The sequence below is a fragment of the Drosophila miranda genome (genome assembly GCF_003369915.1).
Source record: "Drosophila miranda strain MSH22 chromosome Y unlocalized genomic scaffold, D.miranda_PacBio2.1 Contig_Y1_pilon, whole genome shotgun sequence".
Lineage (NCBI taxonomy): Eukaryota > Metazoa > Arthropoda > Insecta > Diptera > Drosophilidae > Drosophila > Drosophila miranda.
Window position 1 is genome coordinate 10,548,111 of NW_022881603.1, and position 58,667 is coordinate 10,606,777.

A 58,667-nucleotide genomic window follows, 5' to 3' on the forward strand; every position below is an offset into this window, starting at 1 on the left:
AGGAGCTGTCATAGACCCCAAGGAAGAAAAGTACGTCGAGGCATTTGAGAGGCTAAAAGTACTCATCACCTCAGACCCTATCCTTGCGTTCCCAGACTTTGACAAAATGTTCACGGTAACAACCGACGCTAGTAACATAGCATTGGGAGCGGTTTTGTCACAAGAACACAAACCGATCTGCTACGCTAGCAGAACCCTAAATGAACATGAAATAAACTATTCAGCCATCGAAAAGGAATTATTAGCGATCGTATGGGCAACCAAGTATTTCCGTTCATACCTGTTCGGTAGAACATTCGAGATACAAAGCGATCATAAACCCTTGATTTGGTTGAACAACCTCAAGGAGCCAAATATGAAATTACAAAGGTGGAAAATAAAACTGAATGAGTTTGATTTTAAAATGAAATATCTACCAGGCAAAGAAAATCATGTAGCTGATGCCTTATCAAGGGTAAAGATTAATGAAAATCTCCTTGGAGAAGCTTCCAATAGCGTTGGTGCAACTGTACATAGCGCACAGGAAGACAATCTAAATCACATTGCTATCACGGAAAGACCAATTAACTATTACAATCGGCAAATTGAGCTAATAAAAGGCAATGAAGACAAGGTAGACACAATTCGTTATTTTCACAAGCTAATCATCAAGATCACGTATAAGGAAATGACTAACACCTTAGCGAAGGATATAATAAAGGAATATCTATGCACCAAAAAGAGCGCATTATATTTCCATAACGAAATAGATTTTCCTCCATTCCAAAAAGCCTATTCAGAAATCATTAATTCTAACAATATAACCAAAGCTATTAAATCAAGCACGAAACTCCTAGATATTCAGAATTACGCTGAATTTAAAGAAACCATATTAAAGAATCATAAAGGCTTACTCCATCCAGGGATAGAGAAAACCGTCAATTGGTTTAGGGGAAAATACTATTACCCGGATTATCAAAAACTAATCCAAAACATCATAAACGAATGTCCTACTTGTAATATTGCCAAAACAGAGCATAGAAATACGAAGTTGGCATTCGAAACTACACCCGAAATACTGAACATCAGAGAGAAATACGTCATAGATTTCTATATGGTTGGTAACCAACCATGTATTGACGTATACTCGAAGTTTGCCACTCTTGTAGAAGTAACGAGGTGGAACGTTGTGAGTTGCTGCGGACACCGCAACTCTACAGTTATACCCGATACTAAGTCAGTATGGCTCTCCTGCGGCAGACGCCGCTAATATTGAACCACACGACAAAGAGTGCGTGCGAGAGAGACAGAAAATCAGTCTGAGCGTGACGTCGGGCGCTGCGTAGCCACTGAAAATTGATTTCTTGCTTTTGGCTACAAAAATGATCCGATTTGATCCAGATTCAGCAATCTGATAGATATGGTAATTATCTATGATTCAGCGTTTTTAGTTTTCTCGAATGTGCAATATTGTGGATGCAACAGATTTTCGTCTTTTGTGGGGGCGGAAGGGGGTGGGGCGATATTCTGAGATATACGTTTTATAGTGAGATCTAACAGAAGTGCGGATATCAAATTTGGTTACTCTAGCTTTAATAGTCTCTGAGATTTGTGGATGCCCCAGATTTTCGTCCTTTGCGGGGGCGGAAGGGGGTGTGGCGAAATTTGGACACGAAACGGTCAAGGCCCGATATCACAGGAGTGTGGATACCAAATTTGGTTGCTCTGGCTCTTATAGGTTCTGAGATCCTTGAACTCATATTTTGCAATTGACAAAACAGACCATGAAACCTGTGTGTTAGAGAGAGACAGAGCGAGAAAGAATGAAATTGTTTTCTTGCTTCTGGCTATAATCATTATACGATCTGGTTCAGATTTTGCACTGTAGAAGATATGGTCATCCTCACCGATTCTGCGGTTTTGGTTTTATCGTATCTTTAAAAATGTGGATGCCACAGATTTTCGTTCTTTGTGGGGGCGGAAGTGGGCGGGGCGAAGTTTTGAAATATTTTTGTAGCAGTGACATATCACAGAAGTCTGGATCTAAAACATCGTTGCTCTAGCTCTTATAGTCTTTGAGCACTAGGCGCTGAAGGGGACGGACGGACGGACGGACGGACGACAGACGGACAGACAGACAGGGCTCAATCGACTCGGCTATTGATGCTGATCAAGAATATATATACTTTATGGCGTCGGAAACGATTCCTTCTGGACGTTACACACATCCACTTTTACCAAAAATCTAATATACCCCAATACTCATTTTGAGTATCGGGTATAAAAAGTCGTGACTGGTTAGAAGCAAAAAGAGCCATCATGAAAGTTTTTAACGAGATGGGCAAACCAATTGAAATCAAAGCCGATAAAGATTCAGCTTTTATGTGCACAGCATAATTGTCAAGAAAAAGGATGGAGCAGCCGGGTCTGCGTGGACTATCGTCAGTTGAACAAGATGGTCTTGAAAGATTGCTTTCCCGTTCCAATCGTTGAAGAGGTGCTGGAAAAACTGGAAAATGCTAAGGTGTTCACCATCATGGACTTAGAAAATGGGTTTTTCCATGTTCCTGGGGAAGAAAGCAGCAAAAAATATACGGCGTTCATAACGAAGGAAGGCCTCTTTGAGTTCAACCGTGCGCCTATCGGTTTTTGCAATTCGCCAGCAGTTTTCATCCGTTTTATAAGTTTTGTATTTCAAAACCTTATAAATGAAAACATTCTTGACCTGTACATGAACGATATCGTTATACACGCTGAAACCGCCGACGAATGCCTGGGAAAGCTGAAGAAGGTTTTTGATGCAGCAGCTGAATACGGGCTGAAGATAAAGTGGAAGAAGTGCCGATTTCTGCAGTCGACCATTACATTTTTGCGTCATCAAGTTGGAGGAGGGGAAATCAAGCCTGGATTGGAGAAAACCAAAGCCGTCAGCAAGTTCCCGATGCCGAAAAACATAAAGGCTGTGCAGTCGTTTTTAGGATTAACTGGGTTTTTCCGTAAATTCATAAGAAACTATTCGCTAATCGCCAAACCACTGACCAATCTGCTGCGAAAAGATGTCCCATTTAAAATGAGTCTGGAGGAGCAGCAGGCGTTCGCTACATTAAAGGAAGCATTGGTGAAAGAGCCGGTCTTGAAACTTTATCGCAGGAATGCAAAAACCGAGATACACACTGATGCGTCAAAGGACGGGTTTGCAGCGGCGTTGTTACCATGGCACGAAGGACAATTGCATCCGATCTTATTCTGGAGTAAGAAAACCTCGGAGTCTGAAGCACGACAGCATAGCTATATACAGGAAGCCAAAGCAATTTTCCTAGCGTGCAAAAAATTTCGTCAGTACATACTTGGAACCAACTTTAAGCTCGTAACGGATTGCGCTGCTTTCAAGCAAACGTTAAGCAAGAAGGACGTTCCGCGGGAGGTAGCCCAATGGGTCCTGTACTTGCAGGACTACGACTTTGAAGTGGAACACAGACCAGGAGAACGGCTGAAGCATGTGGATTGTTTCAGCTCACAACGCAGGACACTTTGCCGCTCAAAAAACAATGCATACCGTACAGCAGAGCTATTGGATTCCACATCTGGAAGGAAAAGTAATGCAGATCATAGGAAACTGTATGAAATGTATAATCTACAACAAAAAGCTTGGCAAAAAAGAGGGATTTCTGCATCAAATTGACAAAGGATCACAGCCGCTGTATACTATACACGTGGATCACCTTGGGCCTATGGATGCTACTTCAAAGCAGTACAAGTACATCTTCGCAGTGGTTGATAGCTTCAGTAAGTTCGTATGGATGTATCCCACAAAAACAAGAGGAGCAGACGAAGTTCTCAAGAAGTTAAGGGAGTGGTCTGATGTATTTGGTAATCCGGCACGCATAGTAAGCGATCGTGGAGCAGCATTTACATCTTCAAGCTTTGAGGAGTTTGTCAAGGAAAAGAACATCGAACACATATGGAGCACCACAGGGGTACCAAGAGGAAACGGACAAATTGAACGCGTAAACCGATCTATTCTGAGCATCATTTCCAAATTGTCGTCGGAGGAACCTGGAAGATGGTATAAGTTCGTACCGCGAGTTCAGAGGGCTATTAACAGCACTGTTCATGTGTCTACAAAGCGTTGTCCATTTGAGCTGATGATCGGGGTAAAAATGCGTTGTGGACCGGATAGCGACATACTTCAGCTAATAGAAAAAGAGATGGTTGATAATTTTGAAGACGAGAGGCAAAAGATGCGACAAGAGGCAAAAGAAAATATTCAGCAGGCCCAGGACAGATACAAGGAACAATTCGATAAAAAGCGGAAATGCGAATACGGATACAAGGTCGGAGATCTCGTAGCCATACGTAGAACACAATTTGTAACCGGAAGAAAGATGGCCAGCGAATTCTTAGGACCATACGAAATAACCAACGTGAAACGAGGCGGACGCTTTAATGTTCGGAAGGCAGCAGACGTCGAAGGACCAAGCAATACGACCACAAGCAATGATAACATGAAACTATGGAGCTTTTCTGTAGAAAACGAGGACGCATGGTCATCAGGGACTGATGACTAATCAGGATGACCGAGTGTAAGAAGGAGTGGGCCAGCTGGCCTATTGAGGGGGCAGCGGAGATAAGCAACAGCAGTAATAACAGCAGCAGAGGAACAGCTGATTAGCAGCAACAGCAGTAGTAACAGCAGCAGCAACATCAGTAGTAACAGCAGAAGATCAACAGCGGACAGAGAAGAAGAGGAACCGAGCGAAGCAGTGAAAAGGAGAGAACAGCAGCATACGGACGCGACTCAAGCAGCAGCAGAAAATCAGCAGAAATAAGCGGTAACATTAAGAACTTTTGTAAGCACACATACCAGGCCACCGCGATAATAATACGAATAAACAATACTCTAAATAATATCTTACATATATAAAAATATCATGATGAAAGATCTTATTAGACTAGGGTCAACTAATTATAAAGAGTATATTTAGGAATAATGGTAATTACGTTACACAAATAGAAATATATTCGAATGGTTTTCAGTTTAAATGCAAAAACAAGGGACGGATGGGTGCATCTTTAAAGTGCACAGCAATTGCTTGTGGGGTAATCCCAATTATAAATTCGGTTGTCGATAGATTCGGAATTGCAGAAAGTTACATTGCTTGCGAAAGAGCAGAACAAAACAAACACGTGAACAATTGGATTGGACAGCGTTACAGTACGGCTGGGAAGTTTACGGTCGAGGCATGGAATCTTTAATGGTGCTTCGACTTGCGTAAAATTTTGAACTCACATATAGCAGACAGTCACAGGTTATCACTCACATTACGATCAAATCCAACGATGAAAGCGCTTCCATGTGGTCGATGAGGGTGGCTGAAAACTTGTAAATATCAGTGTGTCAGAGTAGATAGGCGATACGCGCGAGTATTAGTTTTAGTTCGTTTCCTTCTAGCTGCACATTTCTTTATAATAAGCCAAACAAACCGAATCACACGAATTTAACTTTTAATGTTAATCCTAGGGTCAGTACAATAGTGGGGTTCCAAAGTATTATTCTAATATGAAGAATTGCACGGGCATAGCCATCATGATCGAGACACCGAATGACTTCATCAGCAACGCAAACAGTATTTCGGCACCGGTAAATGTCTTCTCCTTTAGCGTTACTGTTCGTATGCGGGCGGCGTAAGCGACGTAGCAATGACGAAAGTCACTGAAGAGGGAATAGTCAATTTCACACATATGTACATACGTATGTCACTGCACGCGTAGATATAAGCCAATCGACCGTTTTTCACTGGTGTAGGCCGAGCACGGCTTGTATGTGTGTGGACCCACGCCGGTACACGCTGCGGTAAATACAGTGATGCTCACATGTATGCAGACGCCACGCCGAAAGAAGATTTGGGGGCGAAGACGGCTAACACATACTGTAGTCGATCGGGACGCTGGGTATTTATATGTGTGGTACGGTGACGAGACGGTAGTGGGTACGGCTTACGGCACTACGACCGGCATTTGAGAGGCTAAAAGTACTCATCACCTCAGACCCTATCCTTGCGTTCCCAGACTTTGACAAAATGTTCACGGTAACAACCGACGCTAGTAACATAGCATTGGGAGCGGTTTTGTCACAAGAACACAAACCGATCTGCTACGCTAGCAGAACCCTAAATGAACATGAAATAAACTATTCAGCCATCGAAAAGGAATTATTAGCGATCGTATGGGCAACCAAGTATTTCCGTTCATACCTGTTCGGTAGAACATTCGAGATACAAAGCGATCATAAACCCTTGATTTGGTTGAACAACCTCAAGGAGCCAAATATGAAATTACAAAGGTGGAAAATAAAACTGAATGAGTTTGATTTTAAAATGAAATATCTACCAGGCAAAGAAAATCATGTAGCTGATGCCTTATCAAGGGTAAAGATTAATGAAAATCTCCTTGGAGAAGCTTCCAATAGCGTTGGTGCAACTGTACATAGCGCACAGGAAGACAATCTAAATCACATTGCTATCACGGAAAGACCAATTAACTATTACAATCGGCAAATTGAGCTAATAAAAGGCAATGAAGACAAGGTAGACACAATTCGTTATTTTCACAAGCTAATCATCAAGATCACGTATAAGGAAATGACTAACACCTTAGCGAAGGATATAATAAAGGAATATCTATGCACCAAAAAGAGCGCATTATATTTCCATAACGAAATAGATTTTCCTCCATTCCAAAAAGCCTATTCAGAAATCATTAATTCTAACAATATAACCAAAGCTATTAAATCAAGCACGAAACTCCTAGATATTCAGAATTACGCTGAATTTAAAGAAACCATATTAAAGAATCATAAAGGCTTACTCCATCCAGGGATAGAGAAAACCGTCAATTGGTTTAGGGGAAAATACTATTACCCGGATTATCAAAAACTAATCCAAAACATCATAAACGAATGTCCTACTTGTAATATTGCCAAAACAGAGCATAGAAATACGAAGTTGGCATTCGAAACTACACCCGAAATACTGAACATCAGAGAGAAATACGTCATAGATTTCTATATGGTTGGTAACCAACCATGTATTGACGTATACTCGAAGTTTGCCACTCTTGTAGAAGTAACGAGGTGGAACGTTGTGAGTTGCTGCGGACACCGCAACTCTACAGTTATACCCGATACTAAGTCAGTATGGCTCTCCTGCGGCAGACGCCGCTAATATTGAACCACACGACAAAGAGTGCGTGCGAGAGAGACAGAAAATCAGTCTGAGCGTGACGTCGGGCGCTGCGTAGCCACTGAAAATTGATTTCTTGCTTTTGGCTACAAAAATGATCCGATTTGATAGATATGGTAGATCTGATAGATATGGTATTATCTATGATTCTGCGTTTTTAGTTTTCTCGAATGTGCAATATTGTGGATGCAACAGATTTTCGTCTTTTGTGGGGCGGAAGGGGGTGGGGCGATATTCTGAGATATACGTTTTATAGTGAGATCTAACAGAAGTGCGGATATCAAATTTGGTTACTCTAGCTTTAATAGTCTCTGAGATTTGTGGATGCCCCAGATTTTCGTCCTTTGCGGGGGCGGAAGGGGGTGTGGCGAAATTTGGACACGAAACGGTCAAGGTCCGATATCACAGGAGTGTGGATACCAAATTTGGTTGCTCTGGCTCTTATAGGTTCTGAGATCCTTGAACTCATATTTTGCAATTGACAAAACAGACCATGAAACCTGTGTGTTAGAGAGAGACAGAGCGAGAAAGAATGAAATTGTTTTCTTGCTTCTGGCTATAATCATTATACGATCTGGTTCAGATTTTGCACTGTAGAAGATATGGTCATCCTCACCGATTCTGCGGTTTTGGTTTTATCGTATCTTTAAAAATGTGGATGCCACAGATTTTCGTTCTTTGTGGGGGCGGAAGTGGGCGGGGCGAAGTTTTGAAATATTTTTGTAGCAGTGACATATCACCGAAGTCTGGATCTAAAACATCGTTGCTCTAGCTCTTATAGTCTTTGAGCACTAGGCGCTGAAGGGGACGGACGGACGGACGGACGGACGGACAGACGGACAGACAGACAGGGCTCAATCGACTCGGCTATTGATGCTGATCAAGAATATATATACTTTATGGCGTCGGAAACGATTCCTTCTGGACGTTACACACATCCACTTTTACCAAAAATCTAATATACCCCAATACTCATTTTGAGTATCGGGTATAAAAAGTCGTGACTGGTTAGAAGCAAAAAGAGCCATCATGAAAGTTTTTAACGAGATGGGCAAACCAATTGAAATCAAAGCCGATAAAGATTCAGCTTTTATGTGCACAGCATAATTGTCAAGAAAAAGGATGGAGCAGCCGGGTCTGCGTGGACTATCGTCAGTTGAACAAGATGGTCTTGAAAGATTGCTTTCCCGTTCCAATCGTTGAAGAGGTGCTGGAAAAACTGGAAAATGCTAAGGTGTTCACCATCATGGACTTAGAAAATGGGTTTTTCCACGTTCCTGTGGAAGAAAGCAGCAAAAAATATACGGCGTTCATAACGAAGGAAGGCCTCTTTGAGTTCAACCGTGCGCCTATCGGTTTTTGCAATTCGCCAGCAGTTTTCATCCGTTTTATAAGTTTTGTATTTCAAAACCTTATAAATGAAAACATTCTTGACCTGTACATGAACGATATCGTTATACACGCTGAAACCGCCGACGAATGCCTGGGAAAGCTGAAGAAGGTTTTTGATGCAGCAGCTGAATACGGGCTGAAGATAAAGTGGAAGAAGTGCCGATTTCTGCAGTCGACCATTACATTTTTGCGTCATCAAGTTGGAGGAGGGGAAATTAAGCCTGGATTGGAGAAAACCAAAGCCGTCAGCAAGTTCCCGATGCCGAAAAACATAAAGGCTGTGCAGTCGTTTTTAGGATTAACTGGGTTTTTCCGTAAATTCATAAGAAACTATTCGCTAATCGCCAAACCACTGACCAATCTGCTGCGAAAAGATGTCCCATTTAAAATGAGTCTGGAGGGGCAGCAGGCGACAGAATGAGTAAAGGAAGCATTGGTGAAAGAGCCGGTCTTGAAACTTTATCGCAAGAATGCAAAAACCGAGATACACACTGATGCGTCAAAGGACGGGTTTGCAGCGGCGTTGTTACAATGGCACGAAGGACAATTGCATCCGATCTTATTCTGGAGTAAGAAAACCTCGGAGTCTGAAGCACGACAGCATAGCTATATACAGGAAGCCAAAGCAATTTTCCTAGCGTGCAAAAAATTTCGTCAGTACATACTTGGAACCAACTTTAAGCTCGTAACGGATTGCGCTGCTTTCAAGCAAACGTTAAGCAAGAAGGACGTTCCGCGGGAGGTAGCCCAATGGGTCCTGTACTTGCAGGACTACGACTTTGAAGTGGAACCCAGACCAGGAGAACGGCTGAAGCATGTGGATTGTTTCAGCTCACAACGCAGGACACTTTGCCGCTCAAAAAACAATGCATACCGTACAGCAGAGCTATTGGATTCCACATCTGGAAGGAAAAGTAATGCAGATCATAGGAAACTGTATGAAATGTATAATCTACAACAAAAAGCTTGGCAAAAAAGAGGGATTTCTGCATCAAATTGACAAAGGATCACAGCCGCTGTATACTATACACGTGGATCACCTTGGGCCTATGGATGCTACTTCAAAGCAGTACAAGTACATCTTCGCAGTGGTTGATAGCTTCAGTAAGATCGTATGGATGTATCCCACAAAAACAAGAGGAGCAGACGAAGTTCTCAAGAAGTTAAGGGAGTGGTCTGATGTATTTGGTAATCCGGCACGCATAGTAAGCGATCGTGGAGCAGCATTTACATCTTCAAGCTTTGAGGAGTTTGTCAAGGAAAAGAACATCGAACACATATGGAGCACCACAGGGGTACCAAGAGGAAACGGACAAATTGAACGCGTAAACCGATCTATTCTGAGCATCATTTCCAAATTGTCGTCGGAGGAACCTGGAAGATGGTATAAGTTCGTACCGCGAGTTCAGAGGGCTATTAACAGCACTGTTCATGTGTCTACAAAGCGTTGTCCATTTGAGCTGATGATCGGGGTAAAAATGCGTTGTGGACCGGATAGCGACATACTTCAGCTAATAGAAAAAGAGATGGTTGATAATTTTGAAGACGAGAGGCAAAAGATGCGACAAGAGGCAAAAGAAAATATTCAGCAGGCCCAGGACAGATACAAGGAACAATTCGATAAAAAGCGGAAATGCGAATACGGATACAAGGTCGGAGATCTCGTAGCCATACGTAGAACACAATTTGTAACCGGAAGAAAGATGGCCAGCGAATTCTTAGGACCATACGAAATAACCAACGTGAAACGAGGCGGATGCTATAATGTTCGGAAGGCAGCAGACGTCGAAGGACCAAGCAATACGACCACAAGCAATGATAACATGAAACTATGGAGCTTTTCTGTAGAAAACGAGGACGCATGGTCATCAGGGACTGATGACTAATCAGGATGACCGAGTGTAAGAAGGAGTGGGCCAGCTGGCCTATTGAGGGGGCAGCGGAGATAAGCAACAGCAGTAATAACAGCAGCAGAGGAACAGCTGATTAGCAGCAACAGCAGTAGTAACAGCAGCAGCAACATCAGTAGTAACAGCAGAAGATCAACAGCGGACAGAGAAGAAGAGGAACCGAGCGAAGCAGTGAAAAGGAGAGAACAGCAGCATACGGACGCGACTCAAGCAGCAGCAGAAAATCAGCAGAAATAAGCGGTAACATTAAGAACTTTTGTAAGCACACATACCAGGCCACCGCGATAATAATACGAATAAACAATACTCTAAATAATATCTTACATATATAAAAATATCATGATGAAAGATCTTATTAGACTAGGGTCAACTAATTATAAAGAGTATATTTAGGAATAATGGTAATTACGTTACACAAATAGAAATATATTCGAATGGTTTTCAGTTTAAATGCAAAAACAAGGGACGGATGGGTGCATCTTTAAAGTGCACAGCAATTGCTTGTGGGGTAATCCCAATTATAAATTCGGTTGTCGATAGATTCGGAATTGCAGAAAGTTACATTGCTTGCGAAAGAGCAGAACAAAACAAACACGTGAACAATTGGATTGGACAGCGTTACAGTACGGCTGGGAAGTTTACGGTCGAGGCATGGAATCTTTAATGGTGCTTCGACTTGCGTAAAATTTTGAACTCACATATAGCAGACAGTCACAGGTTATCACTCACATTACGATCAAATCCAACGATGAAAGCGCTTCCATGTGGTCGATGAGGGTGGCTGAAAACTTGTAAATATCAGTGTGTCAGAGTAGATAGGCGATACGCGCGAGTATTAGTTTTAGTGCGTTTCCTTCTAGCTGCACATTTCTTTATAATAAGCCAAACAAACCGAATCACACGAAGTTAACTTTTAATGTTAATCCTAGGGTCAGTACAATAGTGGGGTTCCAAAGTATTATTCTAATATGAAGAATTGCACGGGCATAGCCATCATGATCGAGACACCGAATGACTTCATCAGCAACGCAAACAGTATTTCGGCACCGGTAAATGTCTTCTCCTTTAGCGTTACTGTTCGTATGCGGGCGGCGTAAGCGACGTAGCAAGGACGAAAGTCACTGAAGAGGGAATAGTCAATTTCACACATATGTACATACGTATGTCACTGCACGCGTAGATATAAGCCAATCGACCGTTTTTCACTGGTGTAGGCCGAGCACGGCTTGTATGTGTGTGGACCCACGCCGGTACACGCTGCGGTAAATACAGTGATGCTCACATGTATGCAGACGCCACGCCGAAAGAAGATTTGGGGGCGAAGACGGCTAACACATACTGTAGTCGATCGGGACGCTGGGTATTTATATGTGTGGTACGGTGACGAGACGGTAGTGGGTACGGCTTACGGCACTACGACCGGCGTTTCGTACGGTATTACGTACGGCCAAACCTATGGTTAGGTTTTTAAGAAAAAAAACGAACTTTAATTTTCTGTTGGCCGGCAGTTGGGGTACTATTTTCACTCACCCGATGGGTTCGGCCTTCGCTTAATAAACGTAGGAATGGTCGGCTGATCTTTTGACTAGATCTTAGCCACGATAGACACGCGGTAATTACGGTCGAGGTTAGAATTTTTCCTTTCACTGCACTACTTGAGTATTTTCCTCAGACGTCCGTCTGGGATCGCGAGTAAATTTGGAAAGAACATGCCCCAGCCACTCTCCTTCCGCTTGAGCCCTTGGTTCTCTCATTCCCCTTTTCTCACCACACCTTGACAGTAGCCGCTGTTAGCTTATGTCATTTTTTCTTGCGCGTAACTGCCCAAAAGGTGCAAGGTGCATGTCTAAGGGAAGGGGAAACCGTGGGACGGTTATCCGATATTTTTGGTTGGACAGGCGCCACTACAATTGGATAGTTTTTAATCCTTGCTTTTATTGTATTTATTGTAAAAAAAGGTTTAAACGAAAAAGTTAAACAAAAAAAGAGTCACTATATAGCGTGTAAGCCGTAGTATAGGCCTTTGTATACCCTATTTTGCTAATTTTATATGAAAGTATAAATATTGATATGAAGATAAAACTTAACTAATAAAGATCTTTTCTCAAATGGACATTTTTTAGACCTATTCATGTATATGATGAGTGATGAGTATATGATCTCGATCCTGATACCATGAATAGACATCACTATAATGATACCCATTTCCCCCAAGCAGCACGTGTTCATTGACGATTTCAATGTTCTCTGAGCTTTATTTCCAAGCGTGTACATAATGTCTGATTAAAATACATTCCGAATCAGCATCAACGACGGCAAATACACACTGCTTTGTTGTTACAGTAGCCACCCTTGAAGCCCTTCGCAAGACAGTGGCCGGCACAGGCCGTGTGCTTTACGTTCCATTTCGAAAGCAGATCGCAGGTGGCCCGTTTCTGGCGACTGTGCTCGGGGACATCGACATCCTGGACGGGTTGCTCCATCAGTTGGACCAGGGGCTTGGCCACATCTTTCTCGATGTGCTGTGCCTGCACCAGACACATCACAGCCAACGAAAGAGCAAGGAAAACGATGAACTTCATTATGGAATCTGATCTGATACTGTTCTGTCCTATCGTGTCATCTGTTGCTTTTTATAGCAAACTTCGCTGCGTATTGTCTGAGCGATTCGTCTAGGGACTACCATTGGGTTTCTTACTCCCCCATTGTCATTTCTTTATGCACGGATACGTCTCGGGGGATTTCATTTTATTGAGAGTACATACATACATCCACAATGTGCTGGAAAACCCGAAGTCTCGGTACATTTATAAATTGTATTGCCAATATTGGCAATCTTTAAAGATAACAGGGAAGACAGCTTATTCGTCATGCGTCTTTGAAGAACCTTTTTTAACAAATAATCATTGCTATATACTACATGGCTACACGGACTAACGGCTACAATTCGCATTAGCTTTTTATCCTCTTGAATCTTTTGGCTAAACGGTGTAGCAAACTCTAAAAATATTGCATACTCATTGCAAATCTTGTTTATAGTACTGATCATATGCTGATGCTGGTGGAAATTATAATTGCTTCAATTTCGAACTGTTTCAGCGCTTAACCATCCAAAGGATTGCAGATACATAGATGCAGATACAGATTCATATACAGATACGCAGTCACAAGACAATAAATAAATTCGACCGAAAAACTTCTTCATAAAGAAAGACAAATAAACAAACAAGAATCACAAAATGATTAGTTGGGTACACATGAGTCGGGCGTGTTGTGTCTGTGTGTGTGTTGAGTGTGAGCATCTGTATCTACCCTGTATAACCAAAGGGGTCAATTGACCCCTCTCGAACTAGTTCTGCGCTGTTTACCGCGCAACTAGCTACGCAACTAGTTACGCGGGAAGCGAACGCGGACCAGGTCTTCGTCGACTACAATGTACTAGTTCTGCAACTAGTTACGCGGGAAGCGAACGCGGACCAGGTCTTCGTCGACTACAATGTACTAGTTCTGCAACTAATTTCGCGGGAAGCGAACGCGGACCAGGTCTTCGTCGACTACAATGTACTAGTTCTGCAACTAGTTACGCGGGAAGCGAACGCGGACCAGTCGAAAAAGAACCGAAAAACGAAGCCGCCTTCGTTTTGTTTTCGAAGTCGGCAAATAACCGCAGTTCCGTGGAGATACAGTGCCCACTCAGCTAGTTTTTACCGAGCCACGCCATGCAATAAGCATCGAAATGGTAAGTTAATCGTGATATTTTACTGTAGTTGCGCTCGTGGAATGAAAGAGACAAGAATTTACACAAACAAAATGCATTTGTTTTCCTCGTTTGCTTTATGCGTTGATTTTGTTCACTTCTGTACAAGATCTAATCGCTGGAAGAGTCTTTTGTGTGAACATTTGTTAAAAAAGTGAGAAAAGAAATTAATAAATTAACAAAATAAATCAAATTAATATAAACAGGTACGTGCAAATATATATTTTAATATTTAAAATAAAATGATGAGCAATAGGCATTTGCGTAGACTCCGTAAGAGTGAAAGGGAAGCTAACCTTGCAAAGTTAGCGTTGTGCAGGGAAGAAAAAGAGGCAGAAAAAGTGGCAGAAAACGTGACAGGAAAAGTGGTAGGAAAAGTGGAAGAAAACGTGGAAGAAAAAGAAATTCTGATAGAAGAGGAGGAATTTATCTATGAGAATCCCAAAACTCAGCCAAATGAATAGTCATTAAATGACAAACTTAGGCAGTGGTTTATGAAGCATAGGCCAACGCGTGAATGTACACTTGATTTAGTAAGTATTTTGAAAGGGGAAAATATAGATGTTTGTCCGTTTTATAAATCAAAACGCCAGCACAGAGGTGATATTCAGTTAGTTGGTGGCGGATCTTATCTTCACATAGGCCTAGCCTAGCAGCTGGAACGACATTTTCAGAATATACAATAAAATGGAAGAACTCAATATTGATATAAATGTTGACGGACTTCCATTATTTAGAAGTTCAAGGGCACAGCTATGGCCAATATTAGTTAGAGTTAACAATTATCCAAATGTTCCAGTATTTCCAGTCGGTATATTTTTAGGGAAAAGTAAGCCCCATAGCTGTGAAGAGTTTTTAGCAAAATTTTGTCTAGAATTTAAAGCGTTAAGGAATGGCAGGCTCACCATTTGTGGCAGAGATATAAATATAGTTATTAGGGCAGTAGTTTGCGATGCTCCAGAAAGAGCGTTTATTAGCGGCACGCCAGGACACACATCCTAAGATAGTGGGTAGTAAGTGTTATTTTAATAATTTTTTTTTGTCAGTAAAGGAACCAGATAATTTTTTTTTTTATTAACGGAAATATTCCAATTATGGTGAAAGGGTTTACTGAAGAAGAGGGAGGGGCAATTATAGGGCAAAGGCTTTCAAATATTAGGAGCTCCTATGAGGAACCTATAACATCAATCAATTAAAAGATTAATAGAAAAATATTTTTATAATCAAATTAATTAACAACATTGTTTTTAGATCAATTGAAAGCAGTGGTCCAAATTTTAGCGGATCAAACTGTTTTAATAAAGCAGCTGGTAAGGGGGAATTGAATCCCATTCGGGGACAGTTCCCAATAAAACGTGAGGAAGAGCTTATAGAACTGGAAGAAAAAATAAAATTAAATAGGGACATTTATGTAAGTAAATCTAAACTCTAAATTTTATGACCTTTTTCTCTGTCTTATCTTTATATTTTAATGTTTCACTTACAGATAACAGCAATGAAATCAATTCTCCCGCCAGCTGGCGTTTTGAGCGGCTTGAACTTTTTTTTGAGTGAGGGCATTGTTCTGCCATTAAATGTCGATGGGGTCCAAGGGAAGAAGGCCCTTAGGACCCACAAAGAATTTTTTGCAGCTTTGCTAGGTAAAATACCATTTACACTTCTAGAGATTTAAAAATTTTTCATATAAATTAAAATAAATATTAATTACAGAATGTATTTCGCCTGGCGATGAGCCCCCCGAAAACACTGTGCGGAAGGCAATGCAAAGGATGAAGAAAAGGGTTTTTAAGAAGAGGTGTCTTGCCAAAAACCAGGAGTAGGCTAAGCATCATATAATTAAAAATTATTCGTTATATTGAAAGACATTGTGTTTTTATTTTTGTATTATTCCAGACTGCCAGATTGACTACTACCAGTAGTCAGTTCGGAACCAGTTACTGGTAACTAGGTCAGAGCTAGCTACGGGTAATCGAGCGGGAACCAGGGGTGGTTCCGCCCTAGGACATGCATGTGTTAAATTCTCCGCTGAAATACATTGCGGGTAATCGATCTGGAACCAGGGAGGTGAGAATGGTAGCTAGTGCGGCACCAGTGCGGAACTAGTTGCCTGGTACTAGAGGGTATATCTATATCTGCATCTGGTTCTGGACTGAACCGAGCTGAACCGACAATCACACGGGCTGTAGCAGTAGCAGGGCTGTAGAGTCTGACACTGCTCTGCCTCTGGCTCTCGCCCTCAAGTGCCCCTTGTCGCTGCCTGTTTACCTTTGTTATCGACCATGTTGTATTGAATTTGGCGTCATACTGTCTGGCAGTCTTCTCTCTCCACTGTACTCCAAAACCTCCTCTCCTACTCCTCCTCCGACTCCTACTCCAGGGCATGTTCGATCGTAAAAGAAGACCACAAAACTGAGTGTGGAACCAGAGGGGGGCAGCCGAAAACAATGCCTGAGAGGAGAGGGTCGGCTATCTCTGCCGTCAGACTGTCTGGCAGGTTTCACACCGAAACGGTGATCGGCAGACCGGGGGACCTGCCTCCTTCGATAGCAGCAGCAGCAGCACCACCACCACCAGCTCTATAAATCACAGACGTGAGACGGACGGCAGGAGCAGAGCTCAACGAGTATATAGCTCACGTTTTCCTTTTCTCCTGTCCTTCGGACCATCTCTACCTTTCCGACTCCTCCCCCAGCTCTACCTCTGCGGGCACAGCAGCTGGTGCTGTGATCCCGCCAACTGTTGCTTTGGTTTTTGTTTTTTGTTTAAGATGTTTGGTGAGGCAACCTCTTGAGATGTACAAAGGAACATACATTTCACACTCGCACACACATTGCGGCATGCCTCCTCACCACTCTGCTTGTACGAGAGTTTGTGTGTGTGTGCCTTTATGCTGCTGCACTCTGCTGTCCAGTCTCGGGCGCGGGGCTGTGTCAGGAGAGGAAACACACTAAAAGGCAAAAGCAAAGTAAAAGATAAGATATGGCGGAGACAGAGACACGCCAGACATTGTGGCGACATTGTCGATTTTCAATACGGCGGCGGCGGCGGCGCTGCACGCCACCAGACCGATCCTCTCTCTCACACATACATGCATACACATGTACATTCATACATATGCAGCAGCGGTACGGCAGGTCTCTCTCTCTCTCTCTTGCTCTCTTTGTGGCTAGTTTAGGCCTCAGCAGTATCGTATCGGCCGGCCCGCCTATATTCTGCTTCGGCGACTGCGTCGGCAACGGTGGCTACTCTACTCCTCAACAGCTTGGTGGGTTGGATGCCAGTCGCAGTCGACAGAAAACTTTGCGACCGTTTGGTTGGTTGGTTTTGGTTCTTCAGTTCGTTTTTTGATTATTTTCGGACGGTTTTTGAAATTTCACGAAACAACGGAAAAATCATACATATAAAGAAGAAATCCATTATATAAACAAGATCTACAAAACCTTAATGCACGTACACACATGCACACGTGCAATACATATGTACATATATGTTCACATATGTAGGTGTAGAAACAGTTACTATAAATAGCCAACGGAAATCGATAAATAAATAAAGCGCTAAAGTAAAAGTTCTATCTCCTCCTCCGCACCATACACAATACACCCACACACCCACAACAAGAAAAGAAATTCTAATTGCGACTTTGCAAAAAAAAGTTTGACGGTGAAATAAATGCATATTTGAATATTTGAGTATAATGCCGATCTTCAGTCATTTTTGGCTCTAACTGTGAACACGAACACACAAACACTTTGCCGCAAAAAAAAGAGCTAAAACAATTAAAATTTCTTGCACTGAGATGTTTGCGCGATGTTTATTCCTGACCTTGTTCGTGGCGGTCATGGCGGCGGCCGGCAAGAGTGACGATCAGTCCAAGGAGCGGCGACTGGAGCAGACAGTAAGTGTTTAATAAAAAGATAAAACATAACATACCTATCGTAGTATAGTACTGACTAGTATCGATATCCTGACTAATGGTTGAGTGGATCGATCATTGCCAAAAGCTTTGCTTTAAGTCCTGCCTGCACTTCCATTCCGCTAAGACATACAAATGATCAGCACTTCGTAATCCCAAGAAAACACTTGAATATTCCAGGTATTAAAAGTGCCTCTTCGGCTGGGCTTGTCCAAAAGGCAGACAAAGAAGAAGCTGCCACCGATGCTGCTGCTGCTTCCATCTTCAACTACAGCTTGTGACTTCTACCACTTCTACCTAACCTGCTGCCGCCGCGCTGTCTGCCAACTTCGTCTTGGCCGGGAGTTTGCCGGACCAGGTCCGACCCGCCCCGCCCCGCACCACCACCTCTTCTGTGTCTCTCCATCATTTTTGTTTTTGTTTCATCTGCCCGACGTACGAACGAGTTTCGTTTCGTGTGGCTCGTTCAGCGAAAAGCCAGAGGAGAACAAAAGAGAACAGAAAACGGTCAGAAGCGTTTTCGAATTGGAGTTGCTGTTGGTGTTGGCCAGACCCAGGCCCAGACCCAGGCAGAGCAGAGGTTTCTTTTTTGCCAATGCCACTAAGCTGCCTGATGATGACAAAGTGTGAAGAAGTATTTAAAGTGTTATTCTTGCCGTTGGGATCCCTTTTCACATCGCTCCTCATACGAGCACTCGGTGCTCTTCGTCTCCTTCTCCCGCTCGGCGAGCTTGAGAATTGTCAGTCAATAATTTTGTCGTTATCTCGGTAACAATCCTTGAGCTGTCTCCATTTATAATTTGTGGCCCTGTGCGAGAGACAGGGTGCCCCGGCCGTGGCATCAACAGCAGCCCAAGCGCAGCCCAGTGGCATAGGACACAGTGACTTGGATTCCCAATCCAGGCACGTTTTTGGGATAACGCCCTATTTATAACGAGCGGGAACGTTGTAAGTTGCTGCGGACACCGCAACTCTACATTTATACCCGATACTTAGTCAGTATGGCTCTCCTCCGGCAGACGCCGCTAATATTAAACGACACGACAAAGAGTGCGTGCGAGAGAGACAGAAAATCAGTCTGAGCGTGACGTCGGGCGCTGCGTAGCCACTGCAAATTGATTTCTTGCTTTTGGCTACAAAAATGATCCGATCTGATCCAGATTCAGCAATCTGATAGATATGGTCATTATCTATGATTCTGCGTTTTTAGTTTTCTCGAATCTGCAATATTGTGGATGCAACAGATTTTCGTCCTTTGTGTGGGCGGAAGGGGGTGGGGAGAAATTTTGAGATATACGTTTTATAGTGACATCTTAGAGAATTAGACATTCTCATGTCATTGGCGCCGATTTCGACTGTGATCGATGGCATTCCGTGTCAAGTACGCCTCCCCAAGCCGCCCCTCCCAACCAACCAAGCCCGACAGATGCCACACACACACACACTACTAACGAGGGGGAACGTTGTGAGTTGATTTGTTCCTATTGGCTATGAAAATGATCTGATCTGATCCAGATTCAGCAATCTGATAGATATGGTCATTATCTATGATTCTACGTTTTTAGTTTTCTCGTATCTTAAAAATTGTGGATGCCACAGATTTTCGTTCTTTGGAGGGGCGGAAGGGGGTGCGGCGAAATTTGGAGATATATGTTTTATAGTGAGATCTAACAGGAGTGCGGATACCAAATTAAGTTACTCTAGCCTTAATAGTCTCTGAGATTTGTGGATGCCTCAGATTTTCGTCCTTTGCGGGGGCGGAAGGGGGTGTGGCGAAATTTTGACACAAAATGGTCAAGGTCCGATATCACAGGAGTGTGGATACCAAATTTGGTTGCTCTGGCTCTTATAGGTTCTGAGATCCTTGAACTCATATTTTGCAATTGGCAAAACCGACCATGAAACCAGTGTGTTAGAGAGAGACAGAGCGAGAAAGAATGAAATTGTTTTATTGATTCTGGCTATGATAATTATACGATCTGGTTCAGATTTTACACTCTAGAACATATAGTCATCCTCTACGATTCTGCGTTTTCAGTTTTCTCGTATCTTTAAATATATTGGATCTGCTGATTGCAGCAATACGATGGCATACGAGTATTCTGGCCCGCTCCCCATTCGTCCGATATCTGTCTGCACCTCTGTACAAATGTATGTACATATGTATCTGGGAGTCGAAAATCACCTGCGCACTCCGATTACCGGCGAGCGCGTGCTGAAAGCACACAATTTGGATTCTAAATGTTTACAGACATTCTATTATTTTTGGTGCATATACTATGCACAGAAATATGTTCTACATATGTACATACATGTATGTATTTGGGCAACAAGATAACACTGGGGCAGGTATTACGAGTATGTTTATTTCTCATAAAGGCTTATGGCTTCTGGTATTTAACAACATCAAATTTACCTTTGGGGTTTCAAAATCGGTCTTATGAGTGATCCCAAAAACATTGTTGGTTGATCTACAGTTCTATCATTTACAGAAGTCAATACTGATATTTGTTTAGAAAAGATGAATTGAAACCCATTGTATACCTTTTTAATTGGATTGTGTTGACATTTTCAAATATACCCAGACCCAAGTCATGTTTAAGTAAAGAAATGTTTGAACAAAATGTATCTAGAAGTATTCTCCCGCCGCGTGATAGGCCAGCGAACATTATTTTTCGGGGTATGCGGCATAGGCGCTGGTTGAACCATCCTTAGTATATGAGTATTCGGTGCGAGCCACTTATTCGGGCTCGAAGTTTGTCGGACTCCACTGATCAGCAGGCACAGCATAAAATGCGCCTCGTCCATACACCTGCAAGGTCATGCAGTGTTCGCGGTTATCCTGCGATGTGATCTGCAAATATTAAAATGATATTGACGGCTTGGAGGCCTATCTCGGAGTTCCAAATTACCGTTTTGGCCCATCGAGCGATGGGTGTGCCGGCTGCGTATCTCCACTCAGACAGTCAGACTCCGCAAATGGACATTGCTAGGGTGGAAGATGGCATCGACAAAAGACTGCAAGAAGCTGTGGTCAACATCAAGTCGGTTACGGGGGTCAATTCTTACTCAATGCAGCAGATTCGATTGCGCAGGCTTCATGGGTCAGGTGGTTAAATGCAGAGGATTATTCTGCTCCGGCCGGGTGTGGGCCTGTGCTCAGCCTGTAGGATCTAGGCGGATGCTAGCAAGCAGATCTGCTGATGCTAAAAGGCTAAAAGGTTCTTTCTTTCACTATCATAGTCAGTGCCACAAAAAGAAAACGAAACAATAGCAGGAGTATGACGATGGTATACTCCTAATCTCCTATACTTTTAATCACCATTCTGATTATAGCTTTGTCTAAGGAAAATCCATTAATTCGTTATAATATAGAAAAGATATTAAAAAAAAAAACATCAACAATTTGTAAGCTTATTTTTGTACAAAGTGTTATTCCATGGAGGGTTATCAGGAGGATATCAGCAGAATCAAGATTTATGCGGTGCTTGAATGCCGCCAGAAATCGCAACTTTTCTGGGCTGGTTAGTAATTGACCTTTGATTAGAAAATGTGAATCGAAACCGCTGTTCGTATTGTATTGTAAAATGAGTAGATCCACTTTCGCTTTCGGCATTTGCAAGGCCGTCAATTAGTATCGTATCCTAATATCTTATCCAAAACATATTTCAGCTTTTGGACAATAACAGCAAAATCTAATTAATGTCCAAATGGACGTGGGCTGGCCGAACAAATTGGCGACAAAAGGCGCTGCAGTGGCAGTATTAAGTGCTACGCAATTGTGTTGAGGTCCCCCGTCCCCCCACATTTATTATACCCGATACTCAAAATGAGTATTGGGGTATATTAGATTTGTGGTAAAAGTGGATGTGTGTAACGTCCAGAAGGAATCGTTTCCGACCCCATAAAGTATATATATTCTTGATCAGCATCAATAGCCGAGTCGATTGAGCCATGTCTGTCTGTCCGTCCGTCCGTCTGTCCGTCTGTCCGTCCGTCCGTCTGTCCGTCCCCTTCAGCGCCTAGTGCTCAAAGACTATAAGAGCTAGAGCAACGATGTTTTGGATCCAGACTTCTGTGATATGTCACTACTACAAAAATATTTCAAAACTTCGCCCCGCCCACTTCCGCCCCCACAAAGGACGAAAATCTGTGGCATCCACATTTTTAAAGATACGATAAAACCAAAAACGTAGAGGATGACTATATGTTCTAGAGTGTAAAATCTCAACCAGATCGTATAATTATTATAGCCAGAATCAAGAAAACAATTTCATTCTTTCTCGCTCTGTCTCTCTCTAACACACAGGTTTCATGGTCTGTTTTGCCAATTGCAAAATATGAGTTCAAGGATCTCAGAACCTATAAGAGCCATATCAACCAAATTTGGTATCCACACTCCTGTGATATCGGACCTTGACCGTTTCGTGTCCAAATTTCGCCACACCCCCTTCCGCCCCCGCAAAGGACGAAAATCTGGGGCATCCTTAAATCTCAGAGACTATTAAGGCTAGAGTAACCAAATTTGGTATCCGCACTTCTGTTAGATCTCACTATAAAACGTATATCTCAGAATATCGCCCCACCCCCTTCTGTTGCATCCACAATATTGCACATTCGAGAAAACTAAAAACGCAAAATCATAGATAATGACCATATCTATCAGATTGCTAAATCTTGGTCAGATCGGATCATTTTTGTAGCCTAAAGCAAGAAATCAATTTGCTGTGGCTACGCAGCGCCCGACGTCACGCTCAGACTGATTTCTGTCTCTCTCGCACGCACTCTTTGTCGTGTCGTTTAATATTCGCGGCGTCTGCCGGAGGAGAGCCATACTGACTAAGTATCGGGTATAAATGTATAAAAGTTGCGGTCTCCGCAGCAACTCACAACGTTCCCCCTCGTTTTTTTATGATTTATATACCATATACATTTGTACATAAATATATGCTTACATACATACATATGTATGTAGATATGATTTTGTGGGCTAAACAAGAATTCGCGCATTCAGCAGCAGCCGTGCCGGCACGGCCCAGGCAGTTGGTCGACACGACACTCGACAACATCCAAGCGACAACGAAAGCGACAGGCCGCCATAATTTCGGTGCTGATTTTTGGTTTCGCATGGCTTTTTGCACATTGCTCTCGTATTTGCGATGCCATTCAAGTTATGGGCCTGACAACTTTGATTTTCATATTAGCCATGTCGCGTGTATACGCCCCTGCCGGGCCAGGCGTTCACTGTTCGCCATTCCGTATGCAAGTCAGAGTCGAGCGGCCAGACGCTCGGCGACTTGGCCATAAATGCGATAAATCATTTTACGCGTGTTTGATTCTATTTAAGCGTGTCTCCCCGAGCGGGGAGAGTGGCAGTGGTATTGGGAGGGAGCGGTAGACAAATGCTTCACATTCACAATTGACACCTCTTCCTTGGTGCTTCCAGCTGAAAATGTCTGCGTGCGCCGCCAAGCTGGGCGAGTGCGATGAGAGCGAGGGACCTGTCTGCGGCACCGATGGCCAGACCTATCACACCCGCTGTCACCTGCTCCGGGTGCAGTGCAGCGGCCATCCGGTGAGCCTCAAGTACCGTGGTTCGTGCAACGGTAAGCGATGAGCGGCGTGTCACATGTTCTGCTCCGATTCTAACGTTTGCTTTGCCCGATTGCAGGCTGCCTGGAGGCTGCCCAATACGCGCGTCGCCAGCAGGCACGCGATCCCAAGTATTTTGTGCCGCGCTGTCGCAAGGACGGAAACTATGCTGCCAGGCAGTGCTACGGAGAGGCTGGATGCTGGTGCAGTGACAGCATGGGCCGTCCAATTGAAGACACCTCCACCTCGTCGCGCCGCAGGAAGCCCAAGTGCCGGGTCTACAGGCGCAACCGTCGCCGCTTGCCCACGCGGCAGATCAGCTACGATGAAGACTCTGCCAGAGGCAGTGCTGAAGCAAGCAGCAGTAGGAGCGGAACAGCTGCTCATCGTCAATGTGGCAAGGCGGATCGCACTGCTTTCAACAGGAATCTGATCGAGGTGTTCCGCAGCGAGTACTTGCGCTTTGCCCCCAAAGAGACCCACTCGGACGCTGCCATCTTGGACTGGAAGTTTACCAGGCTGGATGCGGATGGCAACCAGTTGCTGGACAGGCAAGAAGTACGCGAGCTGAAGAAGCTCCTCAAGCGGGTGAGTAGCGGCTGTTTATGTGCCCTGTAGACGCCAGGTCAGCCTACAAATGTACACCCACTTTAAAACAAACCAAACCCAAACATATTGCTGCTTTGTATGCGAACAGGCGGTGAAGCCGCGACGCTGTGGATGTGCTTTTGGCAAGTACTGTGATGTCGTCAACAAAGACGACAACCTGTCCCGCATCGAGTGGAGTCTTTGCCTGTTCAAAGATTCGCATAATCGTAAGTAAAGCTATTAATTAATTTTCCTCTGTCTTTGCACTCGAAACTAACAAAAGATTTTGATACATATCGATTATTATCTTAAATAAAACCTTAACCCAGGGAGCGGAGGATAATTACTAACTTCCATCAACATAATAATCATATCTGGTATCTGTGTGTTGTCTTGTCTGTATCCAGGTAGTGGCGCAGTTGATGTCCCCAATGGCAGCTTAGCCACGGCTCCGCCACACGACATGCATCATATTCACACCACAAATTCGAATAGCAACAACCACGATCATACCAACACCAATATCATCGGCAGCAGCAGTCCGCACTCGTACTCGGAGGATCTGGGCGTTGGAAGCGAGGACAATGATGAGAACTACGACGATGGTGCGACCGGGTATGGCAATGGGAACGGCGAGGATGAGGACGAATCGGACGCCTCGAGCATGCACCATTCACGCACATCTCTGAACTATCCGTCACTAATTAGTACGTACATACATAAACGCCTCTGTTGTGTCTTGGGTGCTGAGCACTAACCAAAATTAGTAACATTCATATCCATTTGGCATGTATCCAAAGGGCAGAATAGAATGTATGTTAATGCCCATATCTTGACAGTGCTGAACTCAAAGACGCCGGAATCGACAAACACCGAGAATGAGGGCGAGTCCAACTGCTGGGTGGATCAGGCGGTGGCACTGGAGGAACAAGGCGTAGGTTCCACCACATCTCTCTCTTTAAAAGCGTAAATATTCAAATGGAAATCCTCTGATTTGTATTCCACAGCACGGTGGCAAGAGCAGGTTCTTTGTGCCCGAGTGCATGCCCGATGGACGCTATCAGCGAATCCAGTGCTACAGCTCCACCCCATACTGCTGGTGTGTGAACGAGGACACGGGCAAAAACATTCCGGGCACTTGGGTAAAGAACAAGCCGCCCCAGTGCGATGAGGACATCGTCGTGCGACCCATGAAGGGATGCACTGAGCCGCGCAAAACGCAGTTCCTCAAGGAGCTCAAGGCATACCTCAACACGCAGCTCTCTCTGCCCAGCAGTCCAACGAGGTAGGATTAGAGGCGGAACCCTGTTTTATCAATTCGTATTAATAGAATTTTGAACAGCACCAACTCGACCATGTGGAAAACGGAAGACGAACGGATTGCCACGCTGAGCTTTGTGTATCTGGATAAGAACAAAAACAAGTCGTGGGAGCGCAGAGAATGGAAAGTGTTCCGGGATCTGGTCACCAGTGCCAGGTGAGCACCATCTGATAATTCAATCATAATCACATTTGTGCTTTATTAACAATCCACGTAATCTCCCGCAGCAATTTACGGAGATGTGGCAAGAAGATGCCGCGCTACTGTGATGTGAATGGTGATAAGAAGATCTCGTTGGCCGAGTGGCTCAATTGCCTACAATCCTCCCCACGGGCGCAGAGTGCCACCACAGCTAAGCCGGCACAGTCAAGTGAGTAGAGAATCTGAGAGGCTTGAAGAATGACTGATAGTGATTCTTGTTTCCGTTCCTGATGAGACAGCCAATCCGAAACGCCAGGGATTAAATCCGCTGGAGAAATATCTTAAAGATTAGTTTGGGAGAATGGTTTTTGTTCTTTTTGCTGCTACTGCTACTCATTAGATGTCGTCGTGCCATGCCACACACCCACACATCAACACACACCCTACACCCTACACCCTACACCAACACACAGACACATTCCTAGCATATAGATTCTACGATTTACAAGTGTATGTTACTAATTCTTAATTAGTATTGTAAATATTGACATAAATGCTTAAGTTAAATGTAAGGTTTTTGGTAAATCAGGACATGGACTTGGATTTTATCCGGATCCGGGTTTTATTAGCGCAGCTTTTCCACGAGACGATCGCAGTTGACCAGGCGCAGGAGCAGCTTGGCGACATACGATAGCAGCAGTAGCACCAGCGTGGTCACCTCCATGATGACAAAATGCGATATGGAAAAGCCGATGTCCATCCAGGAGCCCTGATTGCGCACCAGGAACAGGAAGTTTAGACCCATTATGTCGCAAATGATCAGTAGGCAGATGAAGATTCTCTGCTCCTGCTCACGTGCACACTCGCAGTGGGTATAGACAATGGACAAGTTCAGCACCACCGGCAGGAGCAGCTTCAGCAGCACCAGGCCCATGATGATGAATGGCAAGAAGGTGCTAAGAAAGCAACGAGCAATGTTGGGATCAAACTAACTGATCGATGCAATGTTTCCGCTGCCAAAGAGCGAAAAGAATGTATAGAGTAGAATAGTAAATGCCAGGCGCAGAACCGATTTCTCTGAGCTCCGGGAGCTCTGGGCGGCAAGCGATAGGCTCAGTTCCATGGTGAGTAGCTGCACGAAGACGGATTCGTATGAGGTGCAAAGAAGGGCATAGAGTGAGCCCAAATTGAAGCAGATCTGGGCCAGACGCACCTCCAGTTTTGACTCACTGTTGAATAGAATGGATGCAAAGGCGTAGATCAGGAACGACCAACTGGCCAGGTGAAGTGCAATGGGAACCCCAATTTGGTTTGAATGAAGATGCACACAGATGACGGTGTTCAACAGGACCAGAGCGTTGCAGTATTTGGTGTGATTGGTAAACCGGAGGCGCCGCTCCTTGCACCACAAAGCATTCACGACTATGAGCACAATGCCAGCTAGAACTAGATACCAGTTCTGGTAACCCACTGACGGAGGCAGAAAGGGGGAAACAGGCAAGGATAATAACCAGCGCCAACCAGGTGTAGAACTCCCGGGAGTTAGGCACGAAGTTTCTCCAATTGTTATAAAATCCAAAGGCTACGAAACACAGCGAGATCAGACGTCGCTCAAAGAAGGTAAACACCATCAGCTCAGCGCATACAATAATCAACAACAGTTGCGACGCTGAAGTCATCCGGGCAGTTACTCCAGGCTGACTGCTGGGAACCGATGCTGACGTGGATCCACACGCTTTGGGCTTCAATGCCATCATCCATACAGGCATCGGGAGCAACAAATAGAATGCAACTGAGATCGGCGCTCGCTGCGACACGAGGAAGAATAGCAACAAGAACATGGAAACATCCAATGTTATTCTGCATACTTTTTCTTGCTTTTCAAGCATTATCTGGAGTTTCCCCGCCGTGTTCCTGGACAGCAATCGATACAGGTAGAATATCCAACCAATTAAGGTGGCCGTAGTGCTTACCAGTAAGTAATTGCGATAGTACCCGTGATAGTAGTCAATTCCCTTCAGAGTTAGCTCCATAACGACATTGCTCCTGGCCAAAGATTTCGCAAAGGCTCTTTCCGTGCGATGCTTAACTATCAGCTGCTTGTACGTATTTATATCTGCCGGCGACAGCTGATCGAAATTGTTCAGAAAGTCAGCGAAGAACCCTTGCCTGTGCTGCTCCAGCAGCTTTTCGTATTGAGCTAGCAACTGGAGAGCAATACTGTGAGCAGCCATGGCCTTGTACTCCTCACTCACAGCCATGTAGCCGGTCGGCAGTGTCCCTAAATTGTTCATTGGAGGAGGCAAGCCTACCAGCACGGACATCAGTGGTGTCAGTTGTGCCTGCTCCAGCTCGTGGAGCGGTAACTGGAGGCCCTCATCAACCACCCTTTGTCAGCTGATCCTTCTTTTCCCCGTGGAGCAGCATGATACCTGCCTGGTCTATAGCGTGCTTGTTGGGTGCAGAACCCTTGAAAAATTCTAAGTCGGAGCTAATTTTAGTGCAAAATGAAGCTGTGTTCTCGAAAACCTCAACTCTATCTATTATGCTGCCAAACTCCCGATATGCCTTAGCGTAGCCCGTGTTTAAATCCCTATTTGCTGACACTGTTTCACTTGCTGGGAGATTAAATGCAAACACCTTAACCAACTCTTTCGCCGCCAGGAATCTCATCCTGTAGTCCGGGGAAGTTCTCCTGCCATGTGATATATGATAGGAACGGGAGTGCAGATTATCAGACCCAGCGACTTTCTGAGGTGATGGTTGCAGTGGGATTTGACTTTGGCCAAGGCAGATTTGGACAGGTTGCAGAATGATGAGCACGCGTACTCTAGCCTACTTCTGACAAATGCCTTGTAAAATATAAGTCCTCTTTTGGGGCTGATACCATAGTGACACCCACTGAGTAATCTGAGAAATGCACAGTTTCTGTTCGATTCCGAGATGGCCAGATCAATGTGACCAGAGGCTGAGTTGTTTGCTGAGATAGTCCTGCCTAGGTATTTGATCTGCTCTACTTGTCTGATCTCAACTCCTTGATGCGAGATATTTAGCGCAGCTCTACGATTGTTGAAGTAAATCACTTTAGACTTCACCGGATTGAATGACAGGTTTAGCCTATTGCATTTTTCTTCGAACTTATCTATACTGTCTTCCAGCACACATTTCGCAATGGATACGTCTTTATGAAAACAAACTATGAAAAAGTAATCAGCATACTGAAACAGTAAGCAGTTTATGACTGTTAATATCATGTAGTTCGGCTGTGTAAAGGTTAAAAAGGGTTGGGCTGAGACAGCTACCCTGGCTAACACCTCTGTTCACCTCTACCTCGCTTTTGCCCTTTATGAGAATTCGTCTGTTAAGGAAGCTGGAGATCCAAGCCGTGAGGCTTGTATTGAACCGCATATCCCTCATCCTGTGCTCGAGTGTGTCCACTCTTACGCAGTCGAACGCTCTTTGTAAGTCTAGGCAAGCTGCGACAACCTGACAACCCCTCGCCTTCAGCGCCAGAACTTTGTTGATAAGGTCGTTGATGCAAAGAGCCGTGGACCTGTTTCTCCTGAAGGCATAGGACCTGACCGGCAGCAGGTCACAGTTTGCTATGTGCAACTTCAACTTTATCAACCCCTCTATGGATTTAAACAGCGTGTTAATCAAACAAATCGGCCTATGGTTTTGGAAGGAAGTAGGGTCTGCATTCTTCTTGGGGATGGGTACCACTTTTATCCTGCGCCAGACTTCAGGGATGACGCCACTCAGCCATACTTTATTTATAATTTCAAAAATGTCTTGTTTTTTCCCACTTGTTAGCTTTTGAAGCATCCTGAACGAGATGCCATCAGGGCCTCTAGCCGAATTGGGGTTCCTAGTTTTTAGGAAGGCCAGGAATTCTTCCAGTTCCAGGGGTTCCGGGTCGTCTGGTCCTAACAAAGGGGCAGGAATTTTCTTAGGGGGCCTACTGTTTGACGTGGATGGGGTTACTTTAACCATATTGAGAAAGTTTTTGTCATCTTCGTTCGTCCATTTGTTCCCTACATTTTTGATTTGACCGTATTTTTTGATGTTCTTCACCCTGCTCCACATAGAGGGCGATGAGGAGACCTCTTCTATAAACTTGGAAAAGTTGCGCTTTCTAAGATTTTTTACGTGATTTTGTAGATTTTTGTCAGCTTCTAAGGTTGCTCTGGCATCAGCCAATTTTTTGGTGAGGTAGAATTTTTGCCTGCAAGCGTTTCTCACGCGAAAAAGTTTTTCCGTTTCCTCGTTCCACCATTTCTTAGCAACATACTTGTTCTTGCTTGAGAATGTGACCGTGTTTTTTAAGGTCAGGGATTTCACTTTTTCATTGAGCTCCTCCAGATTTGAGAAATCACTTGCACCCAGAATCCGGGCTATTCTGTTGTGAAGGATCTTCTTGCCTTGGAGGGGGGCATTTAGGCCTTGCACTGATAATACAATTGGGAAGTGGTTGCTGTTCGTAATTTTTGTTTTGAGGACTTGCCAGTTAATAGTTCCATTTCTGTAGTTCGAAAAAGAAAGGTCAAGAACGGAGAATTGAGATGGGCTCCTGGAGAAGGTTGGCGAACCGTCGTTTAGGCAGATAAATCCGGCCTCCCGGGTGGAATTCTCAATGCTGCGACCCTTGCGATCACAGATCGGACTTCCCCAGATAGAAGACCTAGCGTTGAAGTCCCCGCCCACTATTGAGGGTATGTAAAGCGAAGCCGCGAATTCGAAAAACTTTTTTGTGCCCGATTTAAACTGTGAAACTGTTGTTGATGGCGGTGCATATATGCTAAAAATATTGAAATTGCTCTTGAGGTTTAATGTTTTTATTCCTAAAATTTCCAAGTCGTTCTCTATTTTTAAAATGCTGAATTGAATGTTTTTCCTGACGTAGATGCCAACCCCGCCGTAGCCGTCCTCTCTGGGCCTGCAGAAAAAGTTATAGTCTAAAATGTTGCAGTCCGCGTTGTTCAACACCCAAATCTCTGAGAGGATGGCAATATCTATTGCGTTCTTGTCTAGGAACATTGAGAGGAGCTGTTTGTTGTTGTTGTGTGTCAGACTTTGAATATTTAGCTGAAGAATCTTCATTGTTGGATGTTTTGAGAACCAACTGCCATCTCCACGGATAAAGATCTCACAAATTTCTCGCTCATTTGGACGTAGTCTGAGTTTATTGAGTTCTTCCACTCTGCCATGTTGGCTGCTGCCTTGGCCGCCTCTGCGTTCCGGGCGGCAACCCTATTGGATTTGGTCACTTCCGCGAAAGAGGTGACAGAATGAATTTCCCTGGCGGACTCTAAGCTGTTATTTAAGAATTCAGGGGAGCGGTTAGATTGCCAACTGGGTCTAGGAAATTCCCCTTGATCCCTTAGGTTGGGGGAAGTTCTATCAAAAAGGATCGGATATCTAGCCTTGACCTCAGCTCTAGTTAGGTTTTCCAGTGTCATGCACTTTTGAATGGCGTACGCTTTTTTCCTGGCCTCACACTGCGGGTGGGTGGCAGCATGTTCCCCCTTGCAGTTAGCACAGACCAGCCCTGAGCAGATAATATCTTTGCTGTGATCTTGTCCGCATTTGAAACATTTCGCTCCACTCTTGCAATGTTGCGCCAGATGGCCAAACCTAAAACACCTAAAACATTGAATAAGCTGAACAAAAGGTTTCACTTCTACTTTAGAATATAGAAAATTGATTTTGGTTGGTAACTGCTCTCCTCTGAACCAGAGTTTCACCCTGCCAGTAGGTACACGTTCCCCCGATGCTCTATCCCTTCGCGTAATCCGAACTATCTCCTCAATTGGGATATCCGAGGTTACAAGCTCCGCTAGCTGTTCCTCCGAGTAGTGCCCGGGGATCCCAAAAATTAACCCTGCTTTTTGGACGAAGTGCCTAAAGATTCGGGTTGAGTACCCTTGAGCAGCGAAAACACTGTTTTCCACTAGCCCGTTTGCACACTCCGCCGACCCGCACACAATCTTGCCCATTCTAGCAACCTCCTCGATATCGCTAATGCCCTGTTTCAGCAGTAGATCGGATAGATCAAACTGGTTTATAGCAATTCTGGCATTATTCGCACTCATTTTGTCGATACAAGCAATGTATGGGCCTTTATGCCCCTCATAATACTTGTTAACGATGATTTTGCGTTTACTTCCGTTTTTCGTACTCACGGAAGCCACACAAGCCGCGTCAGTCTTCTCTCTCTTTCGTCGTAGAAATGTTTGATGTCATGCTTGTTGTCGTGTTCGTGGACATGTTTGTCGACACGTTCGTCGACAAGTTTGGTTTCTTGCACAGCAGTTTAGAAGCCAAAAGCGGCGGAGCCGTTTTTGCCGCCATCTTTACTCCTACCCGCATGGCGGATTTAGCTTCTCCTTCCCTTTTTTTCAGCGTTTCCATGCGAATTTTAACTCCCGTCGCCTTCTCCGTGGCCATCCTTGTCTTTCCTATGCTTGCCATGCTTCTCAGGGTCCAGACGGAGTTCCAAGAGCCGTTTTAAGAGTTATTCCGGAACGCCATGCAGTAAATTCCAGGTTTTTCGACTTAATTGATGAAGCTTTGGGAATTTCTTCGCGCCGTCTTCGTAGGAGTGTGAGGCACCCCCAGAAGCTTCGGAAAATGTCTTTTTGATTAAAACAGTGTTGAACAACCTCTGGAGTATTTTTTTAACGAAACGGCCGTCCACGGGAAAATTTCCCACACAAAATCAATCGAGATGGCAGTTCTTTATTGTACAAATTTAAATCATAACTAAAATCAGCTGATGTGAAACAACGCGCTAGTGTATTTTTCGATACATTTTAATCGAGTGCAATGATAGCTATTCGATTCTTTTTGGAGACATTTTACAGACTAGCACGTTATCGAACCTTAACGGTCAGTAAAACAAAGAAATGTTTATATATTTTATTAAAAAGGATTTTCATGATTTAGAACTAGGTCAGACGTGCGACCCAGGACAGCAGAAGAATAATCAGCGTAATTAACCCCATGATGTAGAAATTAATTATTGAAGCCCCCATATCTTTCCAGGATCCCCGACTGCGCACCAGGAACAGGAAGTTCAGTCCCATTATGTTGCAAATGAACAATATGCAGATGAAGATTCTCTTCTCCCTCTGACGGGCATACTCGCAGTGCGTATAGAGAATGGACATGTTTAGCAGCACCGGCAGGGAGTGCTTCAACAGAACAAGACCAATGGTGATATACGGCGTATACTGCCAGAGGAAGCAGCGCCCACTGTTGGAATCAAACAGATTGTCGACCGATTCAAAAGATTCCATGCCAAAGAATGAGAATAATGTATACAGGAGAATACTGAAGGCCACACGTGGAACTGATTTGACCGAGTTCGTAGCGGCGAGCGATAGGCTAAGTTCCATGGTGAGCAGCTGCACGAAGACGGATTCGTATGAGGTGGAAAGCAGAGCATGGAGCGATCCCAGATTAAAGCAGATCTGGTCCAGACTCTGCTCCAGATTCGACTCCTTGTTCGTTAGAATTGAGACAAAGGCATAGATCAAGAAAGACCAGCTGGCTAGGTATAGCAAGATGGGTACGTCGTATTCCTCTGAATCAAAATACGCACAGATGATGGTGTTCAACAGGATCAGGGCATTACAGTACTTGGTGTGATAACTGTAACTGAAGCGCCGCTTCTTGGACCAAAATGCTCTTAGAAATACTAGCACAATGACAGAAAGAAAAAGATACAAATTTTGGTAACCCTCTGACAGCGGCAGAAGGGGGAAACAGGCAAGGATAATGACCAACGCCAGCCAGGTGTAGAGCTCCCGGGAGTTAGGCACGAAGTTTCTCCAATTGTTATAGAATCCAAAGGCTACGAAACACAGCGAGATCAGACGTTGTTCAAAGAAGGTAAACACCATCAGCTCAGCGCATACAATAATCAACAACAGTTGCGACGCTGAAGTCAGTTACTCCAGGCTGACTGCTGGGAACCGATGCTGATGTGGACTCAAACGCTGTGGGCTTCAGTGCCATCATCCATACAGGCATCGGGAGCAACAAATAGAATGCAATTGCGATCGGCGCTCGCTGCGCCACGAGAAAGATTAGCAACAAGAACATGGAAACATCCAATGTTATTCTGCACACTTTTTCTTGCTTTTCAAGCATTATCTGGAGGTTTCCTGCCGTGTTCCTGGACAGCAATCGATACAGGTAGAATATCCAACCGAGGAAGGTGGCCGCAGTGCTTAGCAGTAAACAATTGCGATAGTACCCGTGATAGTAGTCAATTCCCTTCAGAGTAAGCTCCATAACGACATTGCTCCTGGCCTAAGATTCCGAATAGGCCCTTCTGGTGTGAAGATTCAATATCAGCTTCTTATATGATTTGATTTCTGCCGGCGACAGCTCATCGAAGTTTTTCAAAAAGTCTGCAAAGAACCCTTGACAGACAAGCTGCTCCAGCAGCTTTTCGTATTGAGCTAGCAACTGGAGAGCATTGCAGTGAGCAGCCATGGCCTCGTACTCCTCACTCACAGCCATGTAGCCGGTCGGCAGTGTCCCAAAGTTGTTCATTGGAGGAGGCAGGCCTACCAGCGCGGACATCAGTGGTGTCAGTTGTGCCTGCTCCAGCTCGTGGAGCGGTAGCCACAAATTTGCGGGCTCCCACAGTGGAAGCGATACGGGAAACTCCTGCGCCCCAGAGCAGCTTCATTGAAGGGATGGAAGTGAACGCTGCCTCCGCGTTTGGTTACCTTCTTAAATACGTCCATTATGTTCGGACATCCCCAGGAAAAACTGTAGCCACTGCGATTGAGCACCGAGTCAAAGTCAATGGGATTCCTTTCCAGCCTTTGAAAACTGCCGAAGGATCCTCGTAGAAGCCCGCTAGCAATGCTATGTGACCTGGTCGAGATTCAGTGGGAGCACGCGTGCGAGATATTCCAACCAAGCCTTCGCGCATGAATATCTCCCGCAGATGCGGCACATGCCGGCAATTGTCTTCGAAAAACGAAGCGGCGCGGAGTCCATCTGTGACAATCAGAACCATACGATTCGCCGGGGCTTCCAGTCCGTATCCAATAAATGGTGTCTGCGGCTTCAGGCCATTGATAACGGGGGATCGAAAGTATATCACAAATATCGAGCCCAGAAGCAGTATATGGACCACCAAGGCGTAAACAATACACATTATTTGTATTGTAAACATTTTTTTTTTTTTTTTTTTTTTTTTTTTTTAGGATTTAAGTTACCAAGCTCCCCGTGAGTAGCGTGGGATTATTTGGCCGCCCGCCTTTTGAAGGTGGAAATTGCCAAGTCAAAGAATAGAAGATGTTGGAGTACTGTTTATAGCTTTACATCAATTTCGTCGATGAAGTCAATTAGTGTTTGGTACGCGCTGATGTTTTCTTTTTCAAAGAATTTGTAACTATCATTATATTTTCTTAGAGATGGGAAGTTTTGCCTTGTTGTGTTGTACTTTGTACAATTGAAAATTAAATGCGAGGCGTTATCGATACTATCGCATGTATCACATATGTTACTAGAAACTACATGCATTTTGGCGAGAGTGTGCCTATCGAATGCGTTACCACTAAGCAGTCTGTTGATTCTTTTAGCGTCAATGGCTTTAAGCTTAGTTTTATTTAGGAACCACGGTTTGGATGATGTTGAGGGGAAAAGCGAGCAGTAACCTCGGTGCTTGATACTAGCAAACTCGGCGTATTCTCTCTCCCATTCTGCTTTTAAGATTCTGTGTATTTCGCACATAGCGTCTTTAAGGTTCCATTTAACCACTGTGTATTTTCCTCGTCTGTGGGCTTCTTTGGCTGCTGCGTCAACTGAAGTGTTCTGAGGGATGTTAGCGTGTCCGGGAATGTAGTGAACCTCTACAGTTCTTAGATGTGGATTTTGTTGGATCTTTTCTCTGATTTTGTAGGCGATAGAGTTATCCTGAATGTTCTTCGCCAGAATGAGGGCCCCGTTTCTGCTGTCTGTCAGGAGCGCGACACGAGGAAAATTGTACAAAATAGCATGGTCTAATGCCTTCTCGATAGCAAGGAGCTCGGCGGACAACGAGGAAAGGGTTTTGTGCGTGTAATAGCTATCTAAAAAACCTGTCCTAACGTGCAGGAAAGCGGCGCTGGAATGCCCATCTGCGACTGACCCATCCGTGTAATAGATTTCAAAACCACCCTTTGTCAGCTGATCCTTCTTTTCCCCGTGGAGCAGCATGATACCTGCCTGGTCTATAGCGTGCTTGTTGGGTGCAGAACCCTTGAAAAATTCTAAGTCGGAGCTAATTTTAGTGCAAAATGAAGCTGTGTTCTCGAAAACCTCAACTCTATCTATTATGCTGCCAAACTCCCGATATGCCTTAGCGTAGCCCGTGTTTAAATCCCTATTTGCTGACACTGTTTCACTTGCTGGGAGATTAAATGCAAACACCTTAACCAACTCTTTCGCCGCCAGGAATCTCATCCTGTAGTCCGGGGGAAGTTCTCCTGCCATGTGATATATGATAGGAACGGGAGTGCAGATTATCAGACCCAGCGACTTTCTGAGGTGATGGTTGCAGTGGGATTTGACTTTGGCCAAGGCAGATTTGGACAGGTTGCAGAATGATGAGCACGCGTACTCTAGCCTACTTCTGACAAATGCCTTGTAAAATATAAGTCCTCTTTTGGGGCTGATACCATAGTGACACCCACTGAGTAATCTGAGAAATGCACAGTTTCTGTTCGATTCCGAGATGGCCAGATCAATGTGACCAGAGGCTGAGTTGTTTGCTGAGATAGTCCTGCCTAGGTATTTGATCTGCTCTACTTGTCTGATCTCAACTCCTTGATGCGAGATATTTATCGCAGCTCTACGATTGTTGAAGTAAATCACTTTAGACTTCACCGGATTGAATGACAGGTTTAGCCTATTGCATTTTTCTTCGAACTTATCTATACTGTCTTCCAGCACACATTTCGCAATGGATACGTCTTTATGAAAACAAACTATGAAAAAGTCATCAGCATACTGAAACAGTAAGCAGTTTATGACTGTTAATATCATGTAGTTCGGCTGTGTAAAGGTTAAAAAGGGTTGGGCTGAGACAGCTACCCTGGCTAACACCTCTGTTCACCTCTACCTCGCTTTTGCCCTTTATGAGAATTCGTCTGTTAAGGAAGCTGGAGATCCAAGCCGTGAGGCTTGTATTGAACCGCATATCCCTCATCCTGTGCTCGAGTGTGTCCACTCTTACGCAGTCGAACGCTCTTTGTAAGTCTAGGCAAGCTGCGACAACCTGACAACCCCTCGCCTTCAGCGCCAGAACTTTGTTGATAAGGTCGTTGATGCAAAGAGCCGTGGACCTGTTTCTCCTGAAGGCATAGGACCTGACCGGCAGCAGGTCACAGTTTGCTATGTGCAACTTCAACTTTATCAACCCCTCTATGGATTTAAACAGCGTGTTAATCAAACAAATCGGCCTATGGTTTTGGAAGGAAGTAGGGTCTGCATTCTTCTTGGGGATGGGTACCACTTTTATCCTGCGCCAGACTTCAGGGATGACGCCAGTCAGCCATACTTTATTTATAATTTCAAAAATGTCTTGTTTTTTCTCACTTGGTAGCTTTTGAAGCATCCTGAACGAGATGCCATCAGGGCCTCTAGCCGAATTGGGGTTCCTAGTTTTTAGGAAGGCCAGGAATTCTTCCAGTTCCAGGGGTTCCGGGTCGTCTGGTCCTAACAAAGGGGCAGGAATTTTCTTAGGGGCCTACTGTTTGACGTGGATGGGGTTACTTTAACCATATTGAGAAAGTTTTTGTCATCTTCGTTCGTCCATTTGTTCCCTACATTTTTGATTTGACCGTATTTTTTGATGTTCTTCACCCTGCTCCACATAGAGGGCGATGAGGAGACCTCTTCTATAAACTTGGAAAAGTTGCGCTTTCTAAGATTTTTTACGTGATTTTGTAGATTTTTGTCAGCTTCTAAGGTTGCTCTGGCATCAGCCAATTTTTTGGTGAGGTAGAATTTTTGCCTGCAAGCGTTTCTCACGCGAAAAAGTTTTTCCGTTTCCTCGTTCCACCATTTCTTAGCAACATACTTGTTCTTGCTTGAGAATGTGACCGTGTTTTTTAAGGTCAGGGATTTCACTTTTTCATTGAGCTCCTCCAGATTTGAGAAATCACTTGCACCCAGAATCCGGGCTATTCTGTTGTGAAGGATCTTCTTGCCTTGGAGGGGGGCATTTAGGCCTTGCACTGATAATACAATTGGGAAGTGGTTGCTGTTCGTAATTTTTGTTTTGAGGACTTGCCAGTTAATAGTTCCATTTCTGTAGTTCGAAAAAGAAAGGTCAAGAACGGAGAATTGAGATGGGCTCCTGGAGAAGGTTGGCGAACCGTCGTTTAGGCAGATAAATCCGGCCTCCCGGGTGGAATTCTCAATGCTGCGACCCTTGCGATCACAGATCGGACTTCCCCAGATAGAAGACCTAGCGTTGAAGTCCCCGCCCACTATTGAGGGTATGTAAAGCGAAGCCGCGAATTCGAAAAACTTTTTTGTGCCCGATTTAAACTGTGAAACTGTTGTTGATGGCGGTGCATATATGCTAAAAATATTGAAATTGCTCTTGAGGTTTAATGTTTTTATTCCTAAAATTTCCAAGTCGTTCTCTATTTTTAAAATGCTGAATTGAATGTTTTTCCTGACGTAGATGCCAACCCCGCCGTAGCCGTCCTCTCTGGGCCTGCAGAAAAAGTTATAGTCTAAAATGTTGCAGTCCGCGTTGTTCAACACCCAAATCTCTGAGAGGATGGCAATATCTATTGCGTTCTTGTCTAGGAACATTGAGAGGAGCTGTTTGTTGTTGTTGTGTGTCAGACTTTGAATATTTAGCTGAAGAATCTTCATTGTTGGATGTTTTGAGAACCAACTGCCATCTCCACGGATAAAGATCTCACAAATTTCTCGCTCATTTGGACGTAGTCTGAGTTTATTGAGTTCTTCCACTCTGCCATGTTGGCTGCTGCCTTGGCCGCCTCTGCGTTCCGGGCGGCAACCCTATTGGATTTGGTCACTTCCGCGAAAGAGGTGACAGAATGAATTTCCCTGGCGGACTCTAAGCTGTTATTTAAGAATTCAGGGGAGCGGTTAGATTGCCAACTGGGTCTAGGAAATTCCCCTTGATCCCTTAGGTTGGGGGAAGTTCTATCAAAAAGGATCGGATATCTAGCCTTGACCTCAGCTCTAGTTAGGTTTTCCAGTGTCATGCACTTTTGAATGGCGTACGCTTTTTTCCTGGCCTCACACTGCGGGTGGGTGGCAGCATGTTCCCCCTTGCAGTTAGCACAGACCAGCCCTGAGCAGATAATATCTTTGCTGTGATCTTGTCCGCATTTGAAACATTTCGCTCCACTCTTGCAATGTTGCGCCAGATGGCCAAACCTAAAACACCTAAAACATTGAATAAGCTGAACAAAAGGTTTCACTTCTACTTTAGAATATAGAAAATTGATTTTGGTTGGTAACTGCTCTCCTCTGAACCAGAGTTTCACCCTGCCAGTAGGTACACGTTCCCCCGATGCTCTATCCCTTCGCGTAATCCGAACTATCTCCTCAATTGGGATATCCGAGGTTACAAGCTCCGCTAGCTGTTCCTCCGAGTAGTGCCCGGGGATCCCAAAAATTAACCCTGCTTTTTGGACGAAGTGCCTAAAGATTCGGGTTGAGTACCCTTGAGCAGCGAAAACACTGTTTTCCACTAGCCCGTTTGCACACTCCGCCGACCCGCACACAATCTTGCCCATTCTAGCAACCTCCTCGATATCGCTAATGCCCTGTTTCAGCAGTAGATCGGATAGATCAAACTGGTTTATAGCAATTCTGGCATTATTCGCACTCATTTTGTCGATACAAGCAATGTATGGGCCTTTATGCCCCTCATAATACTTGTTAACGATGATTTTGCGTTTACTTCCGTTTTTCGTACTCACGGAAGCCACACAAGCCGCGTCAGTCTTCTCTCTCTTTCGTCGTAGAAATGTTTGATGTCATGCTTGTTGTCGTTTTCGTGGACATGTTTGTCGACACGTTCGTCGACAAGTTTGGTTTCTTGCACAGCAGTTTAGAAGCCAAAAGCTGCGGAGCCGTTTTTGCCGCCATCTTTACTCCTACCCGCATGGCGGATTTAGCTTCTCCTTCCCTTTTTTTCAGCGTTTCCATGCGAATTTTAACTCCCGTCGCCTTCTCCGTGGCCATCCTTGTCTTTCCTATGCTTGCCATGCTTCTCAGGGTCCAGACGGAGTTCCAAGAGCCGTTTTAAGAGTTATTCCGGAACGCCATGCAGTAAATTCCAGGTTTTTCGACTTAATTGATTAAGCTTTGGGAATTTCTTCGCGCCGTCTTCGTAGGCGTGTGAGGCACCCCCAGAAGCTTCGGAAAATGTCTTTTTGATTAAAACAGTGTTGAACAACCTCTGGAGTATTTTTTTAACGAAACGGCCGTCCACGGGAAAATTTCCCACACAAAAACAATCGAGATGGCAGTTCTTTATTGTACAAATTTAAATCATAACTAAAATCAGCTGATGTGAAACAACGCGCTAGTGTATTTTTCGATACATTTTAATCGAGTGCAATGATAGCTATTCGATTCTTTTTGGAGACATTTTACAGACTAGCACGTTATCGAACCTTAACGGTCAGTAAAACAAAGAAATGTTTATATATTTTATTAAAAAGGATTTTCATGATTTAGAACTAGGTCAGACGTGCCGGTAGACGATTGCAATCAGGCCCAGCAGCAGCTGTGCGACCCAGGACAGCAGAAGAATAATCAGCGTAATTAACCCCATGATGTAGAAATTAATTATTGAAGCCCCCATATCTTTCCAGGATCCCCGACTGCGCACCAGGAACAGGAAGTTCAGTCCCATTATGTTGCAAATGAACAATATGCAGATGAAGATTCTCTTCTCCCTCTGACGGGCATACTCGTAGTGCGTATAGAGAATGGACATGTTTAGCAGCACCGGCAGGGAGTGCTTCAACAGAACAAGACCAATGGTGATATACGGCGTATACTGCCAGAGGAAGCAGCGCCCACTGTTGGAATCAAACAGATTGTCGACCGATTCAAAAGATTCCATGCCAAAGAATGAGAATAATGTATACAGGAGAATACTGAAGGCCACACGTGGAACTGATTTGACCGAGTTCGTAGCGGCGAGCGATAGGCTAAGTTCCATGGTGAGCAGCTGCACGAAGACGGATTCGTATGAGGTGGAAAGCAGAGCATGGAGCGATCCCAGATTAAAGCAGATCTGGTCCAGACTCTGCTCCAGATTCGACTCCTTGTTCGTTAGAATTGAGACAAAGGCATAGATCAAGAAAGACCAGCTGGCTAGGTATAGCAAGATGGGTACGTCGTATTCCTCTGAATCAAAATACGCACAGATGATGGTGTTCAACAGGATCAGGGCATTACAGTACTTGGTGTGATAACTGTAACTGAAGCGCCGCTTCTTGGACCAAAATGCTCTTAGAAATACTAGCACAATGACAGAAAGAAAAAGATACAAATTTTGGTAACCCTCTGACAGCGGCAGAAGGGGGAAACAGGCAAGGATAATGACCAACGCCAGCCAGGTGTAGAGCTCCCGGGAGTTAGGCACGAAGTTTCTCCAATTGTTATAGAATCCAAAGGCTACGAAACACAGCGAGATCAGACGTTGTTCAAAGAAGGTAAACACCATCAGCTCAGCGCATACAATAATCAACAACAGTTGCGACGCTGAAGTCAGTTACTCCAGGCTGACTGCTGGGAACCGATGCTGATGTGGACTCAAACGCTGTGGGCTTCAGTGCCATCATCCATACAGGCATCGGGAGCAACAAATAGAATGCAATTGCGATCGGCGCTCGCTGCGCCACGAGAAAGATTAGCAACAAGAACATGGAAACATCCAATGTTATTCTGCACACTTTTTCTTGCTTTTCAAGCATTATCTGGAGGTTTCCTGCCGTGTTCCTGGACAGCAATCGATACAGGTAGAATATCCAACCGAGGAAGGTGGCCGCAGTGCTTAGCAGTAAACAATTGCGATAGTACCCGTGATAGTAGTCAATTCCCTTCAGAGTAAGCTCCATAACGACATTGCTCCTGGCCTAAGATTCCGAATAGGCCCTTCTGGTGTGAAGATTCAATATCAGCTTCTTATATGATTTGATTTCTGCCGGCGACAGCTCATCGAAGTTTTTCAAAAAGTCTGCAAAGAACCCTTGACAGACAAGCTGCTCCAGCAGCTTTTCGTATTGAGCTAGCAACTGGAGAGCATTGCAGTGAGCAGCCATGGCCTCGTACTCCTCACTCACAGCCATGTAGCCGGTCGGCAGTGTCCCAAAGTTGTTCATTGGAGGAGGCAGGCCTACCAGCGCGGACATCAGTGGTGTCAGTTGTGCCTGCTCCAGCTCGTGGAGCGGTAGCCACAAATTTGCGGGCTCCCACAGTGGAAGCGATACGGGAAACTCCTGCGCCCCAGAGCAGCTTCATTGAAGGGATGGAAGTGAACGCTGCCTCCGCGTTTGGTTACCTTCTTAAATACGTCCATTATGTTCGGACATCCCCAGGAAAAACTGTAGCCACTGCGATTGAGCACCGAGTCAAAGTCAATGGGATTCCTTTCCAGCCTTTGAAAACTGCCGAAGGATCCTCGTAGAAGCCCGCTAGCAATGCTATGTGACCTGGTCGAGATTCAGTGGGAGCACGCGGCACATGCCGGCAATTGTCTTCGAAAAACGAAGCGGCACGGAGTCCATCAGTAGCAAACAGAACCAAGCGAGTCGCCGGAGGATTCAAATCGAATGCAAGTAGAGGTGTCTGTGGATGTAGGCCCTTGATGACGGTCGAACGAAAGTTGATCACAAGTATCGAGCCCAGGAGAAGTACGTGGACCAGAAATGCGTAAAATATCCACATTGTGTTAAAAATGTATGCTCTCTGTATCTCTCCAAAGTTCAAGTGCGATAAGTGAGCCAAACTATTGAGTACCCAGCCTACTGTAATCGAATAGCAAGCGATAGGTATATCGATGTTGGTAACGGTTAGCCCATTGACGACCAATGGGGTACTCAAATACAGTTCACGAAAATTAAGAAACTTTAATTATTTTAGCACAGTTCAGGTGAAAGATATCGTGGAAATAATGATTGTAGAGAAAGAGGAAGGTTGGATCTACAAGAATGATTTACAAAACAATATTATTTTCCGTGTTTGAACTGAAGCTGTTCACCTGTTTAAATAGAGGGGGTTAAGTGGGCTAAGTTCGTTTTTCATCTGTTAATGATAAAAATGGCTTGGGCGGCACGTTTATACACAAGTTTTCGTTTATTTTCTAATAATGCCGTGAACTGCAACGCCATCGGAGGCAAGAGTCTGGTGGACGGCGTGGCTATTACAAAAAATGGCAAAACAATAGTTGCCTGGCATGCAGAAACAGCCTTCCCTACGAACACTCAAAGCCGCTGCCCAAAGTTGTGGAAGCGCAAACCTCTGCGGTGATCAAGAAACTGCACTGAAGACGGCGATGCAGGGATTCAAGAGGAAGCATCCTGAAGTCGCACGCTACGAGCTGTCGAAATTGACACACACCACAAAGCACCGTTGGTTCCCACGTGCTCGCGACAAGAAGGCCAAGAAGACGCCCATGGATAGGCCATACCTGTAAACTGGGTGCATTGCATAATAAATTCGCTTACGTTTTAATCCATGCGCTGTCTCTTTATGAATACATTTAACAAATCAGAAATGGGAATATCTGCCGACGTCTGGGCCTGCTGCGGGGCTGTATTGTTTCGGTGTTGTGGAAATGTGGGCATCATGCGTGGGTCACAGGCTGCAAGTGGACAGATTTAGGCTATCATTTAGATCATTTATTCTATTGATGATTAGCTTACCCTGTGGCGGATCAATGAAGTACTTGCTGTTCAAACACTCTTCGGCTGTGGCTCGGGTATTGGGGTTGTAGATGAACAATATGTTGAGGAGATTTTTGCCCGCCTTTGCGATTGCACTGAATTTGGTTTTTAGATTGTTGTACGGCTGCTGGCTCAATGTGAAGTTTTGCACGGCCGGTAGCTCTGAAAAACCTGGCCAGATGGACTCTGATGGCGCTCCAAGCAGATCAATTATCATATCCAGCTGGGCTATCTCGGAGCTTCCAGGCAGCATTGGTTTTCCCAGTAGTAACTCGCCAAGTATGCAGCCAAACGACCACATGTCCACGGCTGTGGGGTGGGTTTTGCATCCGAGTAGTAGCTCCGGGGCGCGATACCACAGGGTCACCATTTGCGGTGTCATTGGTTTGGGGGGATTGCTATACATGGGGGGATTATATACCGATCGTGAATATATTTTAGGGCACGCAGTACCTGCAACGTAATACACTTAACCTCAGACTCGGTGAACGGTTGAGCCATGTTGTCCAGCACGGAGGCTAGGTCTTGCTCACAGAAATCCATGACAAGGAATATGCTGTCCAAGCTCTTGCCCACGACAACTTCCCGCAGCCGAACGATATTTTCGTGCTTGAGTTGCTTTAGTATCATTATTTCCCGCAATCCGCTCACCGGGAGGCCATCCTTCTCCTGGTCCATGCGCACCTTCTTCAGGGCCACAACTTCGTTGTTCCGAGTGTCACGAGCTCGATCTGGGAGAAATCATGTTGGTTTATTCGGTTTGATGCGGTTTTAGGCTGACTTACAAACAATGCCATAGCTGCCTTCACCCACGCGGTTTAGCTTCTCGAACTCGGCGACGGGTCGGCAGCGTCCATACTAATTATAGAAAGAAGTATAGGTTAGGTTAGGTTGAGGCGGCTGCCGGGCTCGCTCGGAACCCGTCACACTTAGGCCGGTTTCGGCCCGTTGTGATACCGCATATGATCATTTCCTTCATGCGTTGTTAGACTTCCTGTCAGCAATTATCCCATCCAGATGCTCTCACAAAGTTCGCTATCCTCCTGGGACATAGTTTGGACATCTCTGAGATGTCGTGTAGAAAGGCTGAGCCCAGGTGCTGTAGCCTTCTTCTGCTGGGAGCTGGGCAGGAGCAGAACAGATGTTCCACTGTCTCCTCCTCTTCCTCGTCTCTACAGCTGCGACAAAAATCGTTATGTGGGGCCCCCAGCCTGTTAGCGTGGGTGCCTATTAGCCAGTGTCCCGTGAGGGAACGTGTGACTACGCTGCACCTTTTCCTGCTTAACTTGAGGAGCTCGGAGGTGCGCTTCATGTCCATGGTCGGCCATGTTTGCCGAGTTGTGCGACATCGTGGCACTGTTTGCCACATATCGTTGTTTAGTCGCTTGTATTGCTCCCTTATAATGAGCTTACAGGTGGCCATTGGCATACAGATATCCTCCTTGTCTTGGAGAAGGGGGATTGTAGTGCCAGATCTGGCCAGCTCGTCCGCTATACAGTGGCCCGGGACCCAAATCAGGCTAATAGCAAATTGCTGAGCCATCTCGCGCAGAGATTTGCGGCAGTCTGCCACGGTGGCCGAGTTCGAGGAAATCGCGCTTAGCGATTTGATCGCAGCCTGGCTGTCGCTATAAATGTTTAGCTTGGTTGCCGTGACGGCAGCCGCTTGTAGGCAGTCTAGAGCCTCCCTGATTGCTATGACTTCCGCTTGAAAGACACTGCAATGATCTGGGAGTCTGAAGGAATGCCTTATGCTTAGCTGTTCAGAGTAGATTCCCCCTCCGACTCTGTCGTCCAGCTTTGATCCATCTGTGAAGGCCCCATCTGGGCCTGGGAGTCCCTCGAGCCATTCGTCTCTGTGAGGGATGATTGTGTCGAAGGGAGTGTCTGTGTACTCTCTTGGAACTTGGTAGTCTGTTTTTGAGGGGACGGTACTGCTATTATTTAATATGGCTGAGTGACCTATGCACTGTGTCACCCATTGATCTGAGTCTCTTAGACGTATTGCTGCTGCTTCTGCCCGTTCCTTTCCTGCGAGGTCAAGGCTCTGTAGGCATAGGATGGCATTTAGCGCATCATTTGGGGTGGTGCGAAGAGCTCCGCTGATGCATAGGGCGGCAGTCCGCTGGACTTTGCCCAGTTGCTTGGTGATCGCCCTTTTTGATAGGGCCGGCCACCACACCGTAACTCCGTAGAGTAGTATTGGTCTAACTATAGCTTGATATATCCATTGGACTATGCTTGGGATCATACCCCATCTTAGCCCAATAGCTTTTTTGCATGTGTAGAGTGCAGTCATTGCCTTCTTCACTCTGTCTTTGACATTCAGGTTCCAGCTAAGCTTCTTGTCAATTACCAACCCTAAGTAACTGGCACTGTCGCTAAAGGAGAGCCTGCATCCTTGTAGTATTGGAGGGTTGAGGGGCGGGACCTTGTATTTATTTGTACCTTGTATTTATTTTATAGTACGAGTTCCTTTTTTGAGGGATTTACTCCCAGACCGCGCGATTCTGTCCAATCCGACAGTTGCGCTAGCTTTGTGGACATTAAGTCGCACAGTGTTTGGGGGTATTTCCCCGAGAAGATAATCGCAACGTCGCCCGCATAGGCCACGACTTTGCAGCCCCCCCCTTCTAGGTCACATAGAATCTTGTTGACTGCTATGTTCCACAGAAGAGGAGACAGGACACCACCTTGCGGGGTGCCTCTGTTGACATACCTTGACTGGGCGGACGATCCCATCGATGATGTCACCGTCCTGCATGTGAGCAATTGATCAATGAGCATCACCAAGTGACGGTCCACGCCCAGGTCAGTCAGGGCTTCTGTAATGGCGCCCGGTACAACGTTGTTGAAAGTTCCCTCAATATCGAGAAAGGCTATGAGTGAGTACTCTTTGTGATGCAGAGATTTCTCTACCGCTGAGATCACTTCATGAAGAGCCGTTTCCGTGGATTTTCCTTTCCGGTAGGCATGCTGTGCGCCTGACAGCAACTGAGGGTGTATAGTTGTCCTCAGTTGCAGCCCGACGAGTCTCTCAAAGGTTTTGAGGAGGAAGGACGATAGGCTGATTGGTCTAAAGTCTTTTGCAGCTGAGTGCGAGGCTTTCCCAGCTTTGGGAATGAAGACTATCTTTGCCTTAAGCCATATTCGCGGGATTGTACCCACATCCAGTATCTTCCTGAAGATACCTTGTAGCCAGTTGATGGCCGTATCCCCGGCCTTCTGAAGTTGGGCCGGGATTACCTGGTCTGGGCCTGGCGATTTGAACGGGTTGAAGCTGTTTATTGCCCAGCTTATGTTTCGTTTTGTGAGGATGTGATCCATCGAGGTTACCGGTCCCTCTCCTGGAAGATGTGCCGTCTCGATGGTTGTGCACCCTGGAAAATGTGTGTCTAGTAGAATGTGCAGGGACTCCTCACTGGAGTTAGTCCACGTGCCGTCATTCCTTTTAAGATACCCTACCGAGGGGTTAGTTTTTGAGAGAATCTTGCGAAGCCTTGCGGCCTCTGACGTTTCCTCAATTTCCGAGCAAAATTTTTGCCAAGAGGCCCTTTTTGCTTTCCTTGTTTCCTTTTTATATAGTGACAGACTGATTTTGTAGTCTGCCCAGTGGCTCTCCTCGTTCGCGCTTTTGGCCCTGTTGAAGAAGGTCCTGCAGCTTTTACGTAGGATGTCTATTAGTTTTGACCACCAGGGGGGTTTCTTTTTCCCCCTAGGTTTGCTAGAGGGGCACGCTGCCGCGAAGGCTTTGTTGCATGCCTCTGTGAACCTGTTCACTAGGCGATCTAGGTCGTCTTTTGTGTCATTTATTAATTATAAAAGTGGGGTCGTTGCCCCGATTACAAATAAATAGATTTGAGTTAAGGATGAAGCTGAAAAGTGACTCACCCCTTACATTTGTGTTCGAGCTCCCCCATTGAGTGTGGTGAGCGTTGGCATCGCAACCTATTAATAGGTCTATGTCCGCCCCCCCGCTTTCGCGGGCTAGTTTGCGAACCAGGTCGTTGGGAGGATCGTTTCCCTCATGGGCCATGTAGGACGACATCAGCCTTAGATGTGTCCCTTTCAGCTCTAGGCTTGCCGCCGTGTTGTCGCTATCGCTATAATTATGGAGCAGAAAGATATTAAGGTGCTTTCTGGCGAGAATGCAGGTGCGGGTTTTACCTTCATGTTGAGCTACAATTATCTTGTACTCCTTCGACCCTAGTCCACAAACCTTGTCTCCCACTATCCAAGGTTCCTGGATCAGGGCTACGTCTGCTCCGCTCTCTTCGAGGCGGAGTATAAGAGCAGCGGATGCTGCTTTACAGTGGTGGAGATTGATCTGAAGGAGCCTCAAGGACATCCTTAGTGTTCTCCACCACTGTAATGTCGGCATCCGGATCTTCCTCGACTTCCTCGTGGCAACACATCGCCTCGAAGTCGCATCTCAGCGTGCCTTTGGTGGAGTAGCCCTCTGGGTCTATCTCTGTGTGATCGTCGGGTGCTTCGATCTCCGAGGCAGCGTCCTGCTCGACTGGCTTGTCGACAGGACCTGCCTCGGCCGCCGCATCCGACTTGTAGACCTTTACGGTCACAGAGCTGAACCCAAAATTGAGCTCGCCTTTGGCAGCCTCCATCGGGGCCAGCGACTCTTTGTTGAGGACGACCACCGCCTGGTTTGTGGGGCCCTGTGTCGTCTCAACTTTGACCACCTTCCAATCCGCTGTTGGGAGGTGGGGGTTGCATCTTTGCAACATTTTTAGGATGCGCTCCGGCTCCTTCATGGAGGCGGGCACCCAGACTCTCGCCCTTGGTCTACTGGGCACTTCGCTCCAGTCTACAGCGACGAGCTTCGCCCCTGGGTAGACTTCCCCGACTTGCGCTACCGCTGCTTTGTACAGCTGTACGGAGCGCTCGTCTTCACAGGCTACGATTTTTATGCAGCCCTGGTACCAGCCCATGTCTTTGCAGACGGGGTGGGGGGGGGGGGGGGGGGGGGGTCCAGGCTGCTTTTCCAGCAGCTCGAAGCAGCGATCGGCCAGTGCCGCTTCCACCCACTTCCACTGGTTTCTAGGTATCCGGGAGTCCGCGCTTCCTTTGTCCAGGACGCCAATCAGCGTCCTTTCTCTGGCAATCTGCGCGAATGATGTGTTAGGCAGCACTCTGGAGCGCTTCGGTGTCGGCCCGGGGTCTCTTGTGAGCGTTGCCATTTGGCTGAGGGGCTTCCTTCTTCGGTGCTTCCTTGCCATTTGTCCGTCGGGCTGGACATCTGGCTTGCGTTCTGCCGACTGGGGATATTGCCAGCACTCCTTCTATCGGCATATGTAAAAGATTTGGCTTGGACACTAGTAGATGGTGACTCATCACCCGCCACTTTACCAGCAGGCAGAGCAGCCGCAGGATTGCATAGCCACTCTGCCAAGGTATCGGTTTTGGGAGCCAATTCACCACCCACCCCGACACCGGGATGGGACCCCTTTGGGCTCTCCCTAGAATCTTCCGCCGCGCAGGTTTTCCCTGCTGATTTGCGGGTCGGGCCAGGCCTTTGGGCCGCTGCCTTCCCCTGTTTGGGATTGCTCCCTGTTGGCATTTGGGGAGTGCCAGACTCATTTTTTTTGTTTTTAAATTCTTCCATTCTTTTCCCACGAGCTGCAGAGAAGGGGTACGGTCCGTCCGGGCAGAGATCCACGTTGCCCGGATAAGGCATACTTAGAACAGGGGGCTGCCAAGTCCCTCCGTTAACGACTGGGCTAGTTTTATATACCAGCCAGGCTGACTCTCGGCACGGGTCGAATAACACTCTTAGTCCGGCCCGGTGTGAGCTGAATGTGGGGGGTTGGGATGTGGGTAGGTAGTGTGTAGGGATAGGGGAGTGTGTGAGCTACTTATACGAGGCGGCACCACAAGCGCATCGTCAGTGTTGCTACTTCGCGAACACCCGCTGGCTGTCCGGGGCTGCTTATTTTCGGTAATCTCCCTAGGGGTGGCCGATTATTCGCAGCTGACCTACCTATATGACCTGTATATAGGTAGGTCGTTCGCTATCCGCAACCTGCGACCCGTCCGGTGGCCTCAGCTAGGCCCCCTTTGAGCCACCTCACGAGCTCATCAGACCAGAGAAAGAAGTATATAAAACACGAATATATTTCTTTGAGCAGTCTTCGACTGCCTGACAAATTTACCAAATTCTGCTCCGGGATCGGCATGGGGGTTCCACTGTTCTTCAGCGATATAAGAAATCCCTTGCGTGTGATGGGCGCCTGGGGATCGGGGGCCGGGTTGGCTTCCAATTCATTTGACGTCAAGGTGGACGACATTTTTACCAATTATTTTGTTTAGTTTTTTTTTTAGGGTTTAAGTTACCAAGCTACCCGTGAGTAGCGTGGGATTATTTGGCCGCCCGCCTTTTGAAGGTGGAAATTGCCAAGTCAAAGAATAGAAGATGTTGGAGTACTGTTTATAGCTTTACATCAATTTCGTCGATGAAGTCAATTAGTGTTTGGTACGCGCTGATGTTTTCTTTTTCAAAGAATTTGTAAATATCATTATATTTTCTTAGAGATGGGATGTTTTGCCTTGTTGTGTTGTACCACTAACCATACAGTATATAGATGTGCCAGTTCATACAACGAAAGCGTCACACACTGGCTAGCGCGTTCAGTACCCCAGAGTGACGTCATCATGAGAGAGAGCGCGCAGAGAGAACATCTTTGCATGTGTTAGTACACACGCAATATGTTTCGACAAAAATATGTGATTGTATGCTTTTTCAGATTTTTTTGAACTCTCTCAGGTCTGGTTCTGTTTTGCCACCAGCATGTTTTAGTGTATGGGTGCACATGCATTCTCACGAACTTTGCGTGTGTGTGTTTAGTATTGCTGGCCGCTAGAACTGAAATTTGAGTTTGGTTCTTGTTTTGGGTCTTTTGATGGACTGACCTACCGCCACAAAATAAATGAAGAATGGGCAGGGGGTTGGGGTATGGTACACAAGGGCGCAGGAAATGAAATAAAAGCTGTTATTTGTTTGATTTATACCACAAAATATAAAATATTACAATAATATAATTACACATTTATTTCCTTATTATACCCGATACTCAAAATGAGTATTGGGGTATATTAGATTTGTGGTAAAAGTGGATGTGTGTAACGTCCAGAAGGAATCGTTTCCGACCCCATAAAGTATATACATATATTCTTGATCAGCATCAATAGCCGAGTCGATTGAGCCCTGTCTGTCTGTCTGTCTGTCCGTCTGTCCGTCTGTCCGTCCGTCCGTCTGTCCGTCCCCTTCAGCGCCTAGTGCTCAAAGGCTATAAGAGCTAGAGCAACGATGTTTTGGATCCAGACTTCTGTGATATGTCACTGCTACAAAAATATTTCAAAACTTCGCCCCGCCCGTTTCCGCCCCCACAAAGAACGAAAATCTGTGGCATCCACAATTTAAAGATATTAGAAAACCAAAAACGTAGAATTGTAGAGAATTACCATATCTTTAAGACTGCGGAATCTGAATTGGATCGTATTATTATTATAGCCAGCATCAAGAAAACAATTGCATTTTTTCTCGCCCTGTCTCTCTCTAACACACACGTAGCATAGCCGGCTTTGCTTAGAGTAAAACATTAGCGCCTATATCTCAGAGACTATAAAAGCTAGAGCAACCAAATTTGGTATCCACACTCCTAATATCCCGGACCAAGACGAGTTTTTTTCAAAATTTCGCCACACCCCCTTCCGCCCCCGCAAAGGATGAAAATCTGGGGATATTCACAAATCTCAGAGACTATTAGGGCTAGAGCAACCAAATTTGGTATCCGCACTCCTGTTAGATCTCACTTTAAAACGTATATCTCAAAATTTCGCCCCCCCCCCTTCCGCCCCCACAAAGGACGAAAATCTGTTGCATCCACAATATTGAGGATACGAGAAAACTAAAAACGCAGAATCATAGATAATGACCATATCTATCAGATTGCTGAATCTGGATCAGATCAGATCAGTTTTATAGCCAATAGGAACAAATCAATTTGCAGTGGCTACGCAGCGCCCGACGTCACGCTCAGACTGATTTTCTGTCTCTCTCGCACGCAGTCTTTGTCGTGTCGTTTAATATTCGCGGCGTCTGCCGGAGGAGAGCCATACTGACTTTGTATCGGGTATAACTGTAGAGTTGCGGTGTCCGCTGCAACTCACAACGTTCCCCCTCGTTTTAAACAGGTTTATTATAAATTATAAAAATTATGCAAACGCCGTCGGTTCTCGACTTTTTTGTTTATTATAACTAAAACAATGATGTATCTAAATATACAATATAAGAAAAAATATATATATACTTAAATAAATTTGCATAAATATATATATTTCTTTCTATAAATAGAGGATATGCCTTAAGATTCTTAACATATACACGAAAAAAAATCTAAAAACACTTTACTCAGACACTTTTTTGGTTCTGCTCATCTAAAGACACTTTTGCTGTGAGCGCTTGACCAAAGTGTCTTTCTAAGTTGTTATTGTAAGACACGATCGTGTGTCGGGCTCACCCGAAAACCCGAAACACATAACACAAGCGAAGAGACAAAAAGTGTTCTGCTCAGTGAGAGACCGTGTCTTCGTGGTCTTTTTCGGTTTTGTCAGTGACGAGACAGCAAAGGGAAAAAGTGTTGACCGTCGTTTGCGAGCTATGCTTAAGAATGTTCATATATGTATGTAACTACATATATATACGTAAATAGATACATACTATGTACTTAAAGTCGCCGCTCAAATTGGCTCCCGATTGAAGATCGGTACCCAGGGAACACCACGAGGAGGCCATTATATATTAAATGGGGTCAAAAATTAATCTGACCTTTGAGTCGACTTGATATGACTTAATTTCAAGACTTTTAAGTAATTAAGTCACATCCATGTTCCCCGCCTAAAATTAAATGTGTTAGATATATGTACATATGTACATATAAATGAAAATAAAAAATAAGCAAAATATAATAAACTAATACAAGTTAAATTTTTATATTAATAAATTCAACGTTTTGAGTTTTCTTGCGGACGAAGTCCGTGTTCTTTATTTGACGAATAATTAAAGACTACTTTTCAATATACATATTTTGAGGCCCTATTCTTACTGTGGGTTCGCGACCGCGGAATGTTGCAGCGATGCAACGACAGCAGTTCAGCCGTGGCGAGGTATTTCTCGGAATCCCTCGCCGTTGGCGGATATCGTCCAGACGCTGATCCAGCAGTTTTGGCGATCTGGAGCGGCTCGTGTCGGTTGCTGGTGTTTTGGCAACTTTGTCGTTAACTTACATACATTTTATAAAATGAAATAAAAAATCCTACTGCCGCAAAATTTTGAGCTTCTTCTCGTATGATTTTGCATTTTGATTCCCTATCATCCTATCTGTTAATCATTTACAATTTTTTCTAATCAAAATCAATACAAACTGATTGAGCAGATGATTTCGGTGTACAAAGCACGGATCGGAAAATTTAAACCAGTCTGCATATTTATCTATTTTTGACGTTAAAATTATACATTTTTGGACTATGCTTCTTTTTATACCCGATACTCAAAATGAGTATTGGGGTATATTAGATTTGTGGTAAAAGTGGATGTGTGTAACGTCCAGAAGGAATCGTTTCCGACCCCCTAAAGTATATATATTCTTGATCAGCATCAATAGCCGAGTCGATTGAGCCCTGTCTGTCTGTCCGTCCGTCCGTCCGTCCGTCCGTCCGTCCGTCCGTCCGTCCCCTTCAGCGCCTAGTGCTCAAAGACTATAAGAGCTAGAGCAACGATGTTTTGGATCCAGACTTCTGTGATATGTCTACAAAAATGCTACAAAAATATTTCAAAACTTCGCCCCGCCCACTTCCGCCTCCACAAAGGACGAAAATCTGTGGCATCCACATTTTTAAAGATACGATAGAACCAAAAACGCAGAATCGGTGAGGATGACCATATCTTCTACAGTGCAAAATCTGAACCAGATCGAATAATGATTATAGCCAGAATCAAGAAAACAATTTCATTCTTTCTCGCTCTGTCTCTCTCTAACACACAGGTTTCATGGTCGGTTTTGTCAATTGCAAAATATGAGTTCAAGGATCTCAGAACCTATAAGAGCCAGAGCAACCAAATTTGGTATCCACACTCCTGTGATATCTGACCTTGACCGTTTCGTGTCCAAATTTCGCCACACCCCCTTCCGCCCCCGCAAAGGACGAAAATCTGGGGCATCCACAAATCTCAGAGACTATTAAGGCTAGAGTAACCAAATTTGGTATCCGCACTTCTGTTAGATCTCACTATAAAACGTATATCTCAGAATTTCGCCCCACTCTTTTCCGCCCCCACAAAGAACGAAAATCTGTTGCATCCACAATATTGAGGATACGAGAAAACTAAAAACGCAGAATCATAGATAATGACCATATCTATCAGATTGCTGAATCTGGATCAGATCAGATCATTTTTATAGCCAAAAGGAACAAATCAATTTGCACTGGCTACGCAGCCCCCGACGTCACGCTCAGACTGATTTTCTGTCTCTCTCGCACGCACTCCTTGTCGTGTCGTTTAATATTAGCGGCGTCTGCCGGAGGAGAGCCATACTGACTTAGTATCGGGTATAACTGTAGAGTTGCGGTCTCCGCAGCAACTCACAACGTTCCCCCTCGTTTTAAATTGAATTTGTGAGACTTTGTCTCGAAATGCCGATTAAATATATCAAAATAAAATATACGAATGTAATAAACTTTAATATTTATGTACATATGTATGTACATAAGATATTTTATAATTGAATTAGAAAATTTATGGGTATTGTCCATGAGAGTATTCAAGGTGCGACCGGTATCTAAATTTTGCTTTGCAAATTCCCGTCGGAAAGCGCGCGATTGACAATTGATTTGAAATATATGTAAAACCAATATATGTAAACCAAAGTATATACATATATATTTTTTCTTATTTTGTATATTTAGATACATCATTGTTTTAGTTATAATAAACAAAAAAGTCGAGAACCGACGGCGTTTGCATAATTTTTATAATTTATAATAAACCTGTTTAAAATAAATAAATAAATGTGTAATTATATTATTGTAATATTTTATATTTTGTGGTATAAATCAAACAAATAACAGCTTTTGTTTCATTTCCCGCGCCCTAGTGTACCATACCCCCACCCCCTGCCCATTCTTCATTTATTTTGTGGCGGTAGGTCAGTCCATCAAAAGACCCAAAACAAGAACCAAACTCAAATTTCAGTTCTAGCGGCCAGCAATACTAAACACACACACGCAAAGTACGTGAGAATGCATGTGCAGGACCAGACCTGAGAGAGTTCAAAAAAATCTGAAAAAGCATACAATCACATATTTTTGTCGAAACATATTGCGTGTGTACTAACACATGCAAAGATGTTCTCTCTGCGCTCTCTCTCTCCTGATGACGTCACTCTGGGGTACTGAACGCGCTAGCCAGTGTGTGACGCTTTCGTTGTATGAACTGGCACATCTATATACTGTATGGTTAGTGGTTGTACTTTGTACAATTGAAAATTAAATGCGAGGCGTTATCGATACTATCGCATGTATCACATATGTTACTAGGAACTACATGCATTTTGGCGAGAGTGTGCCTATCGAATGCGTTACCACTAAGCAGTCTGTTGATTCTTTTAGCGTCAATGGCTTTAAGCTTAGTTTTATTTAGGAACCACGGTTTGTATGATGTTGAGGGGAAAAGCGAGCAGTAACCTCGGTGCTTGATACTAGCAAACTCGGCGTATTCTCTCTCCCATTCTGCTTTTAAGATTCTGTGTATTTCGCACATAGCGTCTTTAAGGTTCCATTTAACCACTGTGTATTTTCCTCGTCTGTGGGTTTCTTTGGCTGCTGCGTCAACTGAAGTGTTCTGAGGGATGTTAGCGTGTCCGGGAATGTAGTGAACCTCTACAGTTCTTAGATGTGGATTTTGTTGGATCTTTTCTCTGATTTTGTAGGCGATAGAGTTATCCTGAATGTTCTTCGCCAGAATGAGGGCCCCGTTTCTGCTGTCTGTCAGGAGCGCGACACGAGGAAAATTGTACAAAATAGCATGGTCTAATGCCTTCTCGATAGCAAGGAGCTCGGCGGACAACGAGGAAAGGGTTTTGTGCGTGTAATAGCTATCTAAAAAACCTGTCCTATCGTGCAGGAAATCGGCGCTGGAATGCCCATCTGCGACTGACCCATCCGTGTAATAGATTTCAAAACCACCCTTTGTCAGCTGATCCTTCTTTTCCCCGTGGAGCAGCATGATACCTGCCTGGTCTATAGCGTGCTTGTTAAGTGCAGAACCCTTGAAAAATTCTAAGTCGGAGGTAATTTTAGTGCAAAACGAAGCTGTGTTCTCGTAAACCTCAACTCTATCTATTATGCTGCCAAACTCCCGATATGCCTTAGCGTAGCCCGTGTTTAAATCCCTATTTGCTGACACTGTTTCACTTGCTGGGAGATTAAATGCAAACACCTTAACCAACTCTTTCGCCGCCAGGAATCTCATCCTGTAGTCCGGGGGAAGTTCTCCTGCCATGTGATATATGATAGGAACGGGAGTGCAGATTATCAGACCCAGCGACTTTCTGAGGTGATGGTTGCAGTGGGATTTGATTTTGGCCAAGGCAGATTTGGACAGGTTGCAGAATGATGAGCACGCGTACTCTAGCCTACTTCTGACAAATATATAAGCCCTTGTAAAATATAAGCCCTCTTTTGGGGCTGATACCATAGTGACACCCACTGAGTAATCTGAGAAACGCACAGTTTCTGTTCGATTCCGAGATGGCCAGATCAATGTGACCAATGTGATCAATGTGTTTGCTGAGATAGTCCTGCCTAGGTATTTGATCTGCTCTACTTGTCTGATCTCAACTCCTTGATGCGAGATATTTAGCGCAGCTCTACGATTGTTGAAGTAAATCACTTTAGACTTCACCGGATTGAATGACAGGTTTAGCCTATTGCATTTTTCTTCGAACTTATCTATACTGTCTTCCAGCACCCGTTTCGCAATGGATACGTCTTTGTGATTATTTTTTTTATACCGGGTTTATACCCGGCATTCTTGATGGAAAAAACGAGCTTAACCCACTTAACCCCCCTCTATTTATGCACATTCTAAGTTAAACCACGGAAAATAGCACAGTTTGTAAATTACTTGTACCCACTGGTCTACAATAGGTTAAACTATGGATAAAATCGACTAGATAATTCGATAGCTTTTAAGAACATCCAGGGGAAAGAACAAAAATTGCGCGCCAATTAAATGAATTTTCAAATTTGTTCTTTGAAGTTTGCTTCAATTTTACCGCATGTTAAATAATAAAAAACCATGTCGTAGTTTCGTAATAGTTACTAATTCAAGCAAAAACAAAACGGTTAGAAAATTGAGCACGATTCAAGAAAGTGAAATTGCACCAGTTTAAAGAAATTTCGTTAGAGATTCAAATGCATGCTTTAAGCATTAAACGAGGGGGAACGTTGTGAGTTGCTGCGGACACCGCAACTCTACGGTTATACCCGATACTAAGTCAGTATAACTCTCCTCCGGCAGACGCCGCTAATATTAAACGACACGACAAAGAGTGCGTGCGAGAGAGACAGAAAATCAGTCTGAGCGTGACGTCGGGCGCTGCGTAGCCACTGAAAATTGATTTCTTGCTTTTGGCTACAAAAATGATCCGATCTGATCCAGATTCAGCAATCTGATAGATATGGTCATTATCTATGATTCTGCGTTTTTAGTTTTCTCGAATGTGCAATATTGTGGATGCAACAGATTTTCGTCTTTTGTGGGGGCGGAAGTGAGATCTAACAGAAGTGCGGATACCAAATTTTGTTACTCTAGCCTTAATAGTCTCTGAGATTTGTGGATGCCCCAGATTTTCGTCCTTTGCGAGGGCGGAAGGGGGTGTGGCGAAATTTGGACACGAAACGGTCAAGGTCCGATATCACAGGAGTGTGGATACCAAATTTGGTTGCTCTGGCTCTTATAGGTTCTGAGATCCTTGAACTCATATTTGGCAATTGACAAAACCGACCATGAAACCTGTGTGTTAGAGAGAGACAGAGAAATTGTTTTCTTGATTCTGGCTATAATCATTATTCGATCTGGTTCAGATTTTGCACTGTAGAGGATATGGTGTAAAGTAGTGATCCTAGGCTGGGGTCAGTCTCAGTCTGCCCAGGGTCACCTACAGTTTATTTGTAAGTTGCTGAGACGTTGAGACTGGGGGGGGGAGGCGGGTCGTTGGCGCAGGGATCGCCGAGCCGCCGTCAACGACGGGGCCTTCGGGAGAAATTAGGGAGGGGGGGGGAAAGCGGCGTTGGGCCGGGCGGCGCGAAACTCACCCGAGACGCTGCACTCCCCGACTTCAGCAGGGTAAAACCCCTGTTGCCAAGGTCGAAGTGGGCCGCGGGTCCGGGGAGGTGAAGGAAAAGGATGAGGGGGGGGCGCCTCTGTCGAAACGCGTACCACTTCTCACTCCAGCAGGGTAAAACCCTGTTGCCAGAGTCAGAGCGGGAGCGTAGTGACCGAGAACAGTCAGGAAAACGGGTGGGGAGGGGGTGGAGAGATGACCGCAGTCGGTGGTCCGACCAGAGAAAATAAATGGAAGCCAACGCGTTCTTAATTCTATGATCGAAGTTTTATTGGATTGGTTCCCCTCGCACTCCCTCCTACTCCTACTACTACCTTGGCCAGCGGCCAGCTCACCCGCGGATCCGGCGCCTGTGTTCCCGCAGCTCCTCCATGCTTTTCTCTCCTCTCTGGCGCGCGGCCGTTCAACACTTTTTTTTTCTCTTCACTTCGATGTCCGCGACGTTCCGTCTTC

The 58,667-nt window shown here is 44.9% G+C and overlaps 3 protein-coding genes, 2 long non-coding RNA genes and 4 pseudogenes across 8 annotated transcripts; 3 read left to right on the top strand and 6 right to left on the bottom strand.

Moving 5' to 3' along the window:
• Positions 1-12,750: 12,750 nt before the first annotated feature.
• On the bottom strand, positions 12,751-13,127 carry LOC117190859 (defensin-like). Its single transcript, XM_033395891.1, has one exon. It carries the CDS (start codon positions 13,102-13,104, stop codon positions 12,829-12,831), a length of 276 nt encoding a protein of 91 aa, XP_033251782.1. The 5' UTR covers positions 13,105-13,127; the 3' UTR covers positions 12,751-12,828.
• Positions 13,128-15,855: 2,728 nt separating this feature from the next.
• On the top strand, positions 15,856-16,140 carry LOC117191041. The gene is made up of 2 exons (XR_004473919.1): positions 15,856-15,919; positions 15,990-16,140. It is a non-coding gene; the product is annotated as an uncharacterized LOC117191041 (long non-coding RNA).
• Positions 16,141-17,558: 1,418 nt separating this feature from the next.
• Positions 17,559-26,404, top strand: LOC117190464 (SPARC-related modular calcium-binding protein 2-like). 4 transcript variants are annotated; one of them, XM_033395535.1, is made up of 10 exons: positions 17,560-18,177; positions 23,642-23,801; positions 23,867-24,375; positions 24,485-24,602; positions 24,783-25,082; positions 25,176-25,309; positions 25,383-25,660; positions 25,718-25,852; positions 25,924-26,066; positions 26,128-26,404. In XM_033395535.1, the coding sequence occupies exons 1-10, from the start codon at positions 18,079-18,081 to the stop codon at positions 26,187-26,189; spliced, it is 1,938 nt and encodes a 645-aa protein (XP_033251426.1). In that variant the 5' UTR covers positions 17,560-18,078; the 3' UTR covers positions 26,190-26,404. The 4 variants fall into 4 exon arrangements, with proteins under 4 accessions (XP_033251430.1, XP_033251426.1, XP_033251428.1 ...); XM_033395537.1 differs by having other exon boundaries at positions 26,137-26,404; XM_033395538.1 differs by having other exon boundaries at positions 25,215-25,309.
• Positions 20,544-21,521, bottom strand: LOC117190466. The gene is made up of 3 exons (XR_004473694.1): positions 21,265-21,521; positions 21,108-21,213; positions 20,544-21,049 (listed from the first exon to the last, which is right to left on the bottom strand). It is a non-coding gene; the product is annotated as an uncharacterized LOC117190466 (long non-coding RNA).
• Positions 26,327-28,230, bottom strand: LOC117190432 (annotated as a pseudogene).
• A 4,546-nt stretch (positions 28,231-32,776) lies between these two features.
• On the bottom strand, positions 32,777-35,025 carry LOC117190465 (annotated as a pseudogene).
• A 5,558-nt stretch (positions 35,026-40,583) lies between these two features.
• On the bottom strand, positions 40,584-41,573 carry LOC117190433 (GPI ethanolamine phosphate transferase 1-like). Its single transcript, XM_033395512.1, has one exon. The coding sequence runs from the start codon at positions 41,571-41,573 to the stop codon at positions 40,584-40,586; it is 990 nt and encodes a 329-aa protein (XP_033251403.1).
• A 1,580-nt stretch (positions 41,574-43,153) lies between these two features.
• Positions 43,154-43,625, top strand: LOC117189491 (annotated as a pseudogene).
• On the bottom strand, positions 43,577-50,267 carry LOC117189487 (annotated as a pseudogene).
• Positions 50,268-58,667: the final 8,400 nt, after the last annotated feature.

Coding starts and splice junctions, on each gene's coding strand:
- LOC117190433 (XM_033395512.1), bottom strand. CDS start 41,573: ATGGTGTTTACCTTCTTTGAACAACGTCTGATCTCGCTGTGTTTCGTA.
- LOC117190464 (XM_033395535.1), top strand. CDS start 18,079: ATGTTTGCGCGATGTTTATTCCTGACCTTGTTCGTGGCGGTCATGGCG. Junction 24,376..24,484: donor TGAAGAAGCTCCTCAAGCGG/GTGAGTAGCGGC, acceptor GTATGCGAACAG/GCGGTGAAGCCGCGACGCTG. Junction 26,067..26,127: donor AGCTAAGCCGGCACAGTCAA/GTGAGTAGAGAA, acceptor TTTCCGTTCCTG/ATGAGACAGCCAATCCGAAA.
- LOC117190859 (XM_033395891.1), bottom strand. CDS start 13,104: ATGAAGTTCATCGTTTTCCTTGCTCTTTCGTTGGCTGTGATGTGTCTG.